This window comes from Triticum aestivum, chromosome 5D (assembly GCF_018294505.1).
Source record: "Triticum aestivum cultivar Chinese Spring chromosome 5D, IWGSC CS RefSeq v2.1, whole genome shotgun sequence".
NCBI lineage: Eukaryota > Viridiplantae > Streptophyta > Magnoliopsida > Poales > Poaceae > Triticum > Triticum aestivum.
In genome coordinates, this window is record NC_057808.1 from 568,619,160 (window position 1) to 568,690,315 (window position 71,156).

The window sequence follows — 71,156 nt, forward strand, 5'->3', positions numbered from 1 at the left end:
TAGCCCCTTCTGTTGGCACCAGCGGATTCAACGGTGTTGGTGTTGACCCTCCCTCCTTGCCTGAGAATGCGTCGGGGATGGGGGGGGGGGGGGGGGCATCATGCCTGACAGCCACCAGATCCGGCGCGTCCGGCCTCGCTGCCACCGGATCCGGCCTCGCCGACGCCGGATCCGACAATTTGTCGCCAGCTTGGACCAAAAGGTCAAATCTTTTGGTCCAAGGGATGTGTGACGAGCCGAAGGAATATGGAGGGGATGAGCGTGATGAGCCGAGAGGAGCGCGGCGATGAGGCGAGGGGAGCTTGGTGCCAGAGTAGAGAGGGGGGGAGCGAAGCAAAGAGAGGGAGTTCGGCAGCGGAACACATCGAGCGAGAGCAGAGTGCAGGGTGTAGTTGTGACTCACGACAGTGTGTAGTGCGGGTTGACGCACAAAAATATGGAGGTTTTTTTTGGGGGGGGGGGGGGGGGTGTGGACTATCACGACACATTTTTCCGATCGGAGTATATTTTTTCTTGCAAAGTGTTGAGAACCTAGCTACCTTGAAATGATAATGCAAAATGAAAGAAATGTTTCATGAACTAGGTGGTACTTTGTTTGCATGCAATGTAGTGTAATGCTCATTTAATTGTTGTGCAATGATACACCTAGACAATAGAAATGTGATTTGTAGGACATAACATCAACGCTATTAAGAAAAGTATCCTTCCTCCTCCCATCAGCGCCGCCGCGGATCTGCCCCACCTCCGATGGCCTTTGGCCATGACAGGTTGGCGGGTTGACGAATAGATTGGAAATTTCTCTCGCGAAAAAAACATCAACGCTATTATGGCGTAGACAGGGGACATTTGCCCCCCTCCCCTCCCCACTTCACCATGTTATATTTATTCGATAGTTATTATAATCATTATTTATATCACGTAATACGTAATCACATGTACACCTGGATCATCTACATGTTCTGCTCCATTAACTCGATCGTTGACGTGCCGAGCAACCCGTCAAAGGCGGCGCGAAGCCTGGCCATGAGGGCCACATCTACTACGGTGAGTACGGGAACCATGGCATCGACACCAATGTCAGCCACCATGTCGAGTGGTGTGCCTTCTACAAACTCGAGTGGCTCGGTCAGACGGGTGTGCCATACTACCTCAAGCTAGCTCTTGTGAGTAGAGCATGCAACGTGAGTATTTATCCCGCCCGCTGCCTTCTACTCCCTCTGTCCCATAATATAAAAGCATTTTGGACACTACATAATGCCAGAAACGCTCTTATATTATGGGACAGAGGGAGTAGTTTGTTAAATTCAGTTTAGTCGCTCAGTCTGTTTGTTGGTTTCTCTAGCTATATATGTTTGTAGTTTGTTTAGTTCAGTGGCTCTAGCTATGTCAGGATGTGAGCGACCAGCGGCCAATTAGCTGGCTATGTACTACTAGCTAGCTTCTGCGCATAATCGGCCGAATAAAATAGTAGGGGTTTTATTATTCACACTACTCAATTTTGTCATTAAAAATTACAACTACTTAAACATGCCATCGTTTCATTAGATGTCTGCTCGAAAATGTCGTTAGACATTGTTATTGTCTGGTCAAATCCGTTGACCATGTTACATGACAAAATATATCTCTAGACCCACAAGTCAGCTCACTCTATCTCACAATAATAAGTGTGGACCTCACTTGTCAGGAGTAAACAAGTAAATAATTTTAGAGCAAAATAAGAACGATGTTGGGACCAAGTGGGACTCACAATTTATTGTAGTGAGATAGAGGGAGAGCTGGCATGTTAGTCCATAAGTATTTTTGTCATTATAACATGGAAAACGGGATTTGAGCTGACAGTAATAGTCTCCAGTGGCATTTTTGAGCATGCGCCTAACGAAGCGATGGCATTTTTGAGCAGTTAAAATTCCTAATGGCAAAACTAAGTAGTGGAACATAACCCGTGGCATAAATGATAAAAACCCAAAATAGTAGTAGTCACGTAAGCATGCAAGGCAGTAACTTCCACTATTCCTAAATATAAGTCTTTTGAAAGATTTCTATATGGACTATATATGAAGCAAAGTGGGTGTATCTACACTCTAAAATATGTTTATATACATATGTATGTAGTTCGTATTGAAAACTCCAAAAAGACTTGTATATGGAAACGGAGGGAGTACTTGTGACCGTAGTCCGTAGGTGCACTAGGTAGGCAGCGATAGCACTGATCGGATCTGTAATGTGTAGCAATGTTTGTTTGTGCATCTGTGTGATCTGTGATCGATGCATGTATCCATCGTTTGATTCCTGATGTGCCTGTGACCGATGCATGTATCCATCTCTTTAGCAACAACTTTCAAAATAGGGCTCCACATTTTATTATTAGCTACCTAGGGAATGTACAGAGATCAAGTTTCCTCTTGGAAAGAAGATGACTTCACAAGCCATTTTGGGGTTGCATCAGGAGTCTTTGATGTAAAAAAATTGCAACTAGATGGAGTTCTACTAGAGAAAGATTTTTACCCAAGATTATGAGCCATAAGATTCTTGATCCTTGGAATGTGCTCAATACTGTAAAAACTGAGAATGGAAATAAGATTGAAGAAATCAGCAAGAGTAGACTGCAAGTTTCGAGGTCCTGGGTGTCGTATCAGATCTTTCGCCTTCGCCACTTCTACCAAAGTCTTGCAACCAGAGAAAAAGATAGAGTTCCAATTCAAGGCCTTGACAACTGCTGCCGCAGAAATATCCAGTCACTATTGTAATCGAACACTATTCCGAGTGCCAGAAACACTCGGCAAAGCCTTTACTGAGAATTGTCGTCGGCAAAGACCACCCAGTGTACACCTCTCAGGCAAATAGAAATTTGCTAAGAACCATCCGTCGGACACTCGACAAAGGGTTTGCCGTGAGCCAAACTGGGCCTCTCGGCAAAATAAAGCTGACTCACGAATGACAGACGGCGACGGCGATTGCCACGTGGCCCATCTTTGCCGAGAGCTACTCTCAGCAAAAACAACGAATGACAAACAGCCATGTGGCAACAACCTGACAAGGTGGTCCCACACCCTTGTCAAGGATTCGGTTGTGCCGCCGCCACTTTTCTCCTTTTTCATCTCAGCCAAGGATGAGGTTGACACCGCTTGCTTTAGCTATGGTTTTCTGAGGATTTGAGGCATGGCTTCTTGCAGCAATCCTCTTTTGCCTCTCTTGCTTGAGCCCTTCCAGCCGTTTCATCTGCTCCGCTTCCTGAAAATATTTACAACAAAACAAATTCATCAGTGGTTTGAGCAAATCTTTCCTGCTGAAAACTGCAATTCTGCCGATGCAAACAAATGACATACTCCACCACATTACTTGCCCTATTATTTGCTTCTAGGTAGTGGTGTTCTATTAAAAAATACTGGTTAATAAGGGTAGGAAACAATGATGCAAAAAATGGCATTTGATACATGTGAGAATGGTGGGGGTACTAATATAATTTTGCCACACCAAAAGGAGATAGATAATACTATAGCACTCTGTTGTATATAGATTCAATTTGATCATTTATAAATATGCGATGAGGATGATAAAAAAAGAGTAAATTAAGTCATGTGGGGGACACATGCCGCACATAATTTTTTTCCTACTTTTATTTTTATACGGACATTTAAAGTATTTGAAAACTTTTCTAATGGCATATATTTTCTTCAAAGACATGATGAACAAATTTTAATACGCAATAGTATTTTAAAAATAGTTATACATTTACACCATTTCAAAAAAATAAAAGGGAAAGAAAATAAAAATAAAAGAGTGTGTTCCGTCACTACGCATGTGGGAGAGCTTGCCCTCCCCTTTTTGCTACACGCGACGGGCCAGTCATATTTGTGGCGTGGGTTTCTGGGTAACGAGCAAACGCATATCCCTATTTGTCTACCTTTTTTGTGTTTTTCCTTTCTATTTTTTGGGAACAATTGTTGTACCCACAAACCTTTTTTTTATTTGTGAACAATTTTTAAATCATAAACATTTTTTTAATACTCTACCATTTCTCGAATCCACGGCCATTTTTCAAAATCATGAACATTTTTTAGAATTCATGAACACTAAGGGAAAAGACGGAAAAAATGAAGATAAAAAGGGACGCCCAGCACCCCCACACTGGGCTGGCCACGGCTTTGGTCGGGGAATAGGAAGGAGCTCCCCAGGCGAGGCATGGCACCGGCCAAAACTTTTGATCTAAAAAATGCACCCTCTTCATTTCAGGGAAAAAATGAACCTGGGCCAAAGAACCGTAACAGTAAATCCGGAAGACTGAATCTAAAATCATCATCTGAATATGGGCACCCCTATTTATCGCCTTATGCGAGCACCTGGGAACGCCTCGCATCGGCGGGAGCCAAGATGGGCTGGCCCAGCCGCGCGGGAGGCAAAGGCCTGTTTCTTTTTTGTGTTTTCTGTTATAGTGTTTTGCTTTATTTTTATATTTTTATTATGTTTTAAAATATTCTACATATATATACAAAAAACACTCTTCAAAAGCACATTTAAAAAATATTGAACACGTATTTGAAGAATGTTCAACAAGTATTAAAAAAATGTTGAACGATTATTTGAAAAATATTGAGCAAGTAATTGAAAATTATGAATAAGTATTTAAAATGTTGAACAAGTATTTGAAAGATTTTGAATAAGTAATAAAAATTGTTGAAAAAGTATTTTAAAAAATGTTGAATAGTTATTTAAAAAATGTTGAAGAAGTATTTGAAAATGTTGAATAAGTATTAAAAAAAGTTGAACGAGTATTTGGAAAATGTTGAACAAGTATTTGAAAAATGTTGAATAATTATTAAAAAATTAAGAAAGTATTTAAAAAATATTGAATAAGCATTCACACAATGTTGAACGTGCATACAAAAAATGTTGATCACTTATTAAAAAATGTTTTTCACATATACGAAAATATAGAGCGAAAACGAAAACAAACATAAAAAACAAAAGAAAAACAAAAATAGAGAAGAAAAAAGAAAGCCAAACAAAACATGGAGAAGAAAAAAAGAAAACTAAAGAAAGACAACAAAGAAGGAAATAAAAAAACCAATGAAAAAAATAGAGAAAAAAACTGAAAATAAAAGGAGAATAAACAGTGAAAACGCGGCTTGTTTCATGTTAAAAATAGTCGCCCTACTAATACTCCCTCTGTTCCTAAATACAAGTCTTATTAAGAGATTTCATTATAGACTACATACGGAGCAAAATGAATGAACTTGTACTCTAAAAGGGGGGTATGCATGTTTGCTCATGAAGACCTCGGGCATTTGAGCAAGCCCATCATCGAAATATACAATCAAAGTTCTATAATGAAAAAATCCCACTAGTATATGAAAGTGATAACTCATGAGACCTTCTATATAAAGAACATGGTACTACTTTAAAGCACAAGTATGGTATAAGGATAGTACCATTGCCCTTCTCTCTTTTTTCTCATTTTTTAGTGGCCTTTTTTTCATTAAGTCCGAAAACTCACCCCCAACTTCAACAGTATTATGGGGTAGACTGGGGGCATTTGCCCCCCTTCCCTCCCAGCGCACTTCACCATGTTATATTTATTTGATAGTTATTATAATCATTATTTATGTCACGTAATACGTAATCACATGTACATGGCCCCCGCCATGTTGCTGGTTGGTGTCCTTGTGGGCTTGGCCGCAACCACGACGGCTCATAAAGTTCTTGGCATAGGAAAGCGACGCAATGGGGTGAAATCTATGAAAACACCCTTATGGCCAACAACTTCCTGCAGTTTCGAGGGATCGCCCCCACGAGGAATGGATGGCGCCAGAGATTTCAAAATGATTTTGGAATGATGAAGCATCGTGTGAAGGAAGCTCTGTGGCCTTTTATTAAGCTAGTGGTCGGCCCAAACGACCCTTCTGTGTAGTGCGATGTTAAAATGCACTTGTACCCCTCCTTATACCTGCGTGTAAGGTTTCTCCCTTTCCCTATACCCATGTAAAACCCTGGTGTAATTTGTGCTCTCGGTTTTAATATATAAGTCAGTGAGGGGGTGCCCTCACTGTCCACTGTTCCTCAAAAAAAACTTCCTGGAGTTTTATCGTGAATGTCAAATTTTGCGCACCCTGGATTTTATCTCTGGAGACACCAAGGCCGTCTTCCAAGATAGCCTCATCTACATCCACCAGCCGGTCGCCGGCCATGATGTCGTCATCATTGCCCACGGTCGTTTTGAACATGATGGTGGTTCAGGGTTCGTCTTCTGGAATTGCTCAGCGACCACATCGCCTAGGGAGAGCCTTGACGGTGTCCAGACCTTCCTAGGCCTCCCCTAGAAGGACCATGCTCGGGTCGTCTACATGTTTTGCTCCATTAACTCGATCGTTGACGTGGCCGGATAGGTTGTGTGGGAGAACAACAACCCCGAGAAACCTGTCAAAGGCGGCGCGAAGCCCGGCCACGAGGGCCACATCTACTACGTCGACTACCGAAACCATGGCATCGACGCCAATGTCAGCCACCATGTCGAGTGTTGTGTCTTCTACAAGCTCAGTTAAGCCAACGAATAACAAACAGCCACGTGGTGACCACCTGACAAGTTGGTCCCACACGTGGTGACCACGTGGCAAAGCCAACGAATAGCAAACAACCATGTGGCGACCACCTGAGAAGCTGGTCCCACTCCCTACGACAAGGGGACGCGTTGTCGAGAGCTGCTCTCGGCAAAGCCAACAAATAGCAAACAGCCACGTGGCGACCACCTGACAAGTTGGTCCCCACACCCTTTTTGAATCACATCAGTGGAGTAGAACAACATTAGTCAGTCAACTACTTGAGAGCTCTTCCTCCATCAAAACATGCTCCTTCAGAATCCCAACAAGCTTGGTCCAAAAGAAATTGCTCCTTGGAATCCGTTGCTTCCTTGAGCTCTGCCTCATCTTTTGCATTGTGAAATAAATTGATCTTGTGTGAGATTCGGCAAGTTCGGAACAACAATGTAAGCCTTGCACACATGATAACCAATAACAGTCATGTGGATGTCAGCTGGATGTTATGGCACGATTAAAATTGCCTCCTTCAATAGATATTTTTCAAGTTATGTACTCCTTCCGTTCCTAAATATAAGTCTTTTTAGAGATTTCACATGAACTACATATGGAGCAAAATGAGTGAATCTGCACTTTAAAATTTGTCTTTATACATCCATATGAAGTCCATATTAAAATCCCTAAGAGGATTTATATTTAGAAACGGAGGGAGTAAGTAGTAGAAACAGAGAAAAGATCCAATAAAAAAATTGCATTCCATGAAAGGCAAGTCCCTTTAGTTAGTTCTTAGATCCGCAAGTTCAGTTTCTAAGAGTTGACAAGATTAGCTACAACTACATATGTTTTTGCCCTTGGAAAACTGTATAGAATAGAAAGAAAGAAATGAGCTAATCCATGGTATAATCCATTTGGACACAATAGAAAATATTTGAAAAAGATGTGAAATGTATAGACGCACTACCAACATGAGTCTGGCCAACTTCAGGCATCCCATGACGATTACTAGGAAGATCCAAAAGACTTGACATATACTCCAAGACGCTGGATCGGTGGAGAACTCTATCCCTCGTGCTCCGACTAGGATCATGTACCCTAGTACCCCCCCCCCCCCGGTTAACTACATAAACGGAGGATCTTGACTCGTAGACAACAAAAGGAAATCTCTTGGTAGATACATGTACTCTATACTGCACTCCAACGTAATAAACACAACATAGGACGTAGGGTGTCATCTCTTCGGAGAGCCCGAACCTAGATAAAAACCCTATGTCTTTGTTACCCTCGCTTCTAGCCGCCTAGTTTAGGATTCCCTACCTCAAGATTTGCCGATTTAGGTTCCGTCACTGGCCCATGTAGCTTTCCCATGCATGTGCTCAAGAAAGGAAACTCGTGTTTGCTAAAAAAGTTTGCAGCTTTCGGCTCCAACAAAACTGGATATCAATTATTTATGTTAAAAAAATTATTAATGCAAAAAAACCATGAATTTGATTCTTTCCATAAACTTTTAAAATATTCATGAATTTTTAAAATGTTCATGTATTTGAAAACATATTCCAAAACTCCATGAAAAAATGTTCACCAATTTTTTAAATACCAAATTTTAATATAATTTTAATGAATTTTTAAAAAACATATACTTTAAAAATATTCATGAATTAAATTTTTCATAATTATTTGTATTTTTTAACAATTTAATAATTGTTCGTGATTTTTTCCTAAGAATTCAGAAAATATTAGTGAATCTTATAAAAAATTCATAAATTATGAAAATTATTCTTGAAGTAGAAACTGTGAAAAAAATTAAACACAAAAAACAAATAAAATAATGAAAAATAAATGGTAAAAGTTTAAAGAAAATGCGCTAAGTAGAAAATTGTCAATCTGTTCCTCTCATATCGAATGACAGACTGCATCCCTATGTGCAGAAAGACAAATAAGCCCACATGATCAAGCAATAAAGTGGCGTTGTTTCTCAAAAGACAAAAAAAGCCACGAAACATCCACAATACAAGAGGGAAAAAACACCGCATCTGTGAAAAATGGAGCGAGGTGTTCCAAAAAAATGGTGCGAGAAGGCATATATCAGCTATCATCTAAAAAAAAGTTTCAGAAATTTGTGAACATACGGGGTAGGGGTCTTCTTCTCCAGACAATAATGTTTGTTGGCCCGTTGAAATAAAAAGAGATAATGTTGCTGATTACATACATTATCTGCTTCGGCACTGATTACTTAGTATGTTTCACATATTATTAGTATACTCCAACAGCAAATGGTTTGTTTCTTTTGGCGCGGGAACAACAAATGTTTTTTTTGGCGCCGGAACATCAAATGGGCTAACATATGATTTTCCTGAGGATGGATTAATATATGATTAGTGCTACCTACCGGGCATCTCCTCATTTTTGAGTAGTATAAGTAGTAGTACCTACTTGTGCTTAACATTTTTGTTTGTTTTGCAGGTAGTATAGCGCATACAGAAGATGTACTACATATAGTAAAAAAAAGTAGTGAGGGACAAAATTTTCTCCCCTAGCCCCAGACGGCTAGGGTAAACCCTATCCTCCAGGCTTCACCGGTGAGCCCGTGGATTCGCCATCACTTTGGGGGAGTGGTGTGATCACTTTGGCTTCCTCAACAACCATGATGACATCCGTTATGTTTATGAGTTTACTAAACCGCACCCGAGGCAATCTTTTTACCAGATGAGTCGCAATGGCTCAAGGCAAAGAGCTAGTTGCATTGAAAGTCCTACTATACATTATTTCTATTATGTTGTCACTAACTCGTTGTAGGCATGAGGAGAAGTTTCTAAGGTGAACGATGAGAACATCCTAGTTCCCGGGAAAGCAGCAAACCTTGACGTCGGTTATTCTCCCAACCTAGAGGCAATACTTTTGCTACACCTCGCGGATCAAGCAAATCATGCGCAAGGAGATATCATGTGTGAAGGAGTGATTACCATGTTGGCCAACTTCCTTGGCCTTAACTACAATCACCTTCATCCCATTGTCGGTAACAACCTTGCTAATATTCGTGTTCTTACTAGCGTTGGAATGGTAGTAGTTCGTCGTGGTCGTCATTGCATCGAAATTCCTTTTGTTTTTTTAATTTACATGAATTTTAAAACATTCATATATTTTTAAAATAATAATGAATTTTTTATACTGTCCATTTTTTAAAAATTATTCACACATTAATAATTGTTCATGAATTTAGTTCTTTTCCTAAGAAATGAAAAAATATTCATGAATTAGAAACTGTGTGAAAAATGAAATACAAAAAAAAAGAAGGAATAAAAAGAAAAAAGTAAGAGAAAAGAAAAGGCGCTAATTAGAAGATTGGCAAACTGCTCCTCCCATACCAAATGACAGACTACATCCCGAGTGCACAAAGACAAATAAGCCCACATGAACAAGCAGTAAAGTGGCGCTATTTCTCGAAAAGAAAAAGAAGCCCACGAAACATCCACAGTAGAAGTGTGAAAAAACAGCCCATATATGCAAAATCGTGACAAGGCAGGAAATATTGCGTCTGCGTTGTAACCGTGTTACTATGGAATAAAACTCCCACTAAATGTATTACTAAGCTGCAGAAATTTATGAAAATACGGGGTGGGGGTCTTCTTCTTCTCCAATTAATTAAGCACGATAATGTTTGTTGACTGACCCTGAAAAAAAAAAGATAATGCTTGTTGCCGATTACACACATATAAAATAATTATTTGGTCCGGAACTGGTTACTTACTTATTCATATATTATTATTCGTAGTAGTAGTATATGTACTGCAGTATACCCCAACAGCAAATGGGTTAGTTTATGATTTCTTTTTGATGATGGATTAATATATGATTAGTGCTACCTACCGGGCATCTCCTCATTTTTGAGTAGTATAAGTAGTAGTACCTACTTGTGCTTAACAAATTTTTTTGCAGATAGTATAACGCATACAGAAATGTAGTGCATATAGTAAAAAAAAAATAGTGATGGGCAAAATTTTCTCCTATAACCCTAGACAGTTAGCGTAAACTCTATTCTCCAAGCTTCACCAGTGAGCCCGTATATTCATCTCTCCTCTGCCTAACACGCCGGCGGCCGGTGGCATGGAGGGGAATCCCAGTGCCTTCACTCCGGTTAATAGTTTAGACTAGAGTTTTTTTAATCCTCGCGGGTGAGGCGCTCGGGCCGATGGCGGCGCTTCTTCTTCGAGTTTGTCTTTCGGACTCCGATCGTCCTCGAGTTTGTTTGCCAGGACGTAGCCGACGAAGCTTTTGTGTAAGTTCCCGCGGTCTCCTTGGGACCGGTGAGGTTAAGGTTTCTTGTCACGTGTCGAGATTTGGTATTAGCTACTTTAGAATCAACTACGTCTTCTTGTCTTGTTCTTGTTAGTATAAAAAAAGTAATTAGTGGATGGATGCTTGAAGATGTAGCAATTAATAAGACAGACGTTAATCGCCCGCATAGTAAATTAGTAATAGAGAAAGGAATCTGCTAAGCACCGAACAACAACCAAACGTTGGCCCATGACAACTCCAAACGTTTTCGACAGCAAAGTGACACGAAAATGACAACTTTCATGCTTCCGTTTATTTGTTGACAGAAAAAATTGCTCTGACTGGCCATCATCTCGGAACAATTGAAATGTTGGGATGTCATGCTTAAAATCAGAACGTTGGGTGCTTATCGTTTCCGTAGAAAAATGGAGAAAATAATGATGAGAAAAGAAAAGAAAAAGAAAAGATGCCTCCTGCCTGCCTGCCTCCCTCCATCTCCAGTCCTGGAGCGAGTCGTCTTCATCCCCTTCCTTCCTTCCTCCTTCTCCTCTGCCGTCTGCATCCAATTTCAAATCCGCTCCTCCTCTCCGACCACACGGCCTCGGCCTCCAGCGCGCCCGCCACCAGTTCTCGCCTCGCCGCCGCCGCCGCCGCTCCTCTCTGGTGGAGCGGACCGGCGACTTGGCGGCGCGGCGCGTGGCGGAGATCCACCCCATCCGGACCTGGAGCTTCCTTCCACGGTAACCAACCCTAGCTTTCTTCCCAGCTTTCTTCGGGTCCCTGATTCACCACCATCCCATCCCATCCCATGTTTATCCACCTTACCTTACTTATATGCCGGCCAGCCAGCCAGCCAGCTAGGGTTTACTCCTCCTTTCTTCTTCTACCTTATCTGCATCTGTATCTACTGTATGTATCTATCTATGTATTTTCTCCCCACTCGCCATCTTAATTTGGGGGCCATCCTTGTAAAACCACCGACGGATTCATTCATTCATTCATTCCTCTTTATTTCCCTTTCACCAATCTGCATACATACACTCGGCAACCTCTCTTTACTTGACTTTGACTCCAATCCAATCTTGGGGGCAGACTGACTCTGTTGCTTTGATTGCTTGCTTGCTTGCACACACATCAATCCACCCACTCATCTTTTCACTTGATACCTGTGCTGCTCTTTTTCTATCTATCTATCTATGTATCTATGTATGTATGCAGCCTACCAAGGAAATGGAAACAAACAGTGAAACATTACCTAATCTATTCTAGTGTATAAATTACAGACAGACTTGTATGCTTTCAGGTGTCCCCTCTTCATTCATTTCCTAGACACTTGTGTAGCTTGTATACTCTCTTCTTTCCTCTTTTTTTAAATCGGGCCAACTTGTCTGCTTACTTGTCTCTGTGACTCAAATCGGTCCCTAGGTCTTGTTTGCACACCCTCTGATTTTTACCTTACTACTTGTATAGTTTGATGTATGCTTTCTATGTCTGTATGGAACATAAACAAACGTGCCGTACTAGGAAATGGAAAAAGTGTGTGCTTTTGTGTTTTTTGCCCGCATCTGACATACATTCTTATGCCTGTTTACTCCAGGTCACGCTCAAGTTTCCCCTCCTGTCCGCCGACTCTTCGACGCACTGCTCGCAAACAGAAACGAACCGTCAATGATATGAACCGCAACAACAATTGACAGAGCGCCATGGACCCCACAAGGGACGCAGCTGCTGGCTCTGCGCCCCAGAGAGCCATGCATGCGCCATTGGTTTCGTCGTCCACCGCTCCTCCCCGTGTTCCAGAGTACCTTGTGCCGGGCGCTGTCAAGCCTGTTCTCAACTACTCTATCCAGACCGGGGAGGAGTTTGCCCTCGAGTTCATGAGGGACCGCGCCATGTCCCAGAAGATCCTGGCCACTGGTACGTCCGGAGACCAGAACGCCGCGACAAGCGGTTACATGGACTTGAGAGGGATGCTTGGTGCCAGCCACACGGCATCAGAAACTGGTCCTGATATATTCATGCTCCAACCTATTGTTGATCCGCGGCACAAGGAGCCCGAGAGAAAACCTGTTGCTCAGGTTCAGAATAGGAGCAGGCACTCGTCGACCAGGTCGGTGCCGCGAGCTCTGTCAGGTGGTGATGGCAGCAGTCGGGGACTGTCTCATGGCTATGCTTCCTCTGATGCTTCGGATGCCTCAAAGAGAATCAAGTTCCTGTGCAGCTTTGGGGGCAAAATCTTGCCCCGGCCCAGTGACGGGAAGCTTAGGTATGTTGGTGGTGAGACGCGCATAATTCGAATCAGCAAGGACATTTCCTGGCAGGAGCTCAGACAAAAGACGTCTGCCATCTTCAACCAGCCCCACATCATCAAGTACCAGCTCCCTGGTGAAGACCTCGATTCTTTGATTTCGGTGTCGGGCGACGAGGATTTGACAAACATGATGGATGAGTTTGCCATGATTGAAAGTGAAGGAGGTTCTCAGAAGCTCCGTGTTTTTCTGTTTTCCTCGCTCGATTTTGACGATAACCTGGGTAGCATGGATGGTGATTCTGAGCTCCATTATGTTGTTGCTGTCAATGGAATAGATGTAGGATCAGGGAAGCCTTCAAGCGGCCATGGTTTAGCAAGCACATCCGTGAGTATGATGGATCAGTTCATTAATCTCAATAACGATAATGATCAGTCAAACCCAAACCAAGGCATGTCAGATTTTCATGGTATGCGTGGGCCAACTTTGGTGCCTGCTGCTACTGTACCAACACCAACACCTCCAAGCTTATCCAGTGATTACACTGCAAATTTGCAATCTTACCAAGGGCAGGAAATGCTGTACGCTCAGAGCTCTAGAGACAATTTCTATGACACTGAGAGACGCATCTCTATGCCTCTATCTGCGCCCTCAGATTATGGAGTGCCCTCTCAGTATGCGCCACATTCTGGGCCTGCATCTCTGGCAACTCCTGACCAGCGGTCTTATCAGGATGGCTTCATGATGCAAGGTTCTATAAATGATGCAAAGCAGGCTTCCAAGAACACGCTGCATCAGAAAAGTGAAGTGGACTACTTCCAAACCCTTGAGAATTTGAGTGCTCCTGTGCTGCACAATGATCTGTCTGTTTCAAATAGTATGCATTTGGAAGTGCCCTCTGCTTCTTCGGCTCAAGAAGGCCGGACATCTTTTCTTCAACCAAGTGACAGTGGAAAGAGCCTAGAGCCTAGAGAGTTAAATGAAGATGACCGCCAGTCCTCTGGTGGAGCTTTTGCATCTGGATGTTCTGAATTTGAGTCTGACATGACCGATCATGGGTTCACGGATCCCCAACCTGGTTCTGGGCGAACCTTCCATTCTGAACGAATCCCTCGGGAGCAAATGGAATCCATGAATCGGTTGTCAAAATCTGATGATTCAGGTGCTCAGTTTCTAATACCTCAGTCTCAGTCTGGTGTGGCTAGAGAATCCATTGCAGAGGCTGCTGATTCTGTTGAAGGAGCTGAAAATTCAAATTCAGGGGCCCCATCACTGAACCTGAATGAACCATCTAGCGATGATTCCCTAGCACAGTTTGAGAGAAACTTTGCCAAAGCTGTACCACGGCCGAGTCAATTTGGTATAATCATACCTTCAGAAGAATCAGATGCTAAAATGATGTCTGAAAATCCTGTGGTTGAACAGCAACAGGCCAGTGAAAAGAAGGCAGTGGATGTCCCTAACATCATGAATTCAGTTGAAAAGACTCCAGCTAAAGGTAATTTGAAAGCCACTACCACCAATAGAATGCAAAGTACTAAGAAGCAGCTGGGAAGTGATGCTGCCATGGCACGTCGTGTTAGTTGGGAGGCTCCCAAGCCCGCGCCCCCCAATGATGTTAAGCATGATCCAGCTGTGCCATCGTCCACCAGCACTGCTGGAGCTGTTGCAGATAGTGCATCTGCAGCTGCTAACTCGGAGAACAGAGATTTTTTTGTTGATATCAATGACCGCTTCCCCCCTGATATTCTTTCCGATTTCTTTGCAAAGGCGAAAGATGCAGCACAGTCATCAACTCCTTTTAATGATCCTATTCTTAGCTTGAACATGCCAAACTATGAGCCTAAGAACTGGTCATTCTTCAGAAATCTTGCAAAGGATGAGTTCCCAAGCAAGAGTAATGACCAACAAGGCCTGGCAAAGATTGACGAAGGGATGTATGCATTCGCAGGAGCAGATAATGATGCAATCAGCATGAAGGGTTTGAATCCTACCTACAATTTTGATGCTGAGAAGAAGGCAGAGCCTTCCATCATAGTTGCTGACGTTAGCAGCATGCCTCCAGCTTATGCCACATCACATATTGACCATCTCCCAAAGATGGAGAGGAGTGTTGAAGCATTTCAAGTTGACAATCCATATCAACCTGTGGCAGACAATACGAATCTGCCTGCTCCAGATTTCGAGGTATGCATGTTTTGTAGAAGTCCACTGTCACTTTTGTCATCACACCGTGTTGTCATATTTATGATTGTTTTCATGGCTCCAGGAACCAAAGTTCGAAGAGGACAGAACTGCTGCGCAAGTCATGGATGCTTCTCTTCGAGATTCTGATTTTGAACACTTGCAGGTATGGTGGTTTTGTGTTGGAAGAAACTTAACATGTTTTGGCTAAATTCTCAAACCAGAATCATCTAAAGTCACATGACGTTGCCATCTTTATTCATTGTTGTCAACATGTTTAAGTGTTATTACTAGCTCTGGAAAGACAATATTAGCATTTTCTGGGTGCATAATATCCAATGGTTCTGCCAACCAAAGGGCACATGACAACCACTGTTATGAGCATGACCAGTGACATGCCAACAATGCTCACTTTTATCTGCTGGGAACAAATATTTTAACAGATTATCAAGAATGAAGATCTTGAGGAGCTTAGGGAACTTGGTTCTGGTACTTTTGGAACTGTTTACCATGGGAAATGGAGAGGAACTGATGTGGCTATCAAGCGCATCAAGAAAAGCTGTTTTACAGGACGATCATCTGAGCAAGAAAGGCTGGTAAGCTCCTGAACCTGTGTTCAAGTTGTGTGTTAAGCATGCTAGTCTGATTTCCCATTTTATTGGCATATACGTACTATGTGACAGTAGGCTCTGGATTTGAAAGGTAGTTGCAGCATCACTGAACACTAACATTCTCGAAATCTGTGACTCGTATTATCAATGTCTATATGATAGTAGGCTCTGAATATGAAAGGTGGTTGCAGCATTACTGAACATAGCATTCTTGAAATCTTTTACTCGTATCATCAATGCGGTGTTATATACTACAGCTGAAATTTCAGCAGAAAGGAGACTGTAATGATGCTCTAAATAAACATTGTGGTTTCTAGGCACAAGAATTCTGGCGAGAAGCTGAGATTCTGTCAAAGCTTCATCACCCAAACGTCGTAGCGTTCTATGGTGTGGTGAAGGACGGGCCGGGCGGTACCCTGGCGACTCTGACTGAGTTCATGGTTAATGGTTCTCTTCGGCATGTCTTGCAGCGGAAGGACAAGTAAGCAAGCTCTTGCTGGTGTTTTCCTTGTATTTGCCCTTCTCTGGATCTAATAAAATGTATAAATAGCTCAGCAAAAAAGTAATAATCTCTTGTATAACCTGGAAGGTGTCCTGATCTCCGCAAGCGGCTGATCATAGCGATGGATGCGGCGTTCGGGATGGAGTATCTGCACTCGAAGAACATTGTGCATTTCGACCTGAAGTGCGATAACCTGCTGGTCAACCTCAGGGACCACGCACGCCCTATCTGCAAAGTAAGCCTAGTTTCCATTCCGTCCACTTAAAAACAGTGTTGTGCGGTGACCACCTGTTTGAGTAAATTACTACTGTCGTTGTGTTCAGGTGGGTGATTTTGGGCTGTCCAAAATCAAGAGGAACACCCTGGTTTCGGGCGGCGTGAGGGGGACACTCCCCTGGATGGCCCCGGAATTACTCAACGGGAGTAGCAGCAAGGTGTCTGAGAAGGTAAGACCGTGACACGTCTTTGTTTCGTAGATATTGTTCTGCTGATATCTATCTAGGCGTGATCTGTTCTTCTTGGCTGACTGGACCAGTTGAGAGAGTTTGGATAGCAAGAAGTTAGTTAAACTTAGCAGTGAAGGAATAAAGAAAGTATATATAACAGGGAGAGTTCTTCTTTTTTTTTTGGTTTTTTGGCATATGATGGATGCAGGTGGATGTGTTCTCGTTCGGTATCGTCTTGTGGGAGATCCTGACCGGGGAGGAGCCCTACGCCAACATGCACTATGGCGCAATAATAGGTACGTATGCCGATGATTCTCTTCCTGGAGCTGTCTTGCTTCTTCTTGTCCACTTTCTTTGTGATATAGTACTAGTGTTTATGTAAATAAACTGTGGTGGTTGATTGATGGATCTATTTTGGCAGGTGGCATCGTGAACAACACGCTGCGGCCGCCGGTGCCGGCCAACTGTGGGCCGGAGTGGAGGAGGCTGATGGAGCAGTGCTGGTCGCCGGACCCGTCGCAGCGGCCGGCCTTCACGGAGATTGCGGCGCGGCTGCGGTCCATGTCGGCCGCGGCCAACCAGCAGGCCAAGGCAGCTGCGGCGGCCAAGTAGAAGTACAAATCGCCGGCTGGGGCTGGGTTCTGGTTGTGCTGATTGGTGGGAGGAACGTATACTACTTGCTACTTGCGGTTGTGGCTGTGGTGGAGTCTGTGGTGTATGTATTGTCTGTCTGTCTGTCTGTTATAGAGTTGTGAGTGTAAAAATATTGGTGAGATGAATGAAATGAATGAATGGTGTCCTCGGTCGGGTGTAAAAATATACACACGCTATGTACTATTATTATAAACAAATATTATATATTATTATCCTATATATAAGTCGATCCAAAACGGCTTTTTGTTTGTTTGTTATTTACGGGTTGGATTGTATGCCAAAGACTAATTGTACCGCTCCATCCCTCCATTTTACAAAGTATGAATGAAATCGAGTGAATTACAGAAAACATCGATATTGAAGGCTAGAGTTGCAGAAACCACACTTCTACATTTTTATGTCAAAAATCACTAATTCCAAGGCTAATTTATTCTACAAAAAACACTAGGCGATGACTTTGGCCATTTTAATGATGATTATGATACGTGGGTCCCGTATTTGATGACGTGGCATAACGGTCCATAATAGATGACGTTAGACGGGGGATTTATAGATATACAAAACAATCCTTGTACTGGTGTTGTGGGACTACATCGAGGGTGATTCCTCCAAGTTTACCTACATCGAGTGGGAATCCATTGAGGGTGATTCCTCAGATTTCCCCCTTGATGACACGTACACTCTGTTATCTTTACATGTTGCCCCTTTTACTGGTGTTGTGGGACTGAAGGGATAGGCGCTACCACCCCGGTAGAGGTGGACCTGAGTTCCCGACAGTCTCTTGTGAGTCGGGTTGACCTAGAGGGTACCCGCGAAATAATTACGAGGCACGGGCGGGTAGGCAAACCACCCTAGAGAGGGATGGGCCTGACCCCTGCCGTAAGTCCTCGAGACGGGGCGACAGGATCACTGATCGTCTCAGCACGCTCCCAATACACTAACGGTTTGGATATGCGATCTGAGTTGGCCTCTGGCGTTTTCACACTAACCACCGTGCGGGAATAAGGGCCTATTCGGGACGAAGGAAGAGTGCAGGAAAACCAAAGGAAACCGAATCCTGCGGAACTGTTGTCTATTTTGGCGTTCGGGATGAAGGAAACCCGCGTTACCGTTCCACCGGAAAGTTTTTCTTGCATGCGATTTCACGGGAAAACAAACATCCGCTCCTCTCTCATTTTTTCCGCGAGGGCCGAGGCACTAGAAGGGAAAGAATGCCGAGGCATGCATGCAGGGACCCACATCATCTGTAAAAAAATATTTGATCTTTACACATTGAGACCCACATACACAAACAAACATACAACTTAGGACCCACAACAGCTGAATTCGTGGGATTCCTTCTCCCGCGTCCAGAACAACAATCGTGTGGTTTCCTGTAATGTTTTCACTTCTCATGTTTTGCATCTCTATTCCTTTTCATTTCCTCTGTTTTGTTCTAAAACAATGTTTTCCATTCCTCCGTCCCGAACAGGGCCTAAGTATGGGCACTCGACGTCGTACGATTCTCTCGAAAGCTCTATAGACGTCACAGTTGAGTGGCACGCACCCGGGTGGTCCACGTAAGTGCCTGCTTTGTATAAAGAGGTAGCCAGAACTGATCCCGACCATCCTCACAACGTGCAGGAGTGCTTAGGCGGATTGGCCCATATGACCTCTTCACACTTATGATTCAAATCGGCGTGCTGACCTCTCTATTGAGCCTAGTGAAGGAAATATGCCCTAGAGGCAATAATAAAGTTATTATTTATTTCCTTATATCATGATAAATGTTTATTATTCATGCTAAAATTGTATTAACCGGAAACATGATACATGTGTGAATACATAGACAAACAAAGTGTCACTAGTATGCCTCTACTTGACTAGCTCGTTGATCAAAAATGGTTATGTTTCCTAGCCATAGACATGAGTTGTCATTTGATTAACGGGATCACATCATTAGGAGAATGATGTGATTGACTTGACCCATTCCGTTAGCTTAGCACACGGTCGTTTAGTATTCTGCTATTGCTTTCTTCATGACTTATACATGTTCCTATGACTATGAGATTATGCAACTCCCGTTTACCGAAGGAACACTTCGTGTGCTACCAAACGTCACAACATAACTGGGTGATTATAAAGGTGCTCTACAGGTGTCTCCGAAGGTACTTGTTGGGTTGGCGTATTTCGAGATTAGGATTTGTCACCCCGATTGTCGGAGAGGTATCTCTGGGCCCACTCGGTAATGCACATCACTTAAGCCTTGCAAGCATTGCAACTAATGAGTTAGTTGCGGGATGATGTATTACGGAACGAGTAAAGAGATTTGCCGGTAACGAGATTGAACTAGGTATTAAGATACCGACGATCGAATCTCGGGCAAGTAACATACCGATGACAAAAGAAACAACGTATGTTGTTATGCGGTTTGACCGATAAAGATCTTCGTAGAATATGTGGGAACCAATATGAGCATCCAGGTTCCACTATTGGTTATTGACCGGAGACGTGTCTCGGTCATGTCTACATAGTTCTCGAACCCGTAGGGTCCGCACGCTTAAAGTTTCGATGACAGTTATATTATGAGTTTATGAGTTTTGATGTACCGAAGGTTGTTCGGAGTCCCGAATGTGATCACGGACATGACGAGGAGTCTCGAAATGGTCGAGACATGAAGATTGATATATTGGAAGCCTATATTTGGATATCGAAAGTGTTCCGGGTGAAATCGGGATTTTACCGGAGTACCAGAGGGGTTACCGGACCCCCCCCCGGGGGTTTAATGGGCCATAGTGGGCCTTAGTGGAGAAGAGGAGGGGCGGCCAGGGCAGGCCGCGCGCCCCCTCCCCCTCTAGTCCGAATAGGACAAGGAGGGGGGGGCGTCCCCCTTTCCTTCCCCTCTCTCTCCTCCTTCCCCCCTTCTCCTAGTCCAACAAGGAAAAGGAGGGAGTCCTACTCCCGGTGGGAGTAGGACTCCTGCTGGCGCGCCCCTCCTGGCCGGCCGCCTCTCCCCCTTGCTCCTTTATATACGGGGGCAGGGGGGCACCCGAGAGACACAACAATTGATCATTGCTCTTTCAGCCGTGTGCGGTGCCCCCCTCCACCATAGTCCACCTCGATAATATCGTAGCGGTGCTTAGGCGAAGCCCTGCGTCGGTAGAACATCATCATCGTCACCACGCCGTCGTGCTGACAAAACTCTCCCTCAACACTCGGCTGGATCAGAGTTCGAGGGACATCATCGGGCTGAACGTGTGCTGAACTCGGAGGTGCCGTGCGTTCGGTACTTGATCGGTCGGATCGTGAAGACGTACGACTACATCAACCGCGTTGTGCTAACGCTTCCGCTTTCGGTCTACGAGGGTACGTAGACAACACTCTCCCCTCTCGTTGCTATGCATCACCATAATCTTGCGTGTGCGTAGGAATTTTTTTTGAAATTACTACGTTCCACAACACCTAGGTAGGACTACGATGTGTCGATCAGCCAAGGCCGGGCATGACCCGAAAAATTGTGCCCGGCCGAAGTTAATCGAGCGTGTTGGGTAAGTTGGTGCACCCCTGCAAGGAAGTATATCTACTCGAATAGCCGTGTCCACGGTGACGGAAGCTCGGAGTTGTATCCCGATCTATTACAACTAGAACTAGATACTGGAGACACTAAATCGATATGATGGCTCCGGGATCGCTTTCTCGTAGGGAATCGAGAAAGGATCTCTAGGCATTGCTACTACATATTTAATACTTATGTTATACTAATCTGCACTCTTCTAATGTTGCAAGACGGTGCAAGATGCTAGTTGAGCAATGGTAGTAAATGAATTTAGTCCCAAAGTGATAGATATTCAAGTGGGATATACTAAAAACTTTCATGCAGATCATTGGATATTATAAACTTGATTCCTTGAGATATGAAGATGGTGATATGTGAGTCATGTTGGTGAGTAATTATGCTTTAGTAAGAATATTGATGTAAAAGTTTGTGATTCCCTGTGCAAGCATGAAAATCAGTGCTAGTTATGTTTAATGCTCATTTATGATCGTTTTTGTTTCTTGGTTGGTCGCTTCTTAATCTATTTGCTAGCCTTCATTTGTAGTAAGCAGAAGTATTGCTTGTGCATTCAACTCCTTAAAATCAAAGTAATGCCAAATGAGTCCACCAAAATACCTACCTATACGCGGTATTTCCATGTCGTTCCAAGTAAATTTTGTATGTGTCAAGTCTAATTTTCAAAATGAATTTCCTTTTTGTGTGCCTGTATCGCTCATGAAGCAGCAGGGGGTGGCTAATATTTTCCATGCTAAGTAGGTTATTCTTAACATGAGTGTTTACACTTGTCACGAGAGTGTGGCAGGTAATAGGGATATGCCCAGTCCCGAAATGAAAAAAAATGTTGTTCAATAATAAATTTCTTAGAAAGTGTTGGTATAGAAGGCATCCGTAGATATGGCTAGCCATGAATTATTTTGCACGGTCGCAAGGACAGTTTCTTGTTGTTTTTGAATCGAAATGTCCGACGGCGGCGCAAGCAGTTGAGGAGTTGGGTAAAACGAGGAGGAGAGCCGAAGCCGGCCGGCCAGCAGGCAGGCAGGTGGGACCCAGCTGTCAGCCACCACCTATGTTCGGTGCTTGGTAGCTACTCTTCTCGGCCAGGACAGGCCCGGCCCAACCCTAGCCCGACACCGACCCGACCCGCGCGGCTCTCTCCCTCCCTCTGCGAGAGAGAGAGAGAGAGAGAGAGAGAGGGGGCGACAGCGCAGCGCAGCGCGGCGCCGCGAAGGGAAGGCTCCGAGGGAGGAAGGATCGAAGCCATGGCACAGAGGAGCAACTGGGAGGCGGACAAGATGTATGTATCCAATCTCCTCCTCCGTTTCTAGTCGAATCGAATCCAGTCGAATCGAATTGAATTTTGGGGGATTGGATTGGATTGGATTGTCCTGATTGGGGATTGTGGGGAATTGCAGGCTGGACGTGTACATCTATGATTACTTGGTGAAGCGCAACCTCCACAACTCCGCCAAGGCCTTCATGAACGAGGGCAAGGTCGCCACCGATCCCGTCGGTACGTTTCTAGTTTCTTCCCCTTCCCCTTCCCCTTTCGGATGGAGGGATGCATCTTCTTCTTCTTCTTCTTCTTCTTCTTCTTTTCTTCTTATGCAGTGACCCAGTAGCAGTAGTAGGCAGCTAATAATAGATAGATGCTAAAACCAATCCCCTCCCCTCCCCTTCATTGGGGGAAAACAGAGACAAAAAGAAGTAAGGCAACCATTTATAACCAGTAGGAATATGTACCACTAGTAGGAATATGTACACCAAGCATTACAACCAGTAGGAATATGTACCACTAGTACTACTACTAGTAACTCATGTTAACCTATAATTATTATTAATGGCTAATGCTTGTCTGCTCTCGGTTCCGTTCCGTTCCGTTTCCTTCCGCAGCGATCGACGCCCCGGGAGGCTTCCTCTTCGAGTGGTGGTCCATCTTCTGGGACATCTTCGACGCCAGGACAAGGGACAAGCCCCACCAAGGAGGAGGGCCCGGGGCCGCAGCGCCTTCTATGGACGTATGTCATAACTCCCTCCATGCCCAGCTTCTTTCTACATTTTAACTAGGATTTTTTTTATCAATCCACACCACACCTGTACCTGCACGTCGATGCTACTTAGGTCAAACAGGACGTACTATAACAACGTTTATTCTTGGCCTGCAACGGTAATAACGTGTGACTTCAATACGGATTCAGCCTCCCTTTCTTGTTTTGCTAAAATGCTATTATTGGTAGCTACCTCTTCAGCTGAGCATCCACTTTTATAATTACCCGTTCCATTTTTGCTCAAGTTGTATTACTTACTAGCTGGGAAGCAACTAGCATTCTACCTTCTATACACTTCTCTATTATACCTAGGCTGTATGTACACAAGCTTATCCTTACTGCCGTGTGATCCGATGCTACTATGGCCAAGTCACAGTGACCTCAAGAGTGGAAAAAGAAAAACAGAGCGCCCCCAACAGGATGATGCATTAACTATTTCGATGTTGAATGTGGCATGCATAATCTGGCAAAGTAGTAAAACTGACCAGTGAGTGTGACTAGCTGTCTAATTGCACTGACACTGAATTTGGCTGTAACATGGATACTGTGTATCTTACTGATGAGAATGCTTCTGTCTTCTTTTCCTATCTGTGAAATGTGAATGTGATATCTGCATTCTGTCTATCAAGTTTAATGATGGTATGTCAACAAGTCACATGTGCTGCTCATTGTATATGCTTTTGTATTTATATGGAATTCTTTGTGGTGCACTAGATGAAGTCAAGGGAACACCAGATGAGACTCCAGTTACTGCAACAGCAGAATGCCCACTTGCAGAGAAGGGATCCAAATCAACCGGCCCTTAATGGTGCTATGAACTCTGATGTATCAGCTGTTCTGGCCTCTAAATTGATGGAAGGAATGAGGAATCACAATCCTATGGACTCCGAGGCATCACAGCAGCTCTTCGATGCAAATAGGATGGCTCTTCTCAAGTCAGCAGCTAACCAAACTGGGTAGGTTTTCAGCAATTCATTCCAGCACTGACTAAAGCTTTGGTGAGATTCTGACTAACCTTTTGTCCATTCAGGCAACTTCAGGGCAGCTCGGTCAATATGGCAGCTCTGCAGCAGCAGCTTCAGTCAAGAAACCAGCAAGTTGTAATGCATACTGTCTTCTCTAACTCATTTCTATTCACAGTTTCTCTGCACCTTTTTGCTGCTTCCTAATAATCCTAATATTCTACTCAACTATTTTCAAGGACATCAAAGGTGATGGTGCTACTCAACAAAGAACAATGCCTACAGACCCTTCCGCATTATACGGAGCAGCCATGCTGCAATCAAAATCTGGATTAGCCACTTCTGGTGAGTAATATCCTGAGATGATATAAGTACTGCTGCTCATTGTGTCTCTTGATGTAGAAAACACATGGTACTGACGGAAGACCCATTATCTGTCCATACCGGGTGTCCTTGTGAAAATTGCATCATGAGTTCTATTGTTTTTACCCATTAGTACCTTTTCGGCTTGCTGTGGCTAGTACTATATTCATACTCGAGTGTTTGTTGATTTGGATGTGAGCATACAGCTAGTTAGCTTGCACATTAAACTCACGACAAACACCCTGAAATTAAATCGACCGAGATTTGTAGAACTATATAATAAACAATGAAAATAATTTCAGTACATGACCGAAGGTGTTTTTTTCTGATCCATCTTCCTCCACTTAGGGCTAAATCAAGGAGTCGGGAGTGTGCCACTGAAAGGCTGGCCGCTAACAGTGAGTTTGCTGACATCTCTTTACTCTTCTTTACTTTTCTTATTGAAAGCTCATCTGTTTTTGTTGTTGGCTGAAGGTCCCAGGTATCGATCAACTCCGGTCAACTTTAGGAGCACAGAAGCAGTTGATGACATCTCCAAACCAATTTCAAATTTTATCACCACAACAGCAAATGATGGCTCAAGCACAAACACAGAATGAGCTTGCTAGAATGGGTTCTCCAGCTCATTCTGGTTCACCAAAGGTTCGGCCAGATGAACACGAGTATATGATGAAGGTCAGTATACAATTGGTTCTGAGAAACTTGATACATGTCAAGTCCATTATAAGTCTGACAATTCTAACTAACTATAGTTCACTATCAATCAAATTGCATTGTTCTACAAATATGTTCACTGTTTAAATAAAATGTTCTATATTTTCTGGAAAGATGCTCTGCATTTTACTGGTACTTTCTTTCCACAGTTTTTCTGCTTGGGAATAGTATGGATGATTCTATAATTTCACTTTTATGCCTTCCTATGGCACCCTATGCATGTTATGAATGACTATTATACAATATTTGCTATCTGTTAGTTGAAGATGGCCCAGATGCAGCAGTCCTCGGGGCACCGGATGATGGAATTGCAACAACAGCAGCAGCAGCACCACCAGCAACAGCAGCAACAACATCAACAGCAACAACAGCAACAGCAACAGCAGCAGCAACAACAGCAGCAGCAGCAACAACAGCAGCAGCAACAACAGCAGCAGCAGCAGGTAGTCTGAGTAATTACCTTGAGATGTTTCTTAAGTTTTATAGCTCCATACGTGTGATACCTAAGCGTGTCCATTATTCTTGATATCCAGAATAGTAGAAAGCGGAAGCCAACTTCTTCTGGGGCAGCTAATAGTACCGGCACAGGAAATACCGTTGGGCATTCTCCACCCTCAACTCCATCAACTCATACTCCTGGTGGTGGAATACCAGTAGCTAGCAACGTGAACATTGCGCAAAAAAGTTCAATGGTTTGTGGCGCGGATGGAACAAGTGGATTTGCTTCATCCTCTAATCAGATGGTACTATTATTATGCGTATACTGCTCTGCTGTTTCAATTTTTGGTTGTCAGTTTGTTGTGCTCAAACAACTTTTGTTACTGACAGGATAATTTGGATAGTTTCGTTGATTTTGAAGATAACGTCGATTCATTTTTGTCAAATGATGATGGGGATGGTCGAGACATATTCGCTGCATTGAAGAAAGGGCCCTCGGAGCAGGAGTCCCTGAAAAGTAAATATTTTAAGCTTTTGAGCTGTGCCGCAAACTTCAGCCCTGAAAAAGTATAATCATTATAACCGTTCATTCTTTTGTAGGTCTTTCTTTGAGTGAGGTTGCTAATAACCGTGCAAGCAACAACAAGGTTGTTTGCTGTCACTTCTCTACAGACGGAAAGTTACTTGCTAGCGCCGGTCATGAGAAAAAGGTAAGCTGTGTAAACTCACAAGTAGATGCGAGTTAACAATTTATTTTGTAAATTCCTTGCTTGTGCCAGAGCGTTCAAATCATTAACAATCAGTTTCCTTCTTTTAAGAATATTAGGATTTTATAAGTAGAATTTACTTTTAATATTGGCACAGGATTTCATCACTGTTAACAGTACTTGTTATTGCTAACTCCAGTCACGATTGTTTTCAGTAATAAAATATTTATCTCATATTTCTTCTGCCGTACCATACACCGGCACCTGCATCTTATTCTGTTTATCGCTGGAGATGCAATATTATTACCCTTTCACCCACCTTGACCTGCAATGTTGACATGTAATTTTGTTATTGCTTTGCGTCTCTGATAGAAAATTAGGCCGTTGTAAAGCAGTTTATATTTTCTTATATGTGATGTTTCTATGGTACTGTAGGTCTTCCTCTGGAATATGGACAATTTTAGCATGGATACTAAACCGGAAGAACATACAAACTTTATAACAGACATAAGATTCAGACCGAATTCGACTCAGTTGGCTACTTCATCTTCTGATGGAACTGTTCGACTATGGAATGCAGCTGAGGTATTTTCTTCTACTTTTTTTTATATGTGTTTCTCATTAGTAATTCTTACTTTCCTTATTTGCTGCAAGTTCCGGCCTTTTGGTGCTTTTCACTGCCTACCATTGACACTGAAATTTAAACTTTTGCGCTTTGATTGTGGCAAGAGATCACTGCAAACTTGAGTTACAAACTCCATAGAAGGGGAATACCATAGAAGGTCTTTTATAGAGGAAGTGTAAATCATGCTCTCCTATTTGTTAGTGTAAAAGGGGAACACCTTTGTCTCTTTTGTAACTCCATGGAACACTTATATCTTAAATGCAAAAATCTCAACTGAATATCTAAGACTTACTGGTACCTTTAATTGCAATGTTTGATTATTCAAAGCATGTGGGTACTTGCTAGATGTAAACTATATTCTGCAATCTGAAATAATATTGTGCCAGGACATGATTTGTCGTGGTTGTCCAAGAACATTTACTTATGGCATAAGCTACTATACAGGACCTTCAGGCTGTCTAACCAATTTAAATTCATTGGGTAGAAGCTGATCTTAAGGTAAAGCGGTCTAGTACTGTTCATGATTATGGAGTCCAGTCGGTTGACACAACTGTTCAAGTTTAGGAATCCAGACTCCAGTAATCAAATTGCAAGTCAAGTACCGTTCATGATTATGGAGTCTAATGGGTTAAGGCTGATCAGAAGTTAAAGTGGTCTGTTCTTTGGGCCAGACAGAAACTGATGATGGATTTAGTTTGATTTGTTTATTACAGAGCGACCCAGTAACCCTAGTTCTTTTGCTGTCTGTCGTTTTTTGATACACATGATTGCTGATTGGACGCAGACATGTTTAGTCAGATTGAGCTTGAACATAACATATATGTTTAGTATACAGTTGGTTGATCTAATTGTAGGAAACCAAACTTCACGCATTAATTCGCTAATCATGTGCACATATTGATGATGTGACTGATTTTTTATGGACCTATGTTTCACTTCACCATGTTAGTATTGACTGCCAGATACCTAAATCCATTATTTTCTTCATTTTGCAGCGAACCGGCGCATTGCAAACTTTTCTTGGGCATTCCTCCCATGTAACATCAGTAGATTTTCACCCGAAATTGACAGAGATTCTATGCTCGTGTGACGACAATGGAGAGATCCGGTTCTGGACAGTTGGTCAAAGTGCGGCTTCACGCGTGTCCAGGGTTTGTCTCTAGCGCATGACGTTTGTAGATGTTTTGCAGCCACATAATTTCAGTGACAATAATAATAATACTTGAATTGTACATGAATGGATACAGGTGAAACAGGGCGGTACTGGTAGGGTGAGGTTTCAGCCTCGGATCGGAAAGCTCCTTGCCGTGGCAGCCGGAAACACGGTGAACATCATCGATATCGACACGGACACGAGTTTACATTCACAGGCAAAGGTAATCAAGAATTGCACGCTGGTCGAGATGCTTCTACCTGTATGCAGGTGTTTCTGCAATGTCAGGAGGTAACTGTTGATGATTGTTTTGTTTAAAAAAAAATAGGTTCACTCTAGCGAGGTAAACTGCATCTGCTGGGACGAAACGGGCGAGTACCTGGCGTCCGCAAGCCAGGACAGCGTGAAGGTGTGGTCGGCGGCGTCAGGGCAGTGCATCCACGAGCTGAGGTCGCACGGGAACCAGTACCAGTCGTGCATATTCCATCCGAGATATCCGAAAGTTTTGATAGTCGGTGGTTACCAGGTAAGCAAGCATTGACATGGTTGCTGCAAATTCTGAATAATAATGTGCTGTGCAACATAACAGAGCCAAATTAAACCTGGACAGTTGGGTAACGTTTATATATACATGTGATTCGATGTGATGATGCAGACGGTGGAGCTGTGGAGCGTGGCGGATAACCAGAGGAACGTGGTCCCGGCGCACGAGGGGCTGATCGCGGCGCTGGCGCACTCCCCGCTGACGGGGTCGATCGCGTCGGCGAGCCACGACAGATGGGTGAAGCTGTGGAAGTAGGAGATTGGTTGGTTGTAAAGACGAACTTTGAGCATATTTGTGGTGGGAGAGAAGCTGTGGAACTGGAGCACAAGGCAGCAAGCAAATACATGCATCTTTTGACCGTCTGTTGTGGAGGGGAGGGGAGGGGGTGTATGTACCTACCTAGATGAAGGAATGAAACAAGGAAGCAAGTTTGCAGCTGACTGAGAGAAAGACGAGTTATTTTGTGTAATTAAACCGCGGTCCATCAATATTAATTTTAGTAGTGGAAAGAAGTGTGCTATTTAATTAATTTTGTTTTAAATTTAGTGGGAGAGAGAAATGGAGAAAGAGAATGCAGTAAAAGTAAGCAATGGCTGCAAATATGATGAATTTTCATCCATCCATGAGACATACCCGCAGAGAGAAGGCCTACCACATTCGTCAGTCATATGCTTGTTGCATCCAATCTATGGATAGTGCCTTAACTAGTTGCCTAGTAATTAATCATCATCCGATGTCGACGACGATGATGATGATTCTGATTCTGATGCTGCCGGTGACGGCGCGGGGCTGAAGGCGATGCCGCCGGCTCCTCGGAGGGGATGGACAAGGTCCGGCAGCGGCGGCGGCTTGGGGAGATCGTCGGGGTTGGGGTGGTCCGGCGGGATGCCGTTGTCGATGCTCATGATGCCGATGCCGCCGGCCCCCGAGCAGGCGCTGGCGCACGACACGTGGCACACCACCACCCACCCGGTGCACCCCTCCAGGCACGTGTCGCGGCACTTGTGGGCGTCCCCCAGCTGCGCCGCCGCCGGAGACGGCCGGCCGAGCAGCGCTATTAGCAACACCAGCATCACGGTCGCCCTTGTCGTCGTCGTTGGCATCTGGTTCGCGGCGGTCGTTGCCGGCGAGCTAGCTCCGTCCGCCTGCTGCTTATATATGCATGCGTTGCGTTGCCTTGTCTTGTTTATTTGGGGACAGGTGATGGAGAGAATGGATTCATGAGCACCGTAACGTCCGGGCGTTCACCAACTGAGCCAGTAAAAATATTTTGGGAGGGAGGAGTCCATCGATTCAATTAGCATGCGTTAGTTATGCGTTATGCTAGCTATTCCCTACCTACACCTACTCTAAATAGCCAGCCCAGCTCAGCTGCAAAATTCACTAGTTTTTTTTTTTTTTTGCGGGTAGGAGTAGATTTTCTTCTTTCAACATCTGCAAAATTCAGTTGACACAACTAGCTAGCTACGCTACAGGCCCAGGGCCGGTTCTGGGGAGGCCCAAAATCGAGGGGCCCCTCCCCGGTATACACAGTAGGCGTTTATGGCCCAACAGAAGGTACGCACGCAGCGAGAGTCACGCAGGATGGGCCAGCGATTGATTCGTTTCATTTAGTACATGCACGTATCCCTCAAAAAAAAAAATAGTACATGCACGTAGAAAAAGAAGCAACATATTGATCCCTTCCGATTCGTTCCTTAGGTTAGTACATGCACTTCATTCAAAAAAAATAAAAAAAAGGTTAGTACATGCACGTAGAAAAGAAAAAGAAGCAACTGATTGATCCCTTTCCATTCATCGGCGCAACCTCGCTTTGCTCTCCATCCATCCACAATTCGATCCTCTGAGGTATATCTTATATCTTATATTCATATCGCGGTTTCTACTTCCTAGTGTCCTAGATGAACAGCCAACACATCAGCACTGTTCAACAATTGTCAATTGGTGTATTTTCTTATTTTTATTTTCGACATTGTGTCTTATCATGGCATCCGGAAGAAAATATCCATCTCGTAGCGACTAAAAAAAAAAAGAAGAAGGTTGCGGCTGACTTGGTACAATCACAGTGCGGAAATATTTATGATCAAAGTGATTATCAACAAGAAACCCTACAAGTTGTCAAGGCTTTTCAAGTTAAATATTTCTTTTATTTTGGTTGATATGGCGATCACTTCTTTGAAAGCTAGATTTAAACAACTCGTGGATTATATATATATATATTCGGATTATTATTGAGCTCGGGCACTCTGAAATCATTGCATGATATTGAACTTGAAGAGTGTCGCACAAAATTTGCAGAAACTTTCTCTCTTGATGCTTCATGAGATGTTGAGGTATATGATCTTATTTTTGAGTTGAAGATTATAAGATTAACTTTGCCAGATGGTGATTTTCGAGCATGTCCAACAAGTTGTTTGTTATCCTAATATCTTCATTGCCTACCACATCTTATTTACTATGCATGTGACTGGCTTACAAAGTTGAAATTACTGAAGAACTATCTGAGGTAAACAATGGTTCAGAGAGGATAAATGATTTGGCAACATTATGCATTGAGAAGAAATTATTGGATGATATTGACATCGACCCCATCATAATTGACTTTGCATTGAGGATTGTTAGAAGAAAATTTTAAGGTAATATGAATAAATTATTTTATATGCATACTGATTTAGATGCATTTAAGTGTTATCGATCAATATTTCATATATATGTATATTCATGTTTATGCTATGACATCCATATTAAGGGCCCCGACTTTTAGTCTCGCCCCGGGCCCCCAAAATCTCAGGACCGGCCCTGTACAGGCCACCCCATCCTGAATTAGTAGCTAGGAACTAACTTTCAACTGTCACTTTCCTACGTGGGGCTGCATGCATGCTAATTCTATCATTTTGTATGTGTACTTGCGAGCTACCATTGCATACAAATATATGCATAATTGTGTGCTGCTCAGTTGGTACTGATGATGACATGTTAACATGCATGATCGATGCATATCTTTGCAGTAGCTTAGAGTTCTCTACCTACACGACACAAGGGCCCAGTCCATTCCACCAGGAAAGCGCAGCATTTGAAATTGATCCTTCAACCATACACATCATGCCCATTCATGCTTTTCCTTTCTCCCACTAACCCCTCGGCAACGAAGGGAAATCATAACAAAAAAGATAGAATTGTATGGTTAAATTCCTACAGAGAAAAAACTCCTATGGTGCCCTTCTGGAATTAAGGAATGGCTCACCAAGCTTCCTATAGAACTTCCTATGGAATGAGGAAATCTAAGGAATTTTGCAAGAAAACATACATGAGGTGGGTCTTACCTCAGTTCAAAAAGAGATTGATCCGGTTTATGTGGGAACCCGAATTGAAAACCATTGATCTAGTTTGTGTGAAAACCCGGATCGAACACCATAACAATCCAAGGGGCATTACAACTTGTCAAGGCAAGAACACGGAAAACACACAAAAAAGTATAAGATTACAACACAACACATTAAGGGCATCACTAGCAAAGAGGAGGCTGTTGGGCATCATATCATGCCATAGGCAGCAACAGAGGTAAACTTCAAAGGACCCCGATGGGAGCTCTACAAGACAACACCAAAAACTTGGCAAGGGTAAACTAACGGTACCACAAACCGTCAGTAGCCTCGGTAGGGTGGGAGTGCAATCAGGAGTACCAGAGGGGATCACATAAGGGAAGTTTACCAAGGTTCGTGCCCTCATGGTCAAGGTAATACCTGACGGTGTAATACATCGGGGTGGCTTCTCTAAAAGGAACCCGACAACAGGCCTGCCATGGGGTCTAGATGGCCCATGGAAGAGCCAGCAACAAGAGAGAATAACTGGAGACCATCTTGACCCCCAAGTCAATATGACAGCGGCCAAGATTGGATCTACCTTTTGTAAAACCCTAGCCCTCACCGTGCATATAAGGGGAGAGCTACAGGGCTCTCGTTCCCACCTACTCCCGTATACTAGACTCTCGATAGCAAACACATCTCCCCATTTGTAATCCCTCGCAAGAGGTACACCCACCATGAAAAACAACTGAAAAGCAGGATGTAGGGTATTACTCCTCACCAGAGGCCTCGAACCTGGGTAAAACCCCTTTGCGGCCTCAATGTTGCCGGCATCATCTTTACACTTAACTATGCCCATGATTAGGAAAACATAACCACCATGGAACACTTGAGCTTGTCCTAGAGGCGAGACTAGAAATTTTATTCTACTGTTCACGTGCATATGAGTTTTCCTATGAACCTCTTGGTTTTCACAGGTTCGGCAGCCATGGCAGTTATAGCATAGAATATAAATATTAATTATAAACTTTGAAATAAATAATAACACAATTATTATTGTCTCTAGGGCATATTTTCAACATCTAGTGCATAGATTGCTTGTTCGGTAGGCATATCACCCATGAGTGGTTGAACTCATCCACACCGGATTCGTTCTACCCATCATCCAAAAATATATTTCTCCACAACAATAAGAAAAGCAAGGTTTCTTTTGTCTCAAAGGATTAGCGTTAGAAAGACGCGAGAAATATCTGAAACCCGGTGAAAACCACATCAAAACCCTCTATATAAAGTGACAAAAATATCAATCCATCAATGCACACTCAATGGTAGCGTCTGGAGATACTGGAGAAAGCTCATAGTGGATGCAGATATGTTCACCGGATGATAGGGTAAGAGATGAAGACAACACCACCAACATGGGAAACAACGTGAATGCGTTGCCCCTGTCATTGGTGGGTGAGTTGACACAAGATTAATTTCTCTCCGTACCTATCACAAAGGAGGCATGTCCCGCTACCCTAGGGCTGCTATATTTGCTCCTCTAAGTCCGGAAAGTTGGGGTTTTAGGTGTGGTGGTGTGGGACCATGGATAGTGTGCGGAGGCCAGAAATCTGTCTGGCGGTCGCTCTTGTTGACATGACGACGCCCACGCGTGCCGCATCCCACATGAGCAGACCCAAGACCATATTGAGGTTGTGTGGCAACCATTGATGGAGGACCAACATGCGTCAGCCGACAGCCTGTTTGTGGCTTCGAGCAGGGGATGCGGGTAGTAGATGCATTTCTTGAACAGTCACCGGGGGAGGGGATCCCTCCCCACCTGAATATATTGCTCAAAAAGCTGCCAAAGCCAAGAGTCAGCCCTTAAGCTTTGGATGATCTAGTTTATAAGGGAAACATGATCGAAAACCTAAACAAATTGACCTTCGTTTATATGGAAAACCAGGCCAAAAACCGTACAAGTAACAAGGTTACAGAAGATGAGACAAAAATTGACGCACATCAATGACTAAAGAAGAGAGAAAAATGATGCCCGGGACAAGGCACGACCTAGCTAGCAGACCGAAGGACCATCACCATGGGAGGCACAAGTAGAAGATGCATTTGGATCTTGGGTGAAGGTAGGAGGGTAAAACAAACGTTTCTGCTCCAACCCGGGAGCAGCCAAGTCCCTAGACCCGTTCAGGGGCTACTGATGGTGTTACGACCCTTGAGTGCCTCAAGCCATCGGAAGTTGGACCACCAGGATGGCCCGAGGCCCCGACCATCAACCCGTCCTAGCTATGGGCCCTCTACAAGGACAAACTTGTATCTTGGAGCACAACATAAGAAAACTGAATATCCAGGAGGGCTCTCCAACCGCCTTAGACGAGATTCCTGTAAACCCTGGGCCTTGACACCCCTTACAAGCCGAGGCCAAGCTAGCTGCTAGGGCACCCTACAATCCCTTGGTATACCTACGTTCCTCGAGATCAACCCTATAAATGCTACACCTCATCAATCAGATATAACAAGAGTAGGAGTAGGGTTTTACCTCTAGAGAGAGGGCTCGTACCTGGGTAAATTTGTCTCATGTTTCCCCTACGGGCTTTCCGGCTAGTCCGAGGGGTGTGCCAGAATCCAGACCGACACAATTCCTGCATTTTTTATGCCATATCTCGAGAACCAACCTATGGTTGGATGGTTCGAAGGGCAGTGATGCCCCCAGCCCACCAGGGATCAAACCACAGGTTTGACACTTTGGTGTCTCGTAAAGGTGGAATATTCTTTCAGTGGGAGGTGACATTCCCCTCAGTAGAGAAACACTTGTGGTGACTTCATCAATCTCAAGACCCGCTGGCTTAGTCTTCGAATGTGCTCATAGGGGCAGGGCATGTGCGCATGCATTCATAGGGGTGAGTGTATGTTTGTGTTTGTGAGCGTCTGCGTCAGTATTGTGTTTCGTAAAAAAATTTGCCAACCTCCAAGTAGAGCCTATAAAATCAAAAGGCTTTGCAACTCACACTACTAGAAAAAGGACTGTTAGTGGCGCACTATAGGTGTGCCACTATTACCACGCCACTAGTAACAAATACTAATGGCGCACCTCTGGTGCGCCATTAGTATTGCAGGTAACAGTGGCGCACCTTGTAGTGCGCCATTACTATTGCTACAGGTGCGCCACTGGTAACTTTTTTTTTTGAATTTTTTTGATTTTTTTTAAATTTTGAAGGCGGGAAAATAGTAGTGGCGCACCGTCTAACCCCCACCGTGCGCCATTGCTATTATTGAAATTTGAATTTTGATCTGGATCTAGATCTGGCTCATTTTCTTGGCTTGTTTTTTTGCTTGAATTTTTTTCGTTCTCGACCTGGATCTGGTACGTTCTTTGTGCCGGGGGAGCTCCACATGTGGGCGGAAGTAGAGGAGGAGGGAGGAGAGACCGTGAGGAGGAGAGGAGGGAGGAGAGACCGTGAGGATCAGGAGAGGAGGGAGGAGGAGGTCGCCGGAGAGGAGGAGGAGGACCGTGAGCAGGAGAGGAAGGAGGAGCACCGTGAGGAGGAGAGGAGGGAGGAGGTCGCCGGAGGAGGAGCACCGTGAGGAGGAGAGGAGGGGGGAGGAGGTCGCCGGAGGAGGAGCACCGTGAGGAGGAGGAGGTCGCCGGAGAGGAGGAGATGGAGTGGAGGAGAGGAGGAGAGGAGGAGATGGAGTGGAGGAGAGGAGGAGAAGAATGAAGGGTTAAGTGGCTGGCCGGCCCTTTTAAACTTCTGTCCCAACTTAGCAGTGGCGCACCGTGCACTGGTGCGCCATTGCTATTTTTTTGAATTGTGAAGGCGGGAAAATAGTAGTGGCGCACTATTCACTGATGCGCCATTGCTATTTTTTTTTTCACGATTTTTTTGAATTGTGAAGGCGGGAAAATAGTAGTGGCGCATTATTCATAAGGTGTGCCATTGCTAACTTGTTTTTTATTTTTGTATTTTTTTGAATTTTGAAGGCGGGAAAATAGCAGTGGCGCATCATGCACTAGTGCGCCATTGCTAATTTATTTATTTTTTGCATTTTTTGATTTTTTTGCCTCCAGATCTTAAAAGCATCGTAACATTTTTTCTGTTAGGTTTTTGAGGATTCTAGAAAATCGATAACTGGCATAGCCTGTCAAATTCGGATGTAACTTTTCGAGTAGATGATTTTTCATATAAAAAACTTTTTCATCGGAGGTCGTATGCAAAAGTTACGGCCATTTTATCGAAACACGGCGGCCTTTTGCAAAAAAATTAAAATTCATGTTTGTTAATTTTCCTAACAACTAGAACACATAACACATGGGCATCTATTTTTTTGAAATTTTTTTAAATCTTTTATCATTTTCTTTTATTTTTTTAAAACCTAAAAGGCGATCCAGGGGGTGTGTTTGTGTGTGTGAGACGTTAGTAATGGCGCACCCTCCCTGGTGCGCCATTACTAACCTCACACACACACGCAGGCACACCCCCACCAGACATAGCAATGGCGCACTGCTCATGTGGTGCGCCATTAGTAAAAACATAGCAATGACGCACCTGATTCTGGTGCGTCACTGCTATGCCCTCGAGGACCTGGTTTTTTTTTTACCTGTTTTTCCTCGCTCGCATTTTCCAGGTTAAGATCCCTGGGCAGCTTATGATTTCGACAGGATCTCAGAACATTCTTTATTTGCTTTTTCAACAACGAAATGGAGGGTACTTTTGGGTTGGGCGGGGTGCGGCTTGCGGATGGCTCCGACCGAAACCCATCTTTTCCATCGGCGTCTTGACGTCCCACTTTGTTTTTTCGTGGATCATCATCTCCTGGCGTAGCGGAAGCACTAGACGAGGCCTCTACGACAGAAGAGATTCTTCCCCGTTTCTGCCCGGACGACATCATGGTGCGCCACTAGTAGAGATATTGGGGATAAGCCTTTTTCTAGTAGTGTCAATTGCATAGATAACCGAGCAGGAGAGTTCTTAGCAGGAAAACTGAGCAAGACACCAAATATGCATAGCTAACTAACACCTGTAGGAGTATCATAGTGTCATCTTATTTGTTCTCAATATGAAGTTGTGTACAAGATTATTTGGCACTATATTTTCTCATTTTTGCACTATGATATTGTATCATAGCATGACTCACACTAGTACTGCCACGCCCATCACATCATTAATTATAGTGCCACATAATCTTTTCCTTAGGTGGCACTGCATGATATAATTGCACTGTGAGCTTTCTTGCTAGTCAACTATCAGCTGGCAATATAAGTAGTACATCGCGATACCCCGCAAGAAAAGGTACATTGCGATAAACAAGGAATAATTGATGCAAGCAAGCAAGCAAGCATGCATGACATTGCTTTTAGAGTTATTATTGTGGATGGATCGGATTATTAGTGCAGTTAGTGATTGTATAAACCATGCTTCTATTTGAGTAGCTAGGCGCCTAAACAAAAATGTGCAAGGAATCAATCAAATGGCAGGTCTGATGCACGGCATAAGACATTGTTTGCTTTCTTCACCAATCAATCAATCAACCACCGGATTAGAATCAGATGCCATCCAATCAAATGCATCTAATCAATTAGGAGAAGAGAAGAGAAGAGAAGAGAAGAGGAGGCACTAACACAAGGCAGGCAACACTGTCCTCTCAATGGTTTGTACAGTTGTAGTATCTTGTTTAATTAGGATGTAACACTGTTCTCTAAATGGTTTGTACAATTGTGGTATCTTGTTTAATCAAGATAGAATCTCATCTTGTAACATAGTTAGCAAACTAGTAATTTATAAGACTCTCACGGTGGAGTATTGAGAGGCTACATACAGTGATTGATTCCCTAATAAAAGTTTGAAAATAAAGATAAAAATAGCAAACGGCCTCACTACCCTAGCCCCTAGCTAGAATTAATTAAGCAATTAATTAGTTACAAATAGAGCCACCGACTGATCTCTAAATGGTCTGTACAATTGTGGTATCTTGTTTAATTAAGATAGAATCTCATCTTGCAACCAAGTTAGCAAGCTAGTAATTTATAAGACTCTCACGGTTGAGTGGTGGATTCCCTAATAAAAGTTAGAAAGTAAAAATAAAATTGCAAACGGCCTCACTACCCTAGGCCCTAGCTAGAATTAATTAAGCAAGCAGTTAGTTACAAATAGAGCCACCGACGGAGCCAGCCAACAAATAGCAAGGGACAGCAAAAAAACAGAAGTTCAAAAAGAGGTGGGGCCCAACCCCAGCACACACGAGAAAGAAGAAGAAGAAGAAGAAGAAGATAAATATGGAGGAGGAGGATGGCAACCACCGCCTCGCCCTCCATGATTTGATTTGATTTGATTTGAGATGATCATCCTCTTCATCATCATCACTTGACCCATCAAGCTAACAAGAATTAATTAGCCTCCCAACTTGGCATCATAATTGTTAGAGTATCTACTACCTGGTTACTGCAGATGATATACATACCAGCAGCTAAGGTTCAGACTTCACATGGGGTGGGTGTCAGAGAAGTGGCTCATTGTTTAACTTAATTAATCAGCCTTCCTAAATGAGTGAATAAAGTTAAATCAGAATTTCAGATCAGGGTGTCATGATCCCTTGCAGTGGCAACCATATATAGATCTGACTCTTCCATCAGCAAGAGCAAGCAAATCCACATCTCTCCTGCTGATGCTGCCTGCAAAGAATATACTAGTTGAGCATCTACTAGTACCACCTATCTACAGTAGCTGTCAATCAAGACCAAACCACTCAACCAAATTAAAGACAGCCATCAAGCAAAGCAAAGCTTCTTAATCTCACCAACTTAATCAGCTAACCAGCCGGAAATTACCAACATAACCCCACCCTCCCTGGTAATCTGGTTTACTTTTATAGAAGAATTGGGTGAGTACAAGTATGCTTTAGTATATGCCATGCCACATGCTCCTCCTCATACAACAGCTACATGCTCATTTATTATTTTGTCTGTCACTCAGACTGAGGTAGTAATTTTGTTTGTTGTTTTGCTGAGATGCGCTCATTTGTTCCCAGGCTGTCTCTGAGAGTAGAGTATTGGAATCCAATGCCATCTTAGGTTGTTGGCAGGCAGCTGATATAAAAACCATAAATAAGCAAGTAAATGATTTTTTTAATCTCACAATAATGGAGTGAAGTAGTACCTTCAAATCCTAATAAAACCACCGAAAAATCACAACTGGATTTGTTTCCTCCCTATGGGTCTGGATGTTGCAAAGCAGTTAGCAGAAAGAAGCTCTCTCGCAAAAAAAAAAAACAAACTGCTACAGCTTAGGCACAACCTCCATTTCTTCCTCTTCCTCTTCCTCTAAATAAATAAAAAGCAGAGCAAAGCAAAGCAGCCTCATTTCCTCTCTCTCTCTCTCTCTCTCTCTGAGCAGCAGCAGCAGGAGCACAGTGCTCTCTTCTGCGCTCTCTTCCTCCTCTCTCCCATTTTATTTATTTATTTATTTTACCATATTTATCCTACAGGCCTACCTCTCTATCTAGTATCTCTTCTTCCTCCTCTGAATCCTTGCATTTGCTCCTGCTCCCCCATCCAATCCAGGGAGATTCCCACTTTTTCTTGGGCGTTTCTCTTCTTCTACTAGACCTTCGGCTGGCGCAAGATCTGAAGAATCATCCCCACCGACGGCGACGGCGATGAGGCCGGAGACGCGGCTCGACTCGGCGGCGTTCCAGCTCACCCCCACCCGCACCAGGTAACCTTCCATGCCATCAGGGGCGGATCTGCGCCGTCACCAAACCAAATTCCCCATCTTTGCTGTTGCGCCGCCACCAAAGCTCTGCTCTTTCTCTTTCTCTTTCTGCTGCACCCAACTGCCGTTATACTTGTACTACTAGATCCAATCCAAGAGATAGATACTAACATTCATACTTACTTATCGCTGGATTTGCGCTCTCATTACTGCTAGTATATCGCATTGCAATCTGCAACCCCCTTTCCTTTTTTGTGTCTTCGTCTGTCGGCGGCAGCAGCAGCAACAAGCAACGATTTTTATTTTATTATTATTCTATTGCAGGTGTGATTTGATTGTGATAGCCAACGGGAGGAAGGAGAAGATCGCCTCCGGCCTGCTCAACCCCTTCGTCGCCCACCTCAAGGCCGCCCAGGACCAGATTGCCAAGGGAGGCTACACCATCCTCCTCCAGCCGGATCCGGCGGCCGACGCGCCATGGTTCACCAGGGGCACCGTCGAGAGGTTTGTCGTCTCGTGTTTATCTGTCGGTTGGCCGTGTTTGTCTGCCGGTTGCTGACGGCGACGGCCGCCGTGTTAGTGGCTCATTTGTGTGGTTGCTTCTTGTTGGCATTAGGTTCGTCCGGTTCGTGAGCACGCCGGAGGTCCTGGAGCGCGTGACGACGATAGAGTCCGAGATACTGCAGCTCGAGGACGCCATCGCCGTCCAGAGCAACGAAAATCTTGGACTCAAATCTGTAAGTACACAATGGTAATCTGTAATGTACTACTTACTTGACACTGACTGCAGAGTGAGTGATGACTTGCTTCTATGCCTTTGTGTTAGGGAGAAGGCCACAACGGGAAACCGGTGGACTCGTCCATGGAAGGTACAGGAGATACTACCACCGATTTCATTTCTGAATGTTGCGTCGCGCAGTCACAGTATCCACGAAGAAAATTTCGGCAATGCTTATTCGCAACTGAAAAAAATCCTCTGCTGTGCGTTGCTTTGAGTTTGGACCACAGAAACTTTTTGTATGGCGACCGCACCGCACCGCTGTTTTAGAATCTATCTATCAGTTATGGAATTTGGTGCGGTGTACCATCCATCAGTCACACCTGTTGAGTTAGCTAGCCAGTTAGGTGCATGATAGTGGACGCCTCAAAAGTATTATTTGGGTGGCTGTACAGGGGAAATGACAATGTGCCATGTTTGATTGACGACCTATCTTTTATTCGTGTTTATACACTGTGTTCTGCTTCACCTAACTTATATTGGAAGCTGATTATTCTGTAAGATGGATCTAACCATCATTAAGTGCGCACGTTTTCAGGACAATTTACAACTACATAAAATGATTCTGTGGGAATTATATATGTTTTCTCATGATAGATTGATCTGAACTGGGACATGATTTGGCATCCCTTTTTCCGTTGGTAAATTTACCTGACATGTCCCTTCACAGGTGGCAAGACAGGTTACAATACTGATGGTGATAAGGCACTTGTTCTGTACAAGGTAAGGTTGTATGGATAAATTACAACTGATTTTTTTTTCTGTAATAAATGTGTCATGGTAAAAGGGTATCATAAGTAACTCTGATGTTCTTGTATCAATGGCAGCCTGACGCACACCCAGCATCCCCACTGCAGAATGACGACGGAGTACATGAGGAGCATTCAAAGTATTTATATGCATAAGCCCCCTTTTCTCCATGATGTTTTCCTTGAAGACATTTTATCTCACATTTCTGTCTTGTTTATATGAAAAATCTGCGCTGTCATAATTCTTTTTTTCGTGCAGTAACATATGCTTTTATCTAATGAAAGCTTGGTCACACTGATTCTATAGTAAAAATTCAGCTCTTTGATTACTTTATCTACACTTTTTGGGATGATGTCTTATTTTTTGGAATTTCTTTCTTGGAAGAAGTATTTATCTGCATCTTGGTGAGGTGTTAATTGAAATATATATTTTTACAATATTTTGCAGAGTTCAGCTTCTCAGAGTGCTGGAGATTCGCAAAACTGTCTTACGCAAAGAGCAGGCTATGGCCTTTGCACGTGCTGTAGCTGCTGGGTTTGATATAGACAACCTGATATATTTGATCTCGTTCGCAGAGCGTTTTGGTGCTTCACGCTTGATGTAAGTATGGCCTTCTAATGAACGAAGTAGTATCATGCTTGATGTATCGGATCTTTCCGTTGGCTACAAATTCCTGTAGATAATATGACCCTGAGGCTGATGATTAATTTGCGCCGACTCCATATGATAACTGCATAATTTATTGCATTCCATTCTGATGCTAATTCCGACACCATTTCAGTTTGCCGAATGTTATTGCAATGGACGACTAGCGCTTACACATCATGCTAGATAATGCACACAGTTCCATTGCTGTACTACTGTACCTTTTCTTGATCAACTGGAACACACCTCCATTGATTGATCTCCTTGCTGTGTTTAACAGTTAGCTCTAAGTAATTTCTGTGAGTGCATAAGCGCTAACTGCGTTGGTGTTTGCTATCAATTTATAGGAAGGCATGCACACAGTTCATTGATTTGTGGAGGCAAAAACATGAAACTGGACAGTGGATTGACGTTGAACCTGAAACAATGTCTGCACGCTCTGAATTTCCCCCCTTCAATGCTTCTGGGATTATGTTTATGGGAGAGAAGGAAACAATGTCTGTCTCTAATGGAGATACAAATGGCGAAGATGCTGCTAAAGCTGGTATGTTGGTGCCATGACTTAACTTACTACTTTCCAAATGCTCACTTTGTTCAGTATTTATCTTTGTAGTTGATAAGTGGATTTTGTTATCTTCATGATTGTTCACTTTATTTCTTCCATACCGCCACATTTTATTTTAAGTTTTTGTTATCTAAAAATTGTGATCCAAATTATTCCTAATATACATCCGCCTTCTGTTTATTTTTACATGGCAAATTTTCTTCCAATTTGAAATGGCCCTTTTGCCTGGTAATTGTGCAGCCATATTGAATTTGTACCATTTCTTTTGTCAATCTGCATGCACAATTGATTCATGTTTCACCTTTTTCTTTTTTACTGTGAGAGGGAACTTGGATCTGAGGAATCGTTTTTCTGTTGCTTGACAGATCACAGGGCACCTCATCACCCCCATGAGTACCATCATGGTCCATATCAATCAGGATATCCACCATGGGCAATGCATCCTCCTTACCCCATGCAAGGCATGCCACCATATTACCCTGGGGCGAACCCATATTACCCTCCTCCCTATCCCCCAACAGATGATCCCAGGTACAACCACTCGGAGAGGAGACCATCAAGGAAGCACTCAGCAGACAGCAAGGACTTCGACAACTCCGATGAGGAAAGTGATGACCAAAGCGGTTCAGAGAGGGAGAGTTCTCATGGGCGCAAGTCCAGTAAAAAAGGCAAGCGCTCGGGCAAGAAGAATGTAATTGTCATACGCAATGTAAATGTAACATCAAAGAAGAAGCATAGGTCATCAGAGAGCGAGTCACACTCAGGCTCAGATGTGTCATCAGAGGATAGTGATGATTCACACAGAAAATCCAGCCGGAGGAATCATCATAAGCGCTCGAGTTCGAAGAAAAAAGGGGGCAAGAAAACCATTGAGTCTGAAGATGAGTACACCAAGGATGGAATGTCTAATGGGCAGCAAGATGGAGATCAAGGAAACTGGAATGCGTTCCAGAACTTCTTGCTCAGAGATGAAGAGAAGACAAGAGATAATAATGACGCGGATATGTTCGCCAGTGAAAGAGAGCCACCACCACCACCTAGGAGGAGAGAGACCACAGGAAATATGGATGATCCTATTCTTTTATCGGAGCGAGGTTCTGCTGATGTCGATGAGCGAAATGGAATACCTTTCAACACAGCCAATGGGAGAATTAGGGCCAGGCAGATGATGTCTGGTGATGAACTTATGATGTCTGGGGAAGGTCGGAGCTTTGTGGATGGTGACATGAAGGAGATAGAAGCCGGAGGTGGGGGATACAGAAGAGGGGCAAATGATGACTTCATGGTTTATGGACATGACAACTCAATGGACAGGGGGAGCTCCTTGGATCCCCTTGCCGAGGGGCATTACAAGAGACCCACTCTGGAGGAAAAGAAGAATGTGCATGGTGTGGACGAGTCCTTCATGATACCTGTTAGCTCCACCTCACATGATAACCTTGGAGCTGATGGCCGTACAGCCATTGACATAGATGCTGAGCTTGGCACAAGTGTTCAGAAAACATCGGATGCCAAGGCTGGAGGTGAACTTTTCTATGAGCCAGATGAATTGATGCCAGAGCGTGGAGTCGAGGATGTTTCATTTGGATATGATCCATCAATGGACTATGATAGCCACATGCAGATTCATCCCGACGTCGGCGTTGAAGATGCAAATGCAGAGGATTTATCAGCTTGCGTCGAGGATGAAGGAAAGATGCCAGCAAAAGACAAGAAGCTTAGAGGTTCACATGAGGGTTTGGATAAAAGAAGGAAGGATGCCTCAGCAAGGAGATTGTCAGCTCCCAAAGGTCCACTAACTGATGCGCAGAAACGTGCACAAAACCTACGCGCGTATAAAGCAGGCCTACAAAAGGAAAAGAAGGAGCTGGTATTGATGCATTACCTTCCATTTTACCCATTGAATGGTTTATTCTTTTCTTCTACCTGTTGAGTGGACAATAATATCCAGTGATTCATACCTCACGAGACTTAATTTACTCATCTTTTAATATCCTCCTTTGGAGCTTGTCACTATCTTAAGTGACTAAGTTGAATCTATATACAAACAGAGTGCTAGGGTATATCTTTTGGATGGTACGGCAAAATATTACAATAATTTTATTGTAAAAAATGGCATGTCCTCGCTTGTTCTTTTGATAGGTTTCTTCTTAATATCGGTTACCACCAAAGAATTGTAGTTTTCTGCTGGATTGCTCAAACCGGTGTTTTTCTCATATTTTCAGGAAGCAGAACAGATTAAACGGCTCGAAAGGCTTAAGCAAGAGAGGCAAAAGAGGATTGCTGCAAGAAGTGGGGCATCTAATCCAATATCAACACCGCCGCAGGCTAAAGCAAAACCTTCTCCAAAGGTTTCTCCAAGTACCCACAAGAGTTCGAAGTTCACTGACGCTGAACCAGGATCCTCTTCGCCTCTAAGAAAAATTATTCCTGCCAGAAGCAGTACCCCGGGGAGTGATCCTCACAAAACAGCCAAAGCAAGCAAACTCGGCGGTGACAGCTCAAGTGCAGTGAGCAAGTCAACCTCATCCTTGGCTGAGATCAAAAAGGAGAAAAGTGGGAGAACTGAATCCTCGATTGAGCGGTTGAAAAAGCTTGCTGAACCTAAAAGCAATGCTTCAACTGACCACCCTCCGAATCCGAAGTCAGTGAGCTCGGACTACCCACGGAGAAGAAGCTTGCCAGAAGATGTGCAGACCAAGAAAATCTCCGCTATAATGCAGCTCGACGAGACCAAGTCGGCAGCCCTACCAGAGCTGAAAGTGAAATCCCCACGAACCCCTGCTGCTGTCGTTGTGAAGAATAAGGCGGCGGCTAAAGTAACAAAAGAGGCGCCACGTGGTGGACCTAAAGCACATGCTACTTCAGAAAGTAGAGATGGAAAGAAATCTTCCAACGGTAAAGTTTCCAGGGTAAGCAGCAGTGATGACAATGTGGTGGTTGAGAAGACTGTCGTGATGCTTGAGAACGAAGTGGTCTCTACGCCTCCTGTTGTTCTACCTTCTGGAAGAAGTGCAGAGAGCGAAACTCGCAGCGATGACCGAATGGAGAATCCCAGTCTGGAACAGGAGTATATTGCCATCAGGGCTCCACCTTCTCCTATTGATCTTCCTGAAGATGCAAATCCTACAATCCATACATCAGACAACCAGTTGAATTCGTATGAGGTATGTATGATTCAACTTCCCCTGTTCATTTGCCTGATGCTCTGTTCTTTGGGCTATCTGTTTTGCTGTTTCTCTTCATTAATTACTTTTGAGCTCGGATTATCTGTGCAGCAGCCTTCGACTAAAATGCAATGTTATTACCATGCTATTAAATCAAATATTGCTTTTAGATTTGTTAATTAAGCCGACATTGATAAGAGAATTACTGCTTGTTATGGCTAGGTGGATGTGCCTGAGTACAAGAAGGACGAGCTTGAGAAACCAGCCCCGTTGGCTCTGATGGAGGAGAAACCTTATGAGGCCCCTTTTGCCAGGGTAACATCATTGGAGGATGCTTCAAGCAAGACTACTGCTTACAACCACCACCCATTACCTGCGCAGGAACCCGAGACACTTGCGCGTGCAGCGAGCGTGAGGGCTCGCGTGCCGGAGCCTGCTGCATACGCAGTCTCAGCCGAGGAGACACATGGAGGAAGCGACAAGCCTCGGAGCAAAGAACCGAAAGGCTTGAGGAAACTGCTGAAATTCGGCAAGAAGAGCCACACTTCAACAATGGATTCCGATGCATCATCAGTCGACGAAGCCCCTGCAGGAGATGGTAACTAATCAAGCAAGCTGTGATTATACTATTACTGCAAACACTTGGGCCATTATTTCCGTAATTATTAACTGCGCTTCATGTTTGATTCAGGTTCGATGCTGAAAAACCTCATTTCGCAAGACGACTCCGCGGGCTCTTCATACAAAGGTTAGAGCATCACCATGCATATAAGATTCATATATGAGAGAATTGCTAGTTTTGTCCCTGAACAGTAGTATAAATCTAGTTTATTTGGGTGGAAATGAAATGAGATAAATGTACATGTCTACTTTACAAATGCAGCTTCTCGGTCCTTCTCCCTGCTGGCGCCGTTCCGCAAGAACAAGGTGGTCGTGCTGTGATGCGGTGTGAGGACTTTCTTGTACTATTTTTGTTGTTGTTGTTGTTGATGAGGCCGGCCAACAGCTTGATTGGGTATCGATTGAGATTATTAGTTTGTTGATTTTCTAGTACGTACATACATACATACATACATACGTGCATACTATTTCGTATATATATACTTGCACTGTACGCTTGTGTTGTGTTGTTTGTAAGCAGTATGTGTGATCTGTCCTTCACATTGTATTACAATCTACACATCAACTCTTGCTCGTATATACTTGTGGATCGGGCGTATTGATCTGAAAAGGCGGCGTACCATTGTGGTGTATATATGATCGTATATATACGCTGAAGAATAACTTGCATGAATGCCTGTGGATCAGATAAATCGATTTATGGGTAGATTCCACACCCCTTTTTTTTCAGTGAGGTGAAAGTTCCCATGAAGGGTGGCTCAGAGTTTTTTTTTTTTTTTTTTTTTTTTTTTTTGCGGGTAAAAGAGATTGCATTAGTTAGTGGTTTGGCAACAGAGGTTACAATCTCACTAGGCCCCGAGAGCGCAGAAAGCCTATGGCTAACAATGTTTTGATTAGCAACAATTTGAACTTTCTATCTCCTTCTAGTAAACAATTTTTCACTTTCTATCTCCTTCTAAATGACGAGGTTCTTCAAAAGCAATGCCTTCAGAAAGGGAGCGGCACTCAAACGCCACCGCCGTCATCGGATCCATCCTCCCAAGGCCAAAATTTAGGTTTTCACCCTGAAGAACTAGTCAGAGTATTCTCAAGCAATGCCTTCTATAAGACAACGAAGTAAAAACACCGGCATTGCCATGTATAATCAACTTGGGTCAGACCTAGGCTTTCACCCTAGAACTCGAGAAGTTGCACCACCAAAGACGTCAGTCATGTGTTGTCGCCATCACTTTTCCGTGATCCCAACAGTTACATGCGATGTGCAATTGCTGTAGCTGCACAATCATCCCTCGGCGTTAAGTCGTAGTCCATAGTTTGCATTGCGCTAACGAAGTCAGCCACCAGATCTAGAGGGAGGAACCGTCACGAAGACCTTTCGATGGCCATCGCAATCCGCAAGGGGGTATCCGCCGCAAGACAGAGTGGTCATAAATGGAACCAACATGGACGGTGGAGCACATCAACATCGACTACCACCTCGTCGGAGAAAACCCTACTTAGGCTGTCAGCTGACATAGCTAGCACGAAAGACAAATCACCGTCGCCAACACGTGCCCATGTGGATCGCAGCCGCCACCAGATCAAGAGCCCACAGGCCACAACCACATCGGCGCCGCGCCTCATGACCGGAGCACTTTGCTCGCTCTAAGCACGCCTTTATCGCGCCTCTTGACACGAAGCTATCTTATCCAACGAAAACAACCTCCTGGGCAATTGGGGAATCCAAACCAACATTGGCCATTGGCATTGAGCAGCCATCAGGCATCTTCTCTAGTCCAATCAAGGATGATTGCACACCAAGCTTTTGCAACATCACCCCACCGGAGCACATAGCTCCACTGAAGCCACGACCTCCTGGACCGTTGGCGTTGTCGGCTCGCTGTTCCGCCGCCGTCCGTGCGCAGGCCAACCGGAGCACCGCAACCACAGGCCAAATGGACATCCACCACGCCTTCCGCCTTTGACGATAGGGCACCATCGCGGCCGTGGAGCCGACGACAGTGGCGGTAGGGAGATATCAGGAATGGGGGTGGTTGGCTAGGGCTCAAGTCGCCTCCGGGGTCGCTAGAACGAGCGACCCGGGAGGCAGTTACGTCTTACGTGACTCCTGGGGTTTGGGGTCCTGCCAAGATCGCGACTTATCCTTAATTTTCATGGGTCCTCTGGTTCCAATTGAAGGACACTAGTGCACATATCGGTTTGTCTGGCTCTTTAGTGCCGGTTCAGCAACCGACACTAAAAGGTGGGGACTAAAGGACCCCTCTTTAGTACCGGTTCAACACGAACCGCCACTAAAGGGCCAACACGTGGCACGAGCCAGCGCCGGGGACGGGGAGACCATTAGTACCGGTTGGTATCACCAGCCGGTACTAAAAGGTTTAGGAGTTTTGGTTTTATTATTTATTTTTCCTTTATTTTTGTGTTTTTCATTTAATTTTTTTCATTTGCTGGTATTTTACATACTACATATTGTACAATTTGGTATCACTAGGTGAAAGAACCACAGATTAGTTCCAAGTGGATGGATCCAAAGTGATCAAGTTATGGATTATACTTGATCACTTTGGATCCATCCACTTGGAACTAATCAGTGTTTCTTTCACCAAATGATATAATAACTCATCATCATCATCATCTTAATATAAAAACTCTTGCATCATATCATCACCAACAACACTACTTAATAATCATCATAGTCGTCATTACCACTATTTAATCACCATAGTCATTACCGCTATCTAATCACCACCAACACTAGCTAATAATAATCATCATAGTCATTACCACCAACACTAGCTATTTAATCATCACAGTCATATAGTGTAGCACATCATCATCTTCAAACTAATTCTAGCTTAAAGAAAAAACATTCACTTGTACCAGAAGCAAAGATATCATCGAGATCAACATGGTCATGAGATTATAAGCGTTCATAAGACCACAAAAGCAAATCACTTTGAGATTAGCTCAGGACGAAGAATACAGACATGAGAGGACAAGTACTAAGAGCAGGAACTAGCTAATCACTCCTTCTGCTCTCTCTCAGGTAAAATAGCATAGAGCATGTGTAGCTCTCCTGATTCATCATATTGGAGCATGCAGACGAACCTGTCTCCTAATTGTGGGATGCGCTTCTGATTGCTGCCCCCTAGTACTTCTCTGCGATCCTTCACAATTTTGCTCCAGTCTTTCACTATTAAGCATTACTCGGTTTTAGAAATCCTGAATGCACTCATGTGCGATGTAGGATGTCTTGGCCGTAAGTTAACCATTGCCATGCGACCTTTAGTCTCGATCCAATGAGGCATAACTATCAGCGGGAGTTCCTATTGAAGAACATCGTATAGTAACATACTTAGCAATGGAGTTTAGCTTAAAAAATAATGTATGCAAAAGATGCACTGAGGACAAATAGTAAAAATCTTACCATCTTTCCTAAATAGATGTGGCCGTAGTTCAATACGAACACTATTGGTCGCACGTTTTGAGTACTAAGATTTTCAAGTCCAGGAAAATAATTTCTCTTGACAGCATCAAGATCCTCAAGCCATGAAACATAATGACTTATCTCCTCGCAGTCTAGTTCAGCCCCGGGACAGTGGACGGTCATGTTGTTGGGTAACGTAGCAATAATTCAAAATTTTCCTACGTGTCACCAAGATCAATCTAGGAGATGCTAGCAACGAGAGAGAGAGGGAGTGCATCTTCATACCCTTGAAGATCGCTAAGCGGAAGCGTTACAAGAACGCGGTTGATGGAGTCGTACTCGCGGCGATTCAAATCGCGGAAGATCCGATCTAGCGCCGAACGGACGGCGCCTCCGCGTTCAACACATGTACAGCCCGGAGACGTCTCCTCCTTCTTGATCCAGCAAGGGGAGAGGAGAAGTTGAGGGAGAACTCCAGCAGCACGACGGCGTGGTGGCGATGGAGCTCGTGGTTCTCCGGCAGAGCTTCGCTAAGCACTACGGAGGAGGAGAGGGCTGCGCCAGGCAAGGGGTTTGGTTGCGCAGCCCTCCCTCCCCTCCTCTTTATATAGGGGCCCTGGGGGGGGGGGGGGGGGGGGAGGCGCCGGCCCCTAGAGATCCAATCTCAAGGGGGGGCGGGGGCGGCGGCCAAGGGGGGAACTTGCCCCCCAAGTCAGGTGGGGCGCCCCCCACCCCCAGGGTTTCCAACCCTAGGCGCAGCCCATGGGGGGCGCACCAGCCCACCAGGGGCTGGTTCCCTTCCCACTTCAGCCCATGGGGCCCTCCGGGATAGGTGGCCCCACCCGGTGGACCCCCGGGACCCTTCCGGTGGTCCCGGTACAATACCGGTGACCCCCGAAACTTTCCTGGTGGCCGAAACTGGACTTCCTATATACAAATCTTTACCTCCGGACCATTCCGGAACTCCTCGTGATGTCCGGGATCTCATCCGGGACTCCGAACAACTTTCGGGTTACCGCATACTAATATCTCTACAACCCTAGCGTCACCGAACCTTAAGTGTGTAGACCCTACGGGTTCGGGAGACACGCAGACATGACCGAGACGACTCTCCGGTCAATAACCAACAGCGGGATCTGGATACCCATGTTGGCTCCCACATGCTCCTCGATGATCTCATCGGATGAACCACGATGTCGAGGATTCAATCAATCCCGTATACAATTCCCTTTGTCTATCGGTATGTTACTTGCCCGAGATTCGATCGCCGGTATCCCTATACCTTGTTCAATCTCGTTACCGGCAAGTCTCTTTACTCGTTCCGTAACGCATGATCCCTTGGCTAACTCATTAGTCACATTGAGCTCATTATGATGATGCATTATCGAGTGGGCCCAGAGATACCTCTCCGTCATACGAAGTGACAAATCCCAGTCTCGATTCGTGCCAACCCAACAGACACTTTCGGAGATACCTGTAGTGCACCTTTATAGCCACCCAGTTACGTTGTGACGTTTGGTACACCCAAAGCATTCCTACGGTATCCGGGAGTTGCACAATCTCATGGTCTAAGGAAATGATACTTGACATTAGAAAAGCTCTTAGCAAACGAACTACACGATCTTGTGCTATGCTTAGGATTGGGTCTTGTCCATCACATCATTCTCCTAATGATGTGATCCCGTTATCAATGACATCCAATGTCCATGGTCAGGAAACCATAACCATCTATTGATCAACGAGCTAGTCAACTAGAGGCTTACTAGGGACATGTTGTGGTCTATGTATTCACACATGTATTACGGTTTCCAGTTAATACAATTATAGCATGAACAATAGACAATTATCATGAACAAGGAAATACAATAATAACCATTTTATTATTGCCTCTAGGGCATATTTCCAACAGTCTCCCACTTGCACTAGAGTCAATAATCTAGTTCACATCACTATGTGATTGTAATGAATCCAACACCCATGGGGTTTGTTCATATCTCGCTTGTGAGAGAGGTTATTAGTCAATGGGTCTGAACCTTTCAGATCCGTGTGTGCTATACAAATCTCTATGTCATCTTGTAGATGCAGCTACCACACGCTACTTGGAGCTATTTCAAATAACCGCTCTACTATATGAATCCGATTTACTACTCAGAGTCATCCGGATTAGTGTCAAAGTTTGCATCGACGTAACACTTTACGACGAACTCTTTTACCACCTCCATAATTGAGAAAATTCCTTAGTCCACTAGTTACTAAGGATAAGTTCGACCGCTGTCATGTGATCCATTCCTGGATCACTCTTGTACCCCTTCACTGACTCATGGCAAGGCACACTTCAGGTGCGGTACACATCATAGAATACTATAGAGCCTACGTCTAAAGCATAGGGGACAACCTTCGTCCTTTCTCTCTCTTCTGCCGTGGTCAGGTCTTGGGTCTTACTCAATACTCACACCTTGTAACACAGCCAAGAACTCCTTCTTTGCTGATCTATTTTGAACTCCTTCAAAATCTTGTCACGGTATGTATTCATTTGAAAGTATTATTAAGCATTTTTGATCTATCCTTATAGATCTGATGCTCAATGTTCAAGTAGCTTAATCCAGGTTTTCCATTGAAAAACACTTTTCAAATAACCCTGTATGCTTTCCAGAAATTCTACATCATTTCTGATCAACAATATGTTAACAACATATACTCATCAAAAATTCTATAGTGCTCCCACTCACTTCTTTGGAAATACAAGTTTCTCATAAACTTTGTAAAAACCCAAAATCTTTGATCATCTCATCAAAGCGTACATTCCATCTCCGAGATGCTTACTCCAGTCCTTAGAAGGATTGCTGGAGCTTTGCATACTTGTTAGCATATTTCAGGATTGACAAAACCTTCTGGTTGTATCACATACAACCTTTCCTCAAGAAAATCGTCGAGGAAACAATGTTTTGACATCCTATCTGCAAGATTTCATAAATAATGCAGTAACTGCTAATATAATTCCAACAGACTCTTAGCATCGCTACGAGTGAGAAAGTCTCATCGCAGTCAACTCCTTGAACTTGTCGGAAAACATCTTAACAACAAGTCGAGCTTTCTTAATGGTGACACTTACCATCATTGTCCGTCTTCCTTTTTAAAATCCATCTGCACCCAACAGCCTTACGACCATCAAGTAGTTCTTCCAAAGTCTATACTTTGTTTTTTTTTATGGCCTCGAGCCATTCGTTGGAATCTAGGCCCACCATCGCTTCTCCATAGCTCGTAGGTTCATTGTTGTCTAGCAACATGACTTTCAAGACAGGATTACGTACCACTCTGAAGTAGTACGTATCCTTGTCGTCCTACGAGGTTTGGTAGTGACTTGATCCGAAGTTTCATGATCACTATCATAAGCTTCCACTTCAATTGGTGTAGGTGCCATAGGAACAACTTCTTGTGCCCTGCTACACACTAGTTGAAGTGACGGTTCAATAACCTCATCAAGTCTCCACCATCCTCCCACTCAATTCTTTCGAGAGAAACTTTTCCTCGAGAAAGGACCCGTTTCTAGAAACAATCACTTTTGCTTCCAGATCTGAAATAGGAGGTATACCCAACTGTTTTGGGTATTCTATGAAGATGCATTTATCCGCTTTGGGTTCAAACTTATCAGCCTGAAACACAGCGTCGCAACCCCAAACTTTTAAGAAACGACAGCTTAGGTTTCTCTAAACCATAGTTCATACGGTGTCGTCTCAACGGAATTGCGTGGTGCCCTATTTAAAGTGAATGCGGTTGTCTCTAATGCCTAGCCCATAAACGATAGTGGTAATTCGATAAGAGACATCATGGTATGCACCATATCCAATAGGGTGCAGTTATGATGTTCGGACACACCATCACACTATGGTGTTCCAGGCGGTATTAGTTGTGAAACAATTTCCACAATGTCTTAATTGTGTGCCAAACTCGTAACTCAGATATTCATCTCTATGATCATATCACAGACATTTTATCCTCTTGTCACGACGATCTTCAACTTTACTCTGAAATTACTTGAACCTTTCAATAATTCAGACTTGTGTTTCATCAAGTAAATATACTTAGCATCTACTCAAATCATCTGTGAAGTAAGAACATAACGATATCCACTGCGTGCCTCAGCACTCATTGGACTGCACACATCAAATGTATTACTTCCAACAAGTTGCTCTCTTGTTCCATCTTACTGAAAACGAGGCCTTTCAGTCATCTTGCCCATGTGGTATGATTTGCATGTCTCAAGTGATTCAAAATCAAGTGAGTCCAAACGATCCATCTGTATGGAGTTTCTTCATGCATATCTACCAATAGACATGGTTCGCATGTCTCAATCTTTTCAAAAACGAGTGAGTCCAAAGATCCATCAACATGGAGCTTCTTCATGCGTTTTATACCAATATGACTCAAATGGCAGTGCCACAAGTATGTGGTACTATCATTACTATCTTATATCTTTTGGCATGAACATGTGTATCACTACGATCGAGATTCAATAAACCATTCATTTTAGGTGCAAGACCATTGAAGGTATTATTCAAATAAACAGAGTAACCATTATTCTCCTTAAATGAATAACCGTATTGCGATAAACATAATCCAATCATGTCTATGCTCAACGCAAACACCAAATAACAATTATTTAGGTTTAACACCAATCTCGATGGTAGAGGGAGCATGCGATGCTTGATCACATCAACCTTGGAAACACTTCCAACACATATCGTCATCTCACCTTTAGCTAGTCTCCGTTTATTCCGTAGCCTTTTATTTCGAGTTACTAACACTTAGCAACCGAACCGGTATCTAATACCCTGGTGCTACTAGGAGTACTAGTAAAGTACACATTAATATAATGTATATCCAATATACTTCTGTCGACCTTGCCTACCTTCTCATCTACCAAGTATCTAGGGTAGTTCTGCTTCAGTGACCGTTCCCCTCATTACAGAAGCACTTAGTCTCGGGTTTGGGTTCAACCTTGGGTTTCTTCACTAGAGCAGCAACTGATTTGCCGTTTCATGAAGTATCCCTTCTTTCCCTTGCCCTTCTTGAAACTAGTGGTTTTACTAACCATCAACAATTGATGCTCCTACTTGATTTCTACTTTCGCGGTGTCAAACATCGTGAATAGCTCAAGGATCATCATATCTATCCCTGATTTGTTATAGTTCATCATGAAGCTCTAGTAGCTTGGTGGCAGTGACTTTGGAGAACCATCACTATCTCATCTGGAAGATTAACTCCCACTCGATTCAAGCGATTGTAGTACTCAGACAATCTAAGCACATGCTCAACGGTTGAGCTTTTCTCCCTTAGTTTGCAGGCTTAAGAAACTTGTCAGAGGTCTCATACCTCTTGACGTGGGCCCGAGCCTAAAATCCCAATTTCAGCTCTTGGAACATCTCATATGTTCCGCGACATTTCAAAATGTCTTCGGTGCCTCAATTCTAAACCGTTCAACATTACGCACTGAACTATCACGTAGTCATCAAAACGTGTATGTCAGATGTTCGCAACATCCACAAACGACGCTCGAGGTTCAACACACCGAGCGGTGCATTAAGGACATAAGCCTTCTGTGCAGCAATGAGGACAATCCTCAGTTTACGGACCCAGTCCGCATAATTGCTACTATAAACCTTCAACTAAATTTTCTCTAGGAACATATCTTAAATAGTAGAACTAAAGCGTAAGCTACGACATAATTTGCAAAGACCTTTTGACTATGTTCATGATAATTAAGTTCATCTAATTATTTAATGAACTCCCACTCAGATAGACATCCCTCTAGTCATCTAAGTGATACATGATCCGAGTCAACTAGGCCGTGTCCGATCATCACGTGAGACGGACTAGTCATCATCGGTGAACATCTCCATGTTGATCGTATCTACTATACGACTCATGTTCGACCTTTCGGTCTCTTGTGTTCCGAGGCCATGTCTGTACATGCTAGGCTCGTCAAGTCAACCTAAGTGTTTCGCATGTGTAAATCTGGCTTACACCCGTTGTATGCGAACGTTAGAATCTATCACACCCGATCATCACGTGGTGCTTCGAAACAACGAACCTTCGCAACGGTGCACAGTTAGGGGGAACACGTCTCTTGAAATTTTAGTGAGGGATCATCTTATTTATGCTACCGTCGTTCTAAGCAAATAAGATGTAAACATGACAAACATCACATGCAAATCATAAAGTGACATGATATGGCCAATATCATCTTGCGCCTTTTGATCTCCATCTTCGAGGCGCGGCATGATCACCTTCGTCACCGGCATGACACCATGATCTCCATCATCATGTCTTCATGAAGTTGTCTCGCCAACTATTACTTCTACTACTATGGCTAACGGTTAGCAATAAAGTAAAGTAATTACATGGCGTTTTTCATTGACACGCAGGTCATACAATAAATTAAGACAACTCCTATGGCTCCTGCCGGTTGTCATACTCATCGACATGCAAGTCGTGATTCCTATTACAAGAACATGATCAATCTCATACATCACATATATATAATTCATCACATCCTTTTGGCCATATCACATCACATAGCATACCCTGCAAAAACAAGTTAGACGTCCTCTAATTGTTGTTGCATGTTTTACGTGGCTGCTATGGGTTTCTAGCAAGAACGTTTCTTACCTACGCAAAAGCCACAACGGTGATATGCCAATTGCTATTTACCCTTCATAAGGACCCTCTTCATCGAATCCGATCCGACTAAAGTGGGAGAGACAGACACCCGCTAGCCACCTTATGCATCAAGTGCATGTCAGTCGGTGGAACCTGTCTCACGTAAGAGTACGTGTAAGGTCGGTCCGGGCCGCTTCATCCCACAATGCCGCCGAATCAAGATAAGACTAGTAACGGTAAGCAAATTAAACAAATCATCGCCCACAACTACTTTGTGTTCTACTCGTGCATAGAATCTACGCATAGACCTAGCTCATGATGCCACTGTTGGGTAACGTAGCAATAATTCAAAATTTTCCTACGTGTCACCAAGATCAATCTAGGAGATGCTAGCAACAAGAGAGAGGGAGTGCAACTTCATACCCTTGAAGATCGCTAAGCGGAAGCGTTACAAGAACACGGTTGATGGAGTCGTACTCGCGGCGATTCAAATCGCGAAAGATCCGATCTAGCGCCGAACGGACGGCGCCTCCGCGTTCAACACACGTACAGCCCGGGGACGTCTCCTCCTTCTTGATCCAGCAAGGGGAGAGGAGAAGTTGAGGGAGAAATCCAGCAGCACGACGGCGTGGTAGCGATGGAGCTTGTGGTTCTCCGGCAGAGCTTCGCTAAGCACTACGGAGGAGGAGAGGGCTGCGCCAGGCAAGGGGTTTGGTTGCGCAGCCCTCCCTCCCCCCTCTTTATATAGGGGCCCTGGGGGGGGCACCGGCCCCTAGAGATCCAATCTCAAGGGGGGCGGGGGCGGCGGCCAAGGGGGGAACTTGCCCCCCAAGTCAGGTGGGGCGCCCCCCACCCCCAGGGTTTCCAACCCTAGGCGCAGCCCATGGGGGGCGCACCAGCCCACCAGGGGCTGGTTCCCTTCCCACTTCAGCCCATGGGGCCCTCCGGGATAGGTGGCCCCACCTGGTGGACCCCTGGGACCCTTCCGGTGGTCCCGGTACAATACCGGTGACCCCCGAAACTTTCCTGGTGGCCGAAACTGAACTTCCTATATACAAATCTTTACCTCCGGACCATTCTGGAACTCCTCGTGATGTCCGAGATCTCATCCGGGACTCCGAACAACTTTCGGGTTACCGCATACTAATATCTCTACAACCCTAGCGTCACCGAACCTTAAGTGTGTAGACCCTACGGGTTCGGGAGACACGCAGACATGACCGAGACGACTCTCCGGTCAATAACCAACATCGGGATCTGGATACCCATGTTGGCTCCCACATGCTCCTCGATGATCTCATCGGATGAACCACGATGTCGAGGATTCAATCAATCCCGTATACAATTCCCTTTGTCTATCGGTATGTTACTTGCCCGAGATTCGATCGTCGGTATCCCATACCTTGTTCAATCTCGTTACCGGCAAGTCTCTTTACTCGTTCCGTAACGCATGATCCCTTGGCTAACTCATTAGTCACATTGAGCTCATTATGATGATGCATTACCGAGTGGGCCCAGAGATACCTCTCCGTCATACGGAGTGACAAATTCCAGTCTCGATTCGTGCCAACCCAACAGACACTTTCGGAGATACCTGTAGTGCACCTTTATAGCCACCCAGTTACGTTGTGACGTTTGGTACACCCAAAGCATTCCTACGGTATCCGGGAGTTGCACAATCTCATGGTCTAAGGAAATGATACTTGACATTAGAAAAGCTCTTAGCAAACGAACTACACGATCTTGTGCTATGCTCAGGATTGGGTCTTGTCCATCACATCATTCTCCTAATGATGTGATCCCGTTATCAATGACATCCAATGTCCATGGTCAGGAAACCATAACCATCTATTGATCAACGAGGTAGTCAACTAGAGGCTTACTAGGGACATGTTGTGGTCTATGTATTCACACATGTATTACGGTTTCTAGTTAATATAATTATAGCATGAACAATAGACAATTATCATGAACAAGGAAATACAATAATAACCATTTTATTATTGCCTCTAGGGCATATTTCCAACACATGTCTACCAAGCGTCGGACATGTTTACTTGAATGGAAATAAGTTGTCAATAGAAATTAGTTGTCAGCTATTTTTTAATAAACAATATCGAAGACAAAAATATGGTTGAGAAACTCACATAATGGTAGAACTGGAGGCGTCTGCACATCGACCCAAATGTCGATATTACCTTCAATATCATCTTCCGGACGAATATCAAAGGTGATAAGCATATCAGGCTCAAATGCATAAGCCTTGCATAGTGCTCCCCAAGTTATGCATTCAAAATAGGTGTAGGTGTCTGCATTATATAATTTTGCGTCGAAAGTATAACCATGCTCGGTGTTTAAGTGAACTCTCTTTACCTCCATAGTTTTCATAGGATTGAAACCAACCTTATCCAAGACAAATTTTTTTGCATGGCAGGGGATACGGTAGTAGAATAGTAAAAAATGAAAATTATAAGTTGAAGCAAATGAAGCATAAGTCATGCTTAATTACAAAAAAAGACTTGTCGTTGTGACTTACTGTATCCACTTCGAAGGTCTCATCCAGCTTGATGCTGAAGCGCCTACCATCAACTAGGAAATTTCTATCGCACAGGCCAGGCTCGTCTTCGCAGTATTCGCACATACCGAAATCCTTTTCGTCGTCAGACATTTCCTATGTTCATAGTTGAAACATTAATTGATAAACACTCACTTATTCTATTAATTCAACTAATTCAGCTAGTTCTATTAATTCAACTAGTTTCATTAATTCAACTAAGCACTTACTAAAAATAAACTAGTTCTATTAATTTTCTTACTAAAAATAAATTAGTTCTATAGTAAAATTTTAATTAGATCATCAAATCTCATATACCTAAATTTTCTTACTAAAAATAAACTAGTTCTATTAATTCAACTAAGCACTTACTATAAATAAAAATAATTAATTTTCTTACTAATTCAACTAAGCACTTATTAATTTTCTTACTAATTCAACTAAGCACTTACAAATTCATCTAACATTAATATATCTAATTCATCTATAACTAAAAGTATAAAAAACTAACTCATCTAATTAACATTATATCTAGCTAATTCATCTAATTCATCTAACATTTGACATTAATATCTAACATTTCTATCTAATTCATCTAACATATGACATTAATCTAACATTCTTATCTAGCTAATTCATCTAATTCGATCATCTAATTAACAATTTGACATGCATTAATCTAATTCATTTAGCTAGCTAAAACTTTGACATTAATCTAAAAAACACAAAATAGAAAATAAGTAAAAAAAATTGTGTGTGTGTGTGTGCGCGCGCGTGTGTATGTTTGTGTGTGTGTGTGTACACGAGAGGGGGCTCGATCGGGGCGCGGCCATGGCGCGCGCAGGGGCTCACAGCACGGGGCGACCGGGGCGGCGATGGGGGCGGCGATCGACCGGCGCGGCGGCGACGACGGGCCGGGGCGTCGACGGGGACGACGACGGCACGCGGCGTGGGCGGTGACAGGGACGGCAATGGGCGACGGCGCGGGTCGGGGATGGCGTACGGGGCGGTGGCGATGGCGAAGCAGAGAGAGGAGAAGTGGGAGATGAAACTGAATTTTTTTAAAGTGCGGTATATATAGGACGGACCTTTAGTACCGGTTGGAGCCACCAACCCATACTAAAGGTCAAATTTGGCCAAGCCAAACAGCGGGAAGCGACCCCTTTAGTACTGGTTCGTGGCTGAAACCGGTACTAAAGACCGTCCCTTTATTACCGGTTGGAGCCACGACCCGGTACTAAAAGGGTGCGCTGCCACCCCGTGGTGCACAAAGTTTAGTCCCACCTCGCCGAGTGAAGGGCAGCTGCACTGGTTTATAAACCCAGCCGCGTCTGCTCCTTTGAGCTCCTCTCTAATGCAGGCTTTTGGGCCTAAACTGCTGCTCTGCCCTGTGGGCCTACTGGGCCTTGCGGGCCTGCATCGTGGCCCAACTATAGGTTGGGTTTCTAGTCGTATGCAGGCCGCTGTGGCCCAGTAGGCGGGCTTTTTTATTTTGTTTTTTTATTTTCTGCTTTATTTATTTTCTTTTATTTATTTGTGAGTTGTTTTTGCTGTATTTAGAGTTTCTTTGTGAATATTTTCGCTTTCGGTACAAAAAATTACAAAATTTCTGTTAGTTCCAGTAGTTTTCAAATTTGAATAGTTTAAATTTGAATTATTTTAAATTTGTGTGAATCACTAGTTTGTGAATAACTTTACTTTAAAAATAGATTTTTCAGTGATTCTTTTTTATTATGTTTAATATTAGTGTGTTTTATCATTATATTCAATTTGATAATACTTAGGTTATGAAATCCCTTTGTAATAGATGAGTTTTGTCCGAAACCGTGATACTTCGAAAGAGATTGTTCAGTTTGTACACGAAGTGCATTCAGTTTTTACCGTAACCCTCTCAACTTTTTGCACATGCTATGTGGGTGAAATGATGATACCATGCCAAGTTTCAACCTTTTCAGAGTTCATTTGTAGTGCTTTTCAATTTCAGGGTCATTTAGCTAAAAAAAAAATCACTGGTGCGCGTCGGTCCTAAACAAACGGTTTAAAACCCCTTTTCGCGGCGGCATTTGGAACCGTCGCCAAGTGAGTGTGTGCGATAGGGTGTCCTTCCCACACGACCCAGAAATCGTCGGGGATAGGACCTCCTGGGACCCAGGCTGGGGCCGTGTGCGATCGGGCGAGGCATCGAAACCCAATCATTTCCGTAGGTATGTACATCTCACACGGTGAATCCCAGAAATCATTTCCGTAGGTATGTACATCCCACACGGTGAATCCGAGAAATCATTTCCGTAGGTATGTACATCCCACACGGTGAATCCCAGAAATCATTTCCGTAGGTATGTACATCCCACACGGTGAATCCCAGAAATCATTTCTGTAGGTATGTACATTCCACATGGTGAATCCCAGAAAAACATTTCCGTTCGTATGTATATCACACACAATCAATCCAAGGAATACGTTTCCGTTCTTATGTACATTCCACACAGTCAATCCAGGGAAAACGTTTCCGTTCGGATGTACATCCCACACGGTTTTATGTATACGCTCGTGTGTGAAAGGTGTAACTATCACACACGCTCTGCCTTGGTTAACTGTTTGCTTCAATTAACTACATCACACACGATTTGATGTAGAAAAATGTGTGGCATTGGGCTATCCATCGCAAGCGCTTTTACTGCTAAAACCGTTTGCAAAGGCCCATGACCGTCTGTTCTATTTTTATTTTTGCCCGTAATTTATTATTCTAATTGGAAATTTTGAAATACGAAACGTGCAATTCAAATTCTCAGCACAATGGTTCAACAACGAATCCATAAATAAAATTGCCAGTACAATATGTTCAGTAATTACAGGATTAGACAACAATTAACTATGATGAACCATAATATTTAAAGGCGGTAAAGGTGAAGAGACAAGTGTAAATCATTTTGACTGCCGACGGTGTTGAAGAAGCGGAATGCCCATAATGTGCCTTCCTGCATGCCATAGGCACGAACCAGTTTTGTCCAACCCTTTGTGACGATCGCCCGCCCATCCTTCACCACCTTCAGGAAGACTTCTAGAGCATTATCATGGTAGCATGAATTATATACTTTAACCTTAGTTGCCTCCACTTGGGTCATGTAGTTTGCAAGGTAATCATCAGTAAATAGCTTCGGAAACCACTGAAAAGAGAAAAATATCAGATACTGAGGTCTAATAGAGTACCTTGTTGTGGGCAGGGGGAAAAGGCAACACATTATTTACCATCCTAAAGTTCACCGTTGTCTTCATATATGTACCTACAAGCAACCAGTAAATGTTAGAAGCTAAACTGAGATTGCACAAATGATGTAAAATACAACTACCTATGTTCCTAAGTACAAGTATTTTTTTGAGATTTCAATATGAACTACATACGGATGTATATAGAATTATAGATATAGTTTAGATTAGAATCTAGATTCACTCATTTTTCTCCTTATGTAGTCTATATTGGAATCTCTAAAAATACTTATATTTAGGAATAGATGGTGTATAAGACATGGGATGCAGCTAACCTCGACGGCAAACAACATCGCCCATTGTAGCCCTGTGTAAGTACATGGAAAGCCAATGTTAAATACAACAGGATTAACATCCACCAAAAATAGCAAATGGTAATAAAATGGCAGCATCTGTAGTGATATCTTCATTTCGAAAGAGTAGCATGGTAGCAAAGGGACGGATTAAAAAATGGATACAACTGTTAATTGCAACAGGCTTAACAACATCCTAATTCATGTTTTGTAAGTTTTTAGCCAGTGAAATACAACTCTTTAAAAATGGATACAACCGTTAATTGCAACAAGCTTAATGGCCATTGAAACCGGTACTGATAAAAATGCAATTGGCAGAGTTAAACATCACAGGGCAGGTGCTGCCAGAGCAGATAATGGCCTAGTTGTCTATAAAAAGGTAGGGAAAATAGCTCAAACGTGTTAGACATGTTTACTACAACATGCTTAATATATCGACAGTACAAAACATATCCATTAATTGCAACTGGTATTGGTAAGATTGAACTGGTGGGTACATACTTGGTACGTCCTGAGAGGTAGTTGCTGGGGCACTTCATCTTGGCCAGAGCCCGCCCAAAGTCAGCGGCGGTGGAGGCGAGCTGTTCCTCCAAGTCAAAGCGTGGATCAGTGCCACTGACATGTGTACCTACATGCAACCAGTAAATGGTAGAAGTTAAACTGCAATTGCACAAATGATGTGAAATACTGTAAGATATGGGATACAACTAACCTTGACGACAAACAACATCATCGGCCGTTATGACCCTACGTAAGTACATGGACAAGCATGTTAAGTACACCAGGGTTAGCATCCACCAAAAATAGCAAATGGGGCAACATCTCTAGTATATCTTCATTGCGGAGAGTAGCATGGTAGCAAATGGACATATTAAAAAATGGATACAACTGTTAATTGCAACAGGCTTAACAACATCCTAAGTCATGTTTTCTAAGTTTGTAGCCATTGAAATGCAACTGTTTAAAAATGGATTCAACTGTTAATTGCAACAGGCTTAATAGACATTGAAACCGGTACTAATAAAAATGCAATTGGCATATTTAAACATCACAAGGCAGGTGCTGCTAGAGCAGAGAATGGCCCAGATGTCAATAAAAAGGTAGGGATAGTAGCAAAAACGTGTTAGGCATGTTTACTAGAACATGCTTAATACATCGACCGTACAGAACATAGCCATTAATTGCAACTGGTATTGGTAAGATTGAACTGGTGAGTACATACTTGGTAAGTCCTGAGAGGCAGTTGCTGGGGCACTTCATCTTGGCCAGAGCTCGCCCAAAGTCAGCGACGACGGAGGCGAGCTGTTCCTCCGGGTCGAAGCGTGGATCAGTGCCACTGACATGTGTACCTACAGGCAACCAGTAAATGGGTAGAAGTTAAACTGCAATTGCACAAGTTATGTGAAATACTGTAAGACATGGGATGCAGCTCACCTCGATGGCAAACAAAAGCATCAGCCGTTATGACCCCGCGTAAGTACATGGACAGGCATGTTAAGTGCAACAGGGTTAGCATCCACTAAAAATAGCAAATGGGAAGCATCTCTAGTGATATCCTGAGTCATGTATTGTAAGTTTGTTGCTGGTATTGGTGAAATTGAGTTGGACACAGTAATATTTGAACATCAACAGTGTGTAGTACTGAAATAAACAAGGCACGAACATGCTTAATACATCAACCGTACAAATCATAGCCGTTGCAAGTGGTATTGGTAAGATTTAGCTGGTCAGATCTTACCTGTTAAGTCCTGAGGGGTAGTCGCTGGGGGACTTCATCTGGGCCAGAGCCTGCACCATGTCGTCGTCGTCGGTGGAGGCGAGGTGTTCCTCCGGGTCAACACGCACAGCGGCCATCGTGCCATGGACCACCATCAGCTCCTGGCGGGGGGGGGGGGATTCGGAGGCATGAGGATGTTTCGCAGGCGCCATGAAAGCAATCAGGCCGGGGACGTGATAGAGATTGGTGGGTTACTTGACTGTATCCGAGTAGAACGTAGATGTGGTTGAAGCTGTGGTTGCGGTGGCGGCGGTTTGAGATGCCGGTAGGGGGAGGCGCGAGGGAGGGGGGATACTGAGGGGCAGAGGATGTGGTTAGAGGAATAAATTCTGAAATCGCGCGCCTAATGAAAATTTCGGTGCGAAATTTGAAACTTGGGCGGGGGAAACACACAACGCAGACGAAGCGCGTAAAATACTCGTGTGCGAGAAAAAAGAAAGTTGGCAGATCCCGTCTCCAAAAAAATGTACACGTGTACTTGATTTTTTTCGGTCAATGGTACGCCTGGTTTATTAGAAAATATCGCACACGTAACTGACTTATGGGTCATTAACGCAAAAAACGCAGACGGGTACGGCATAGAAACCGTGTGTTTTGTGATCTTCTAATGATTAACGCAAAAAAACGCACACGGGCACACATGCTAATCAACGCTCAAAGGCCTCAAAGGATGCTCTTACCGACATTGTACGTTAATACTACAAACTTAAAGTACTAGTAGTAATTTGCTCTAATACTACAAACTTAAACTACTTCTCACATGCTGCCATCAGGGCATGCTGGCCAGACGCCGGCGTTCTCCTTCCCGGCCTTGTAGGCGGCAGCCCACCGTGCTTCGATCTCCGCCAAGCTCTCCTCACCACAGCGTGCAGCCTCTTTTTTCTTGCGGCGGCGGGACTCTCTTTTCTTGACTGCTTTCTGCCTTTTCCGCTCCTTCTGTGCGGCTTTGGCCGCCTCTAGATCCACCACCCATTCGGCCATGGCAGCCTCAAAGTCCGCCCATGTAACTGTCTGGCCGCCGGCGGCGATGAACTCGGCGCGGCGAGATGCCATCGCTTCCTTACCATGTGTGCGGTCGCGGGCGGCGAGGAACGCGGCGCTGCGGGATGCCATCGCTTCCTTACCAGTTACTGTGCGCCGTGGTGCCATGGAAGATGCCTGGAGAGAGCTCTAGGACGGAGGGGCCGGGCAGCCGTACAGTGCGGTGGTATTCAAGAGCTCAACCACAAAGACAATAGAAATTTGGCTTCCCTTACAATTTTACTCGTTCATTATCGCACACGGTTCATCTCCGTCGCTTCCGGAAACAGTGTGCGCTGAGCCTATTGTGTGTTGCGTTATGATTGGCCGGACCACGGCCACGCGGATCGCGCGTGTGCACTGTTGGATGCGCCGCGATCGAACGGCAATCCACGTCCCTCACATCACACCCGTGCACCTGTAGCTGGATTGGATTTATATGCGCTAAATGCCTAGAAAATGCACATAATCCCCTAAATATGGTAAATGAGCCCGGAAAAATGCCAAATTTGAACACGGTGATTTGCAGGGTGTATGTTCGTCGTAGAATCCATGGCAAAGAATGAAGAAAATGTGGATTCCCTTTCAATCTTCAGGATTTCCCTTTCGAAAGCATGGAACTTCCTCGGTGATGGTTCGATTTATGAAGGGCGTGCATGACAACATAAGCCAAACCTTCTCAAATTTTTACCAAGGCATGGTGAGGTCATACCATGGCACCATGCCAGGCGTCATGTTTTTAAGCATTTATTTCATTTTTTCTATAGTTGAAAACCCAACAAACAGACATTTGTGGTTGACTATTGCCACACATTTCATCGAAATATCTGTCCATTCCTTGTAAAAGGCATGAGAATTTACTAAATGGCACGAGCATGGTTTTCTAGGCCGTTCTTGTGGACCCTTTCATGCATCGATTGTTTGAACTTGAATTATGCGCATTAATGCCTAGGAAATGCACATAATCCCCTAAATATGGCAAATGAACCCGGAAAAGTGCCAAATTTGAACACGGTGATTTGCAGGTTGTATGTTCATCGTAGAAAAAACTCGTGGACAAAGGACAAAGGAAATTTGGACCCCCCTTCAATCTTGGTGATTTCCCCCTTGAAACCATGAAACTTCCTCGGTGATGGTTCGATTTATGAAAGGCGCGCATCACGACATAAGGAAAACATTCTCCAATTTTTACCAGGGCATGGTGAGGCCATACCATGGCACCACGCCAGGCGTCATGTTTTCCAACCATGTGTTTCATTTTTTGTATAGTTGTTAACCGAGTAAACGACGCGTTTATGGTTGACTATTGCCACACATTTCCTTGAAATATCTGCCCATTCCTTGTAAAAGGCATGAGAATGTGCTAAATAACACGAGCATGGTTTTCCAGACCGTTCTTGTGCACCTTTTCATGCACCGATTGTTCGAATTTGAATTATGTCCATTAATGCCTAGAAAATGCACATAATCCCCTAAATATGGTAAATGAGCCCGGGAAAATGTCAAATTTGAACACGTTGCATTTGAGCGGTATGTTGATCGTTGGAAAAAAACTGAATGACAAACTAGGACATAAATTAGGATTCCCCTTCAATCTTGGGGATTTTCCCTCTCAAAAGCATGGAACTTCCTCGGTGATGGTTCGATTTATGAAGGGCGTGCATGACGACATAAGCCAAACCTTCTCAAATTTTACCAGAACATGGTGAGGTCATACCATGGCACCATGCCAGGCGTCATGTTTTTAAAGCATTTATTTCATTTTTTCTATAGTTGAAAACCCAACATACAAACATTTGTGGTTGACTATTGCCACACATTTCATCGAAATATCTGTCCATTCCTTGTAAAAGGCATGAGAATTTACTAAATGACACGAGCATGGTTTTCTAGGCCGTTCTTGTGGACCCTTTCATGCGTCGATTGTTTGAACTTGAATTATGCGCATCAATGCCTAGGAAATGCACATAATGCCCTAAATATGGAAAATGAACCCGGAAAAGTGCCAAATTTGAACACGGTGATTTGCAGGTTGTATGCTCATCATAGAAAAAACTCGTGGACAAAGGACAAAGGAAATTTGGATCCCCCTTCAATCTTGGTGATTTCCCCCTCGAAACCATGAAACTTCCTTGGATGATGGTTCATTTTATGAAAGGCGCGCATCACGACATAAGGAAAACATTCTCCAATTTTTACCAGGGGCATGGTGAGGCCATACCATGGCACCACACCAGGCGTCATGTTCTCCAACCATGTGTTTCATTTTTTGTATAGCATGAGCATGGTTTTCCAGACCGTTCTTGTGCACCTTTTCATGCACCGATTGTTCGAATTTGAATTATGTGCATAATTAATGCCTAGAAAATGCACACAATCCCCTAAATATGGTAAATGAGTTTGGAAAAATGTCAAATTTGAACATGTTTCATTTGAGACGGTATGTTGATCGTTGGAAAAAAACTGAAAGACAAACTAGGACGGAAATTTGGATTCCCCTTCAATCTTGGTGATTTCCCTCTCGAAAGCATTGAACTTCCTCGGTGATGGTTCGATTTATGAAGGGCGTGCATGACGACTGCTACCTATTGAGCATGCGTTGGTTTTCCCTTGAAGAGGAAATGGTGATGCAACAAAGTAGCGTAAGTATTTCCCTCGGTTTTGTAGAACCAAGGTATCAATCCAGTAGGAGACTACCCGCAAGTCCCTCGTACCTGCACAAACAATCAAGAACCTTGCAACCAACGCGATAAAAGGGGTTGCAATCCCTTCAGGGCCACTTGCAAAAGTGAGATCTGATAAAGATAACAAGATAAATATTTTTGGTATTTTTGTTATATAGATTGAAAAGTAAAGATTGCAAAATAAACGGCGACAGAAATAGCTAGTTGACTGGAGATTAATATGATGGAAAATAGAACCGGGGGCCATAGGTTTCACTAGTGGCTTCTCTCAAGATAGCATAATCTACGGTGGGTGAACAAATTACTATCGAGCAATTGATAGAAAAGCGCATAGTTATGAGAATATCTAGGCATGATCATGTATATAGGCATCACGTCCGTGACAAGTAGACCAAAACGATTCTGCATCTACTACTATTACTCCACACATCGACCGCTATCCCACATGCATCTAGAGTATTAAGTTCATAAGAACAGAGTAACACATTAGGCAAGATGACATGATGTAGAGGGATAAACTCAAGCAATATGATATAAACCCCATCTTTTTATCCTCGATGGCAACAATACAAAACGTGCCGTGCTGCCCCTGCTGTCACTGGGAAAGGACACCGCAAGATTGAACCCAAAGCTAAGCACTTCTCCCATTGCAAGAAACATCAATCTCGTAGGCCAAACCAAACTGATAATTCGAAGAGACTTGCAAAGATATTAAATCATGCATAAAAGAATTCAGAGAAGAATCAAATATTGTTCATAGATAATCTTGATCATAAACCCACAATTAGTCGGATCTCGACAAACGCACCGCAAAAAGAATTACATCGAATAGATCTCCAAGAAGATCGAGGAGAACTTTGTATTGAGATCCAAAGAGAGAGAAGAAGCCATCTAGCTAATAACTATGGACCCGAAGGTCTGTGGTAAACTACTCACACTATCATCGGAGAGGCTATGGTGTTGATGTAGAAGCCCTCCGTGATCGATTCCCCCTCCGGCGAATCGCGGGAAAAGGCCCCAAGATGGGATCTCACGGGTACAGAAGGTTGCAGCGGTGGAAATAGGGTTTCGTGGTGCTCTCGAATGTTTTCAGGGTATATGAGTATATATAGGCGAAAGAAGTAGGTCGGTGGATCCACGAGGGGCCCTTGAGGGTGGGGGCGCGCCTCCCTGCCTCGTGGCCGCCTCGTTGCTTCCTTGACATCCACTCCAAGTCTCCTGGATTGCGTTTGTTCCAAAAAGATCCTCACAAAGGTTTCATTCCGTTTGGATTCCGTTTGATATTCCTTTTCCGCGAAACACTGAAATAGGCAAAAAACAGCAATTTGCACTGGTCCTTCGGTTAATAGGTTAGTCCCAAAAATAATATAAAAGTGCATAATAAAGCCCATTAAACATCCAAAACAGATAATATAATAGCATGGAACAATAAAAAATTATAGATACATTGGAGACGTATCAAGCATCCCCAAGCTTAATTCCTGCTTGCCCTGGAGTAGGTAAATGATAAAAACAGAATTTTTGATGAAGCTGTGGTTGCGGTGGCGGCGGTTTGAGATGCCGGTAGGGGGAGGCGCGAGGGAGGGGGGATACTGAGGGGCAGGGGATGTGGTTAGAGGAATAAATTCTGAAATCGCGCGCCTAATGAAAATTTCGGTGCGAAATTTGAAACTTGGGCGGGGGAAACACACAACGCAGACGAAGCGCGTAAAATACTCGTGTGCGAGAAAAAAGAAAGTTGGCAGATCCCGTCTCCAAAAAAATGTACACGTGTACTTGATTTTTTTCGGTCAATGGTACGCCTGGTTTATTAGAAAATATCGCACACGTAACTGACTCGTGGGTCATTAACGCAAAAAAAGCAGACGGGTACGGCATAGAAACCGTGTGTTTTGTGATCTTTTAATGATTAACGCAAAAAAACGCACACGGGCACACATGCTAATCAACGCTCAAAGCCCTCAAAGGATGCTCTTACCAACATTGTACGTTAATACTACAAACTTAAAGTACTACTGTTAATTTGCTCTAATACTACAAACTTAACTACTTCTCACATGCTGCCATTAGGGCATGCTGGCCAGACGCCGGCGTTCTCCTTCCCGGCCTTGTAGGCGGCAGCCCACCGTGCTTCGATCTCCGCCAAGCTCTCCTCACCACAGCGTGCAGCCTCTTTTTTCTTGCGGCGGCGGGACTCTCTTTTCTTGACTGCTTTCTGCCTTTTCCGCTCCTTCTGTGCGGCTTTGGCCGCCTCTAGATCCACCACCCATTCGGCCATGGTAGCCTCAAGGTCCGCCCATGTAACTGTTTGGCCGGCGGCGGCGATGAACTCGGCGCGGTGAGATTCCATCGCTTCCTTACCATGTGCGCGGTCGCGGGCGGCGAGGAACGCGGCGCTGCGGGATGCCAGCGCTTCCTTACCAGTTACTGTGCGCCGTGGTGCCATAGAAGATGCCTGGAGAGAGCTCTGGGACAGAGGGGCCGGGCAGCCGTACAGTGCGGTGGTATTCAAGAGCTCAACCACAAAAGACAACAGAAATTTGGCTTCCCTTACAATTTTACTCGTTCATTATCGCACACGGTTCATCTCCGTCGCTTCCGGAAACAGTGTGCGCTGAGCCTATTGTCTGTTGCGTTATGATTGGCCGGAACCCCGGCCATGCTGATCTCGCGTGTGCACCGTTGGATGCGCCGCGATCGAACGGCAATCCACGTCCCTCACATCACACCCGTGCACCTGTAGCTGGATTGGATTTATATGCGCTAAATGCCTAGAAAATGCACATAATCCCCTAAATATGGTAGATGAGCCTGGAAAAATGCCAAATTTGAACACGGTGATTTGCAGGGTGTATGTTCGTTGTAGAAAAAAACTCCAGGGCAAAGAACGAAGAAAATTTGGAATCCCCTTCAATCTTGAGGATTTCCCTTTCGAAAGCATGGAACTTCCTAGGTGATGGTTCGATTTATGAAGGGTGTGCATGACAACATAAGCCAAACCTTCTCAATTTTTTACCAAGGCATGGTGAGGTCATACCATGGCACCATGCCAGGCATCATGGTTTTTAAGCATTTATTTCATTTTTTTATAGTTGAAAACCCAACAAACAGACATTTGTGGTTGACTATTGCCACACATTTCATTGAAATATCTGTCCATTCCTTGTAAAAGGCATGAGAATTTACTAAATGGCACGAGCATGGTTTTCTAGGCCGTTCTTTGGACCCTTTCATGCATCGATTGTTCGAACTTGAATTATGCGCATTAATGCCTAGGAAATGCACATAATCCCCTAAATATGGCAAATCCCGGAAAAGTGCCAAATTTGAACACGGTGATTTGCAGGTTGTATGTTCATCGTAGAAAAAACTCGTGGACAAAGGACAAAGGAAATTTGGACCC

The 71,156-nt window shown here is 43.9% G+C and overlaps 4 protein-coding genes across 8 annotated transcripts; 3 read left to right on the forward strand and 1 right to left on the reverse strand.

Moving 5' to 3' along the window:
* The first annotated feature begins 11,268 nt into the window (after positions 1 to 11,268).
* LOC123123998 (serine/threonine-protein kinase STE20) lies at positions 11,269 to 17,667 on the forward strand. Of its 3 annotated transcripts, XM_044544687.1 has the most exons (10): positions 11,269 to 11,542; positions 12,400 to 14,549; positions 15,003 to 15,238; positions 15,321 to 15,401; positions 15,679 to 15,831; positions 16,164 to 16,327; positions 16,436 to 16,583; positions 16,672 to 16,794; positions 17,003 to 17,090; positions 17,216 to 17,667. In XM_044544687.1, exons 2-10 carry the CDS (start codon positions 12,506 to 12,508, stop codon positions 17,404 to 17,406), a joined length of 3,228 nt encoding a protein of 1,075 aa, XP_044400622.1. In that variant the 5' UTR covers positions 11,269 to 11,542; positions 12,400 to 12,505; the 3' UTR covers positions 17,407 to 17,667. The 3 variants fall into 3 exon arrangements, with proteins under 3 accessions (XP_044400622.1, XP_044400620.1, XP_044400621.1); XM_044544685.1 differs by having other exon boundaries at positions 12,400 to 15,238; XM_044544686.1 differs by lacking the exon at positions 11,269 to 11,542 and adding an exon at positions 11,638 to 12,105 and having other exon boundaries at positions 12,400 to 15,238.
* A 4,431-nt stretch (positions 17,668 to 22,098) lies between these two features.
* Positions 22,099 to 29,059, forward strand: LOC123123999 (transcriptional corepressor LEUNIG_HOMOLOG). Of its 2 annotated transcripts, none has more exons than XM_044544689.1 (17): positions 22,099 to 22,277; positions 22,396 to 22,493; positions 22,874 to 22,998; positions 23,743 to 23,984; positions 24,059 to 24,125; positions 24,230 to 24,335; positions 24,702 to 24,751; positions 24,828 to 25,028; positions 25,328 to 25,510; positions 25,601 to 25,810; positions 25,896 to 26,022; positions 26,106 to 26,215; positions 26,648 to 26,797; positions 27,833 to 27,988; positions 28,085 to 28,213; positions 28,319 to 28,516; positions 28,646 to 29,059. In XM_044544689.1, the coding sequence occupies exons 1-17, from the start codon at positions 22,243 to 22,245 to the stop codon at positions 28,787 to 28,789; spliced, it is 2,331 nt and encodes a 776-aa protein (XP_044400624.1). In that variant the 5' UTR covers positions 22,099 to 22,242; the 3' UTR covers positions 28,790 to 29,059. The 2 variants fall into 2 exon arrangements, with proteins under 2 accessions (XP_044400624.1, XP_044400623.1); XM_044544688.1 differs by having other exon boundaries at positions 22,100 to 22,277; positions 24,059 to 24,128.
* A 65-nt stretch (positions 29,060 to 29,124) lies between these two features.
* On the reverse strand, positions 29,125 to 29,930 carry LOC123124000 (uncharacterized). Its single transcript, XM_044544690.1, has one exon. The coding sequence runs from the start codon at positions 29,635 to 29,637 to the stop codon at positions 29,254 to 29,256; it is 384 nt and encodes a 127-aa protein (XP_044400625.1). The 5' UTR covers positions 29,638 to 29,930; the 3' UTR covers positions 29,125 to 29,253.
* Positions 29,931 to 39,209: 9,279 nt separating this feature from the next.
* On the forward strand, positions 39,210 to 46,648 carry LOC123124001 (COP1-interacting protein 7). 2 transcript variants are annotated; one of them, XM_044544692.1, is made up of 13 exons: positions 39,210 to 39,548; positions 39,870 to 40,049; positions 40,162 to 40,282; positions 40,372 to 40,414; positions 40,994 to 41,046; positions 41,151 to 41,212; positions 41,521 to 41,673; positions 42,066 to 42,262; positions 42,649 to 44,153; positions 44,509 to 45,452; positions 45,678 to 46,048; positions 46,142 to 46,198; positions 46,334 to 46,648. In XM_044544692.1, the coding sequence occupies exons 1-13, from the start codon at positions 39,490 to 39,492 to the stop codon at positions 46,390 to 46,392; spliced, it is 3,804 nt and encodes a 1,267-aa protein (XP_044400627.1). In that variant the 5' UTR covers positions 39,210 to 39,489; the 3' UTR covers positions 46,393 to 46,648. The 2 variants fall into 2 exon arrangements, with proteins under 2 accessions (XP_044400627.1, XP_044400626.1); XM_044544691.1 differs by having other exon boundaries at positions 39,211 to 39,548; positions 44,509 to 45,450; positions 45,673 to 46,048.
* The last annotated feature ends 24,508 nt before the right edge of the window (positions 46,649 to 71,156 follow it).

What these genes read in the sequence shown, in the direction of transcription:
- LOC123123998 (XM_044544685.1), top strand. Translation starts at nt 12,506, where the DNA reads ATGGACCCCACAAGGGACGCAGCTGCTGGCTCTGCGCCCCAGAGAGCC. An exon ending in GTCTTGCAGCGGAAGGACAA is followed by an intron (nt 16,328 to 16,435) that starts GTAAGCAAGCTC and finishes ATAACCTGGAAG; the next exon opens with GTGTCCTGATCTCCGCAAGC. An exon ending in GCACTATGGCGCAATAATAG is followed by an intron (nt 17,091 to 17,215) that starts GTACGTATGCCG and finishes CTATTTTGGCAG; the next exon opens with GTGGCATCGTGAACAACACG.
- LOC123123999 (XM_044544688.1), top strand. Translation starts at nt 22,243, where the DNA reads ATGGCACAGAGGAGCAACTGGGAGGCGGACAAGAT. An exon ending in AGTCAAGAAACCAGCAAGTT is followed by an intron (nt 24,129 to 24,229) that starts GTAATGCATACT and finishes ACTATTTTCAAG; the next exon opens with GACATCAAAGGTGATGGTGC. An exon ending in ATCTGGATTAGCCACTTCTG is followed by an intron (nt 24,336 to 24,701) that starts GTGAGTAATATC and finishes TCCTCCACTTAG; the next exon opens with GGCTAAATCAAGGAGTCGGG.
- LOC123124000 (XM_044544690.1), bottom strand. Translation starts at nt 29,637, where the DNA reads ATGCCAACGACGACGACAAGGGCGACCGTGATGCTGGTGTTGCTAATA.
- LOC123124001 (XM_044544691.1), top strand. Translation starts at nt 39,490, where the DNA reads ATGAGGCCGGAGACGCGGCTCGACTCGGCGGCGTTCCAGCTCACCCCC. An exon ending in ACCAGGGGCACCGTCGAGAG is followed by an intron (nt 40,050 to 40,161) that starts GTTTGTCGTCTC and finishes TGTTGGCATTAG; the next exon opens with GTTCGTCCGGTTCGTGAGCA. An exon ending in CGCGGGCTCTTCATACAAAG is followed by an intron (nt 46,199 to 46,333) that starts GTTAGAGCATCA and finishes TTACAAATGCAG; the next exon opens with CTTCTCGGTCCTTCTCCCTG.